A 61,600-nucleotide genomic window follows, 5' to 3' on the forward strand; every position below is an offset into this window, starting at 1 on the left:
TATTTCCTTGACACCTGATGGGAGGGCATTCCACAGGCCACTACTGAGAAGGCCCTCTGCCTGGTTCCCTGTAACTTCGCTTCTCGCAGTGAGGGAACTGCCAGAAGGCCCTCGGAGCTGGACCTCAGTGTCTGGGCTTAACGATGAGAGTGGAGACGCTCCTTCAGGTATACTGGGCCAAGGTTGGACTAGTTGGATGCAAACGAATGGTAGGAGGAACCAGCTGGGGAACCCCCAAGGGAAGAAGGCTCAGAGCCTAGGGAGTGGTGGTGGGACAACAGAGAGTGGCCACAGGAAGAAGACTGGGAAGAGGTGTCAGAAGCCAAGCAGGTAACAGGCCTTAGTGAGCTGGGAGAGTTTGTGGCAGAGAGGAGTCCAGAATCAGAGGCAGAAGATGAAGCAGCCGAGGAGGAGGATGGAGGCCAAGAGGCAGAGACGAGTCAGGTGAAGAGTCACAGGTGTCTCCTCCTGCTGTGATAAGCTCCCTCCCTCCTTGTCTCCGAGAGCCAGAAGAGGCATGAAAAAGGGCAGAGGAGAGAATGGCAATACACAGACATAGTCTTTGATTGCTTGGAAGAAAACAAGGAGAGGACTTAGACAGCCGTGGGAAAGGAGGGACCTTCAGTCTCAGCAACTGCTTAATGGGGGTGAGAATTTTCATGTGGGATAACAGCAGCAGCAGCAGCAGCAATAGCAATAGCAAACTGATGTCAAAATGTGGAGAACTGAAGACTGGAAAAGTGTGAAATGGAGAGAAACAAAAACTGACCAATCTGTCCATCCACAGGTGGTTAATGTGCATATTACTTCACTTTGAAACATGATAAGCCCACCTTGCTGCATGTGTGGACCTCCATGTTCATTCTGCTGAGGGGCTCCCTAGATATCTGCCCTGCCGTGCACACTGCATATTTCTTTCTCTTCTTTCTCTCTTTGCCTCCCAGGTGTTCCAAAGTTTCTCCGTAATCAGAAACTTCAGAAGCTGTGTTTTTTTCTTCTTTAAAGCAGGTTGATTAGCCTTGATTGTGTGAATAACTTTCTGCTGCTATCAGTCCCTCGCTTGGATCCTTCCACTCCTGCATTTTTCCAGCAGAACAGATCGTTCAGTCTGTCAGTGCCTTTTTCTCTTGCTCAGGATTGCCAAATGGAGCCGATTTTATTACTCTCTTAAAAAGTAGGTGGAAAATCACATGACTCTTTACTGCACCAGTAAAAGGATTTTTATGATAAGCGGCCACTCACTTTTCATTTGTCTTTCTTCAGTGCATCCATTGGCAATGCCACCTGACATATTACCGATTCAGCAATAATTCATTCATTTCAGCACCTCTCATTTTATGGATTTGACACATTTCCAAAAATAGGGTCATAGAGGATTTAGGTGTGTGTGTGAGAGAGAGAGAGAGAGAGAGAGAGACAAGAGAGTGGGAAGGGATAGATACAAAGGCTTCTTCTCAAGACTGGATTTTCATTGGCATTAGTTTCTGTAAAAATTTAACAGGTTAGAGGCAGAAAAATGCACCAGGCAAACAGAAGTTATTATTTCCTTAGGAGTGTGAATAGAAGGCTGAAGATAGGAACTTTTAAACTCACAACACAGTCATTATACACTTACAAAATACGGCTCTGTCTGAGCATCCTTTGAAAAACTGGGGCAATCCCATTTAATGCACATTTAAAGCACGATACTCTCCCAAAAGTATCCCGGGAACTCTAGTTTGTCAAGGATGCTGAAAATTGTAGGGAATACACCTCAGCTCCCAGGATTCTTTGGGACAATCCATGTACTTTTAAATGTGCTTCAAAGAGATGGTGTGGATGTTATCTGTTGTTACATTTTGAAATGATAAGTTCCTCGGTTGCCATTTGTCCGTGTTTATTTACTAACATGGTGCCATCATTGTGCATGTCATTATATAAAGTTCAGGGGAGAGGTCCCTGCCCCAAGTAGTTTACAATCTATAAGTCAACACAGGAAAAGAAGCAGAGGAAGAGGAAAGAAGTATTGCCAAGGTTAAATGGGGAGGCAACATGTGGTTGTTTCAGTTGCATGTTCTCATCATGCCTATCCAACCACATTGGCAGGGAGTAAATAATAAAATCACCAACATTATCATCATTAGCATATGTAAGGGATGTGAAATATCTGGTGCTACTTATGCAACAGGGCACAGATCTACATTTCTGGGCAAAGAAGATGAACAGAAGGAACCCATGCAACGAGATATAGGAATTTATTTCTATATTCTTCCAAAGTGATGCCATTTTGTTGTTGTTGTTTAGTCGTGTCCGACTCTTTGTGACCCCATGGACCAGAGCACGCCAGGCACTCCTGTCTTCCACTGCCTCCTGCAGTTTGGTCAAACTCATGCTGGTAGCTTCGAGAACACTATCCAACCATCTCGTCCTACATTTCAGTAAAAAACATGAAGGGGGAAAAATAGGTTCAAAGGGACTCTTAAATTTAAGATTGGGCTTGGAAAGCAAAGCAATACCTTTTCTTTTTCTTTTTTGGAAAAGACCATGTATTCTAGCTATGTTTAACTCTAGCAATCCTACACATAATTACTTGAAACTAAGCCTCATTGCACTCAATGGGACTCAAAGATCTGTGCCATTGGTGCGCGTACCCAATACACAAGCCAATTTCATTGTTTACATCCATGGTCACTCATGTCTGGTTCACAAATGCATATACATCACTTGTGCAGTATTATTTATTTATTTATTTAAGACTTTTATATACCACTTAATTATTCACATTTCTAAGCAGGGTACATAAAAAATAACCCACAGAAAATGGGACAATAAAACAATGAACAGTTATTGTAACATTTTGCATGCACACATACTCAAGATTAATGGGTCTTACTCCAGGAAATTGCATGATGATGATGATGATGATAAAACTCTTTCAAGTGTGTGAAGTGTTTCAAATTCATTATTTACCTGTAATCCTTACAGCAACCCTGTAAGTTAGTATTAAGAAAGCAGCTTTGATTTCTCTGCAGTTGATAACTGGTAGCTAAATATGTGAACAGACATAACATCCAATCTGATGAGATAGGAATATTCTCAGTGTTGACCCACTTACAAATGCAAGTCACGTGAAACTGACTTGTAGGACGATACATGGCATAGTGGGTAGAATTTCAAAACAGATCTGGGGAGAGATCAGTCTCCCCGCTCAGCCATAGAATTGAGTGGGTGACCTCTGGCCACTTGCCTGCCCTACCTTACAGGGCTCTTATGAAGATCAAAAGACAGGGGAGAGCCTTTACAACAGACGCTACTGAAGGGAGGGATAAAGACATGCCGAAACTTGTACATTGGCTCAAGAGTCTTGGGGCAGCAAGTACAGTTTAAACATTATTTTTATTTATGTTTTCTTTATAGCTGCACTGATATTCCCCCAAGGAGCCTGTGAACTTCACCCCTCTCCTTTTTCTTCTCACAGTGATGCTGCAAGGTAGGCCGAGGGACAGTGACTAGCCCAAGGTCACCCTCTGGAGATTTCAACCTTGGTCTTGGAGGTCCTAATCTGACACTCTAACCACTACACCACCCCACCCAGGCTCATTAATTTGTTGTGAATGCATGTGGTCTAGAACTGGACCTGGGACAGGGTTGAAACCACCCACATTCCTAAATAGCACCCATGCCTCAATAGTATCTATTGTTCCTCTCTTATCCCGTTGTCTCTTTCAACCATTAGGGATGGCATGTGATGCCAGCAGAGTTCACAGCAGTCTCTGCCCATCATGCTTTTGAAAGGATTCCTTGCTCTGCTACAAATATGGTGCCGTCATTTTCTTTCTGGCTGCTCCAACTCATTTCCTCCCGCCCACCTCCTTTTCCTTACTTCAGTAGAATTTTGTTGCTAATATTAGCAGCCCTGAGCTACTGTATAACCAACCCCCCCACAAAAAACCCACTTTTTTAAAAAAATAGCTGAACATGCAATTGTTTGAATGCTCCTGACAGATTTCTTTTACTCTATCTCTAGCCTTTTATGTTGTTTCGCTCTGCTCTAGAAGTGTGTTAAGATCTATGCACTATTCTTTCTTTGCTGTTGCTGTTACACTTCAGAAATCTGTTTAAGGGAGGCTTGTTAATATTAATTAAAACCAAATGAAAGTCTGTGCCCCCCAAAAAAGTAGGGTATAAATGGGAGAAATTTAGTAATTCAGCAAAGGGGCTTTACAGCAGCTCGTTTTTATTTCAGTTTAAAATAAGTGCAATTTTATATACTCCTTCCACAATCCTGCAAACCCTCCTGTTTGAGAGTGGAGCCTGTATCCTGATGGGCTTCTTGTGCTGCGAAAGAGCTCTGTACACAGACTCAGAGGCAACATTCATAATGTTTCACAGATCCCTGCTGTTGCTATGGAAATCAGTCCTTTTTAAATCTATGTGCAAATGCAAGCCTCTCTCTCGGAGCAAAAGGTGTGCATGAGTCAAATTATTTGTTGTGCATTATTCCCTCATGACCTTAGTGCCATCAGGGGAAGAAAAGGATTATTATTAACATCTCTGAAGGGATTGCCTGTCATCAGGAGGAGATTTGCAAGTCAAAGCGACTCGAGGCGAGATCGTCTGCCAAGCACATTTTCTGTGTCATGTGCAGTTGATTGGTTATTAGAAATAGTTAAGAGGCATCTACTCGGAGTAAGCAAATTGAGAATGGAAGCCTTTGTGCAAGAGGGAGGGAGGGAGGGAGAAGAGCCAGGAGTGAAGCAACAAATAGATATCGGAACCAAGGCTGGCCCTACCATTAGGCAGATGGAGGTGGCTGCCTCAGGTGGCAGATGCTGAGGGACATGGAGCAGACAGATCCTATTATGTGTGCCACTCACCTTGCCCTACACCCCTTAAGCTAGCCTGCCGCTCTCAGGTGCAGTGGAGGATGAGATCCCATTACTACTATTTGAAATGAAATTCACCTGCCAATCTGATGGACAGAATGAGACGTCTTTTGGTCCTTTGCCTCTGGCAGCAAAATATATTGAGTCAGCTTTGGTTAGTGTACCGCTGTGGGGACTTCATTGCAGTTCCTCCACTATTTTTACTGGACTGAATTTTTGCTATTTTCTGCATTCCTTGTGCTACTCGGGCGATCTTAGGGTTGTTTCACACATTATGATAGAAAGAGCATTGCTTGCCTCTCCCTATCAGTCATCCATGTCTCTCTATTTTTTGTAATATTTGAAGAGGGAGACATGCATACAAGTGTAAGAAGCCCATGCCCTGGACGATAGAGTTGGAGACAGATGATAAGAGATGAAAGTGCTGTGATAGAGGCACTGTTGCCATTGCTGTGTACACACACACACACACACACACACACACACACACACACACCTTCTCCCCAGCTGTCATCATTAGTCAAACATGATATGCAGACTTTAGAAACAATAATCACCCACCCACCTACACCGCTAAACTTGTTCACCAGAGGTGACAGAGTCAAGAAAGTCACACAGACAAAGTCCAGAGAGAAAAGAAATCCTGATAACACTTTATTGATGAAATGGAAGAAAAATAGTGTTTAATTTGTGGAGAAAGAAAAAGAGATGTTTTGTGTTTCTTACCTCAGGCCTTTTACATAGCAAGGAGACATTCAACCAAACATACAAAGGAGAAACTCCCTTGAAACTACACAACCAACCAGGACATGTGCCATCTCAATGAAAATCATGCCGCTGTTACTGGTTGCTAAGCAATACCTCCTCCACCACAACCCTCTGGGTCAACTTGGTAGTAACAGAATTAGCCCTTAGTTTATAAACTGAATGATCCCTGCTAATGCACTTCTAACTGCACACATGTGAGACAGTGATGCCCCTCCTATATTTCTGTCCACCTGCAAGAAAGGCAAGCATTCATGTTGCAACTTATTTCATGCGCATGAAGGGAGGTTTTGATAAGAAGGACCATTCACACATGCTATCCCTCACCGACTGTCGGGTACTTTATGTGGAGAATGGCACCCATGTGGTTTTTCAGCCGGGATTTCTGCACATCCGCATTCTTTTGACAGGATACTCTGAGGAAAAATTAACTTCATTGTTCCCATTCTGGGATGTGGGATTTTGTTGCTGTTGAAGTAAGAGCTCTGTCTGTGCAGAACAATAATTCAGCTGATTTTGCATTCCATGTGTGTGTGGGGAAAGTAAGTTGGAATTAATCAGCAGAGATTTTTTTTTACAGTTCAGTATTTAAATTCCTATTCATGTTTCTCTTCATATATCACACATTTTGATGGTTTCCTACACTTAGCAATGATACTGATAAAGTAACTAGGTCACACATTGAATATGCTATTTATTTGCAAATGTGTCTCACACTAACAGAGCAGTAGCATTTTTTTCTTCTTCCAAATTTGAAATGTTGAGTTTTGTGAAAACTGAAAGCAGATGAAAAAGGCTGCATGCACACCATACATTTAAAACCAATGGCTTCCTCCAAAGAAATCTAGGAGCTTCAATTTTCTGTATTGCAAAATTTGGATAAGTGTGAATTTCTAGGGTGAGCTGTGCTTTAGTTCATGTATTGTTTTGTGCTGTCCATAACCCACTCATAACTCTGCCCTGCTCCACTGTTCCATTGGTGTATTTTTACCAGAGGAATGGTTCTGCTGCCAGTATGTTCTACTGGCATATAAGAATTATGCTACCAGCATATTGGGGGTTGGACTAAATGACCCTTGTGGCTCTCTTCCAGTTCTATGACTCCATATCTGCCATGGCAGACACGTGACTGGCATCCTGCCAGTGTAGCAGAGTTTCCATTTAGCTCTTTGGATTCCTGGGAATATTTTTAACAATATTATAAAGCAAATTATGTGCTATGCACATAAAGAAATATTGTGCCCATGGCTCCATTTGATAGCTGATATGCAATGGTACTTAGTATTCAAGTATATTTGACAGCTGGCACACAATGGGACACCATTTAGCATATGGCAGTAATTGATAGATGGCAAGCAATGGCATTTAGTACTTAAAAGCTGGCAGCTTGTGAGATTTTCTATTTGATGCCTGCCATAACCAAAACAAAATCAAGAAGTCTAAAGCACTCAAATGTGGATGGGGAAATAAAATTCTCTGCTCACAATCCAAATTTGTACTTCAGATATGAAATGTCACATTAAACCTTTGAAGAATTGGCATGCACCCATACCAGCATTCCTCAAATACCTTTAATGACAACCTTAAGAGACTTCAGTCCGAACAGCTCAGAATAAGGAAGCTAGCATCCCATACTGTGGCACGGACAGTTCAGAGCACCGCAGCCAATCTGAAGAATGCGCCATCGTCCCCATGTGACATGAAAACCGACCCTGTAAACAGCGCACCATTTTTAGCAATTAGATATCTATTATGAATACCCAGCAGCTGCAGCTGGGAATAGTTTCAGGCATGAAGTGTTTGCATTCTCTATGTATAGGCAGGTTTTGTGTGTATGTGTGTGTGAGAGAGAGACAGAAAGAGAAAGAGGGAGAGAGACAGCTGCTGCAATTTGGTTTATTATTTGTTTGTTCAGCCAAGCCCCTTCTGTTTTTGTGACATCACATAACTGGCCTTGACTTTGTGGTGTTTATGAATGTACACATACAAAAAGTGCACCCCCAGTTTGGATGTGTACATGTGGTTTTTTCAGTAAATGGAGCCAAGTGAGGATTCCCAGGTAAGATCCTCCCTCTATTGTGTGGGCAGGTAATTCCTCCCCTACCTGGCCTGGTCTCCTTGGCAACGCTTCCCCCAGGTGGGATTGGACAACTGACTGAGGTAGGCGGAGACCTCCAGGTATCCCACCTGAGGGAAGGCAAAGCCAAGCCTATGCTGTTGGAGCCGCTCCAGATCTAGGGGCTGCGCGCGTCCACGCAAAGGGCAGTCATTATGTAGACTGAATGAACATGCCTATCTAAACACACCTATGAGTGCAATGGGAAACCTTTCCCTTTCCTTTCCAATAGAAATCTTGTGACTTAGAAATTTCTCCTGCTATAGCCATCTGAGTTCAGATCTTCCTTTGCTGACTAACTTGCTGAATTGTATCTGCACTGCGGTCCCAGAGACGGACCCTCTACTAATACAGCTACTGAAGAGCTGAACTACACATCATTCAGGCATTTCACAAGGCACAACTGTTCCTGGACTATGCCAATTCAGACTACAGAGGTGGTGACTCCATAACTGAATGATCACCTTTATAATATCCCATGGAACTTGGCATGCCACAGAGAAAGATTGTAGCTTAGCCTCCTCTGACATACAAGCTCCCCATGGGCAGTAGGGCTCTCCACCTCCTCCTTCTGGCAAACCAGAGATGCAGTCCTGTGAAACCTCAGCTCCAAATAGTCCTAAGCACAATGATTGGCTTTAAGAATCTCTGGTGACAAATCACCATCAGATTTAAAATATGTGAGAATTCTTAGTATGAGATAGTAGATGAATTACATCTACGGCTTCTGGTGTTGGTCTGCCGTAATGGAGGCAGCTCCCATGACAGTGGAAGATTGTTGGCGAAGGAAAAACAAGGATGATTGAGGATAATTCTCCTTGCAAGTTCCCCCCAGGTACAGTGGGGAATGGGCTTCACTTGCAGTTTGTCTCGGTACCTGGTTCTCTCTCCAGCATGGAATGCGGGGGGCAGGGAGGCGCTGAGTTCAAAAGCACTTCGCCTGCCGATAACCCTCCTATGCCGCCATTAAGAAGCAGAGGTTCTCCTGTTAATTAGAGTTTAATTTTGACTAATATACAGGCACATGCTAGAAGAGATGAGATCATAGACTGCGGAATTGAACCAGCTGCAAGGTCGTTAAGGTTTGAACTTGAAAGAAGACTTTATTCAGTGCAAAAAATGGTGTGGGGGAGAGGAGCCTGTGGCTTCTTGATATAATCCCACCCCCACAGTTATGATTTGGCAACCTTCCCTGAAATGCTAGTTTAAATTATGTCTGGAGATATGGATTTCAGCTATGGAATATAACACCAAATGGAACTGTGTGTGTAAAAAAGAAGGGGGGGAGGGGAAAGGGAGGAAAGCTCTATTTTGCAAAATGGAAACTTAGAGCTGACTTTTCTTTATTCTCTATTGTTTGTGGATTGAACTGAATGGTGCTGGAAGGACTTGGAATTTGGTTTGATGCGTGGGAAGTATATCTGCTTAATTTCGGGTGAACAGGGGGGTGAATGGAAACTGCGAGCTTGCCAAGGAAGGCTCATTACTGAGTTATCTGAAGTGTGTTTAGATCACTCTCCTTCCCAGGCTGAGGGGAGAAAATGTTGAAAACAGGACTTATATCGGAACAGTGTGATTTTTCCAGCTGCTGTCGAAGTTGTAAAACAATGTGAACACAGATCTTCGGGAGCTTTTTGGTAAAAGTTGTAAAACAATGAACCATACCATGGAGCAATGGAGAAGTTTTGAAACAACAATAAGATATTAGCTCCGCCCAAGGCATGATGGAATCATCGGCCGGGAAAAGATAGACATAATATTTTACAAGGACAGGAAGGAACACCATGGAGAGAATAATTGTCACACACAGAAGGAATAAGGATATAGGTTCAGCTATAAGTTTATAAATGATTTAATGTGTCAAGAAGAATGGATGTAGTTAATATTGCAGTTGTTAAATAAAGGATGGTAATTTTGAATGGAATGTAATTGAGAGGAATAAGATCTTGGAACACAGAAACAAACTAAATTATCAAACCATCAATTCTAGCACGTGGGAGACCACCTAAATTATATAACCTGGCATCTGAATGATTCGGATTAGCAATTGCATTGTAATTTGGCATTGTTATAATGAGGCTACCATTGGATTATTGTAATTGAAAATCAATAAAAAATATTGTTCAGAAAAAGAAAAAGAAAGAATTACATCAGTTGCACACCATGCTCTCATTTATACCACATTTATAGGCCCCTTTCAGAACTGCCCCTCTCAAGGCAGCTGCTAGCTATGCCATGTCCACGTTACTATATCTCCTCTGAAAACACACATAAAGCCTCCATTAACATGCACAAAGTCTCTGCTTTTGTGTTTGTTTCTGAATACGCTTGTTAAAATAAAAAGGGAAGCTAAAACTAAAGTGCCCTCTACTTGGTGTGAACTGAATAGAAAACTTTATAAGTATCAGTCGTTGCATTGGTTTGGTTTTGTTCTTGCTTATTTATAAAGAAACAAAGGAATCTGACCAGGGGTGGAGAACCTACAGCCCTTCAAATATCACTGGACTACAGCTCCCATCATCCCTGATCGTTGACCATGCTGGCTGGGGCTGATGGGAGTGGAGTTCAACAGCAAGAACGTCTGGAGCATAACGATATCTGGTCCCTTACTTCTGAATTAAGACAAAAATCATGATGGATAGGCATAGGAGCAACTCCTAAGGGCTGTGGGGGCTTTGGCTGCCATAATAAAATATTTGAAGGGGCTGGGTCTCCACAAAGTTTATGGGCATTCCCATTCAAATGGTGTGAGTGCACAGGATCCTGTGATAAGTTATGTGGGGTGGGGCATACCTGGGCCGCCACAATATTTTATCCAAGTTGGCACCCCTGTGGATAGGTCTGTTAATAGATAGCTAAACAAAACCTCCATGCTCAGAAGCAGTGACTGAATACCAAATACTGTGGGGCAGGAGGGAGAGGGAAGGACATTCCTGTTCTCCTTGTGGATTTCTCAGAAGTATCTGGTTGGCTACTGGTGAGACCAGAAAAGTGGACCTGGCAGATTTGAGGCCTGCTACTGCAGAGATACCATATTCAATTCATTTCAGTACTGATGGGAGACACAAACCTATTTCAAGAGAGTAGAGAGGAAATTCTACAGAAGGGATTTCTCTGTGCACAGAACCACTTCTGTAAAATGCGTCTGCAATTTTAACAGAAGGGATGAAAGATATTTGTAGCAACTGCTCTCTCCATAAACCTCAAACAGAAATCTGGTGAATTACCCTGCCCATTGCTACAATTATAGAAAAATGTGCACCACTTAAGCCATTCATATTTGGAACTTTAAATACTGTTTTTGGTTGACAGGTGGTTGATCTGTAAATGTCAACTAGCACAAGGGAGATATAGAGGATTGCTAAGGTATTGACTTGGATGCAGCCAGCAAGTAAACCTACCAATATTTTCTTAAAAGGCCAAGTCAAAATTACCCACCCTTTCATCAACATGTTTGGCGTCAACTAAAACGGATGCTGAAGCTATTTTTCAGTGACAGCACTGAAAGCATGCATCTATTCAGGAAAGATTACCCTCATTCCAAATTGACTTTGCCCTCAGCAATTTATTTACAAAACCAAATATTTGTGGCTGTTTATGGCGTGAAAGCTGCGATAAACAGATTCGCCTGGCACACTTCTGGCCAGGCGTTTAGCAGAGCTGAAATACAGTCCGCAGCGAAGTGTGAGGAAATCGGTCCTGAGTCTTGATTGATAAGCAACACACAATTGTTCTAGGCAGATTACTTTATTGCCTGTCATTAAGCTTAACGGTTACTATTTACAGAGACTGCTGTGGATCCCCACAGTGGCAGATCCGCTTGCATCCTCTCAGCACAGTCCAAAACCAAAACTCTCTTTTAGTTACTCTCACAATAATGCACTGTACATGTCCATGACTTCACTGTCTTATCTTTGCACCTGTGTAAACAATCCAGCTTCATAGACAGAGTTTAATCTTACATGCAGAAATTCATGAAGACAGTTTCTGAAAACGAATGACCAACACTCCCTCTCAGTCTTTTCAGAACAACTATTTACAGAGCATAAACAGAGTGCTTACTTAGTATGGTTATCCAAACCCAAACGTTCAGCCATCATTTAACGTTCCAGGAATGTCAGAGGTTTTGTCATTGCATCAGCAATATTCTGGTTACTTTCACAGTACACCGGCATAATTACATTCTGTGCCTCATTACATTTTATATTCTGGTACAGTGGAACCTTGGTTCTCGAATGGCTTAGTTGACGAACAAATCAGCTTCTGCACGCCGAAAACCCAGAAGGAAGTGTTCTGGTTTCCGAACGTTTTTTGGAAGCCAAACGTCCGATGCAGCTGTCAGCTATTGTTTCTGGGACGCCTGCAGCAATCGGAAGCCATGCCTTGGTTTTCGGACATTTCGGGAGTCGGACGGACTTCCAGAATGGATTACGTTCGAGAACCAGGGTACCACTGTATTTAATTTCAATATGTTTTGATCGTCCTTTAAAATGATCAGATTTAGCAAGAGATATACATGCCTGATTATCTATAGAGAATCTCTTTTGGAGATTCACATTTCACTCCCATGTCAATCAATAACTGTTTAAAATAGACCAGTTCACAGCACAATTGAGTACTCAGCTTCAGTGAAGGATACACTTGCAAGACCCTGTTTTTGAGATTTCCATTCTATCAGGGAACCTCCAAACTGTATTACTAGTCCATTTATTGACTTTCTATCAGGCAAATTAGCCCAGTCACTGTCTGCAAAACATTCCAGCATTTCCTCACCTGAAGAAGATCATTTCAAGCGTGTGTTTAAGATACCTAAGAACACCCCAGAATTAGACACTGTTTGCATTTCCAAGCACTTATTGGAAATGATCCAATATGTCCACCCCAAAATTTTTACAGGCACAAACAGTCCTGAAAGCAGGATTATGTATCACTGCCCCATCATGAGTCCAAATCACCAGGAATGCACAGGTAAAAGGACACCCTAGAGCAGGAGTAGCCAACCTGGTGATGTCCAGTTGGTGTTGGACAGGTAAAGCCCCGGCCAGAGAGTAACCCTTGGGAACATTAGAATGAGCTCCCAGGGGAGATAACAGAAATCACTGGGTTAAAGCTGACCGAAAGTCCGGAGGTAGCATTATTAATCAATTTACGATGGGGTGGAAGGTTCGCAGGCTATGAAGGACTTGCTCACAAATTTATTGACAGCTGCACGAATTGCTATTATAGCTAGGAAGTGGAAAGGGAAAGCAGAATATAAAATGAAAGAATGGTATAAAGAGGTGTGGGATATAGCTATTAATGATAAAATATGTGCCTTTAAGGTAAGACGGGGAATATGTAGGATAAATGATTTTGAGGAGATATGGAGCGTGTTTGTAGAATTTGTACTGTTAAAACGGAAAGGGGTCAAACCATCGCAACGGTGTTGACATTTGGGGAGGTTGGATAGTTACAATGGAATGGTCTCGGTGGCGGCGTGCACATTTTTATTCTTATTTATTTGTAGTTATTACTTTGTCAAAAGAAAATTATAAAAAATAAAATTTAAAAAAAGGTTTAAAAAGTAATGTGTACAAAAATGCAAATAAAGTGTGAACGTGAATGCAAAAAAAAAAAAAAAAAGGGAAAAAAAGAGCTCCCAGGAGTGGTAGACTTGGGGCTTTAAAATTTCAGTGCAGTGCCAAAATTCAGCACCTCACCGCCTCTTACCTTCCGTTGTTCTTCATTGTTGCAGCATCCCCTGCAGCCTCCTCTAGGCCTAGTGCAGGCAAGCTGGTTGTGCTCCCTTACATCTACCTCAGTGGTTCACCTACTTGCAGTGCTTGCCTTGGGCACCTTTTAAATTTGGAGCCAAATCCTAATGGCATCCAATCCCTGCACTCGACACTGACATGAAATCAAGTGGGGCCATGATGGAAAAGGCCCTGCCACGTGCTCAAGCCTGTGGAGGTAGTTATTCTGCCGTGGCTGAGGCTGTGAGCTATGAGCTATGAGCTAGGACATCAGTAGCATCATTAGATTGTACCTCAGCTGCAACTGAAATATTTGTGTTTGGAAAGATTCTCTCAATCTCAAGCATCCATCTGCAAGATGGTGGTGCTGACACGGTTCTACCTTGCTGGACTCTTGACAAAGATTACCGAGGGAATGGATATAGAAGAACTTTGAGCACTTCAAAGCCTTTGTTGGAAATCTGAGCTCTGGCGTGAAGGGCAAACTAGAGTGGGGAGTGTGGAAAAACAGGTGGTGGCTCTTGGTGAGGATTAGTGGGGTGTGGAGGTATTTTAAGTGTTTGAGATTGATGGAATATGGCAAGTGGTGGCTGCTGCTGGGTTAACCATCGTGAGAGTCTTTCATGGGGTACTGCTTTATAAATTAGTCACATTTTAGTATTGCTAAGAAGATTTATTCTCAGGGATGAAAATTCCAAATGGCAAACCATTCTTGATAAAACAGCAAATACTTTAAAAATACGCTTTTTCATCTTTTTTCATTGGAGCAAAGCCTGCTTTGGATCCCTGTGACAATTGTTCTCTCTACTAAACCATAGCAAATGTTTTTGTGGGGCCCGTGGGACTGATACTAATGGGCCTCTCCTTAGAGATGGGCAAAACTGTCAATTCCAGTTGCTCTCAGCTTTTTCCAGGTTTAAAGTTCAGTTCTCTACATTACCATATCAGTCTGTGATTTTTTTTTTAAGTCCTCATGAAAATCCATCAACATTTAAGTGTGAATTTCTCCAAACAAACATATTTTTGTATGCACATTTTTTGCAAACCAATTTTCCCTGACACAATTTCCCACAACTTTTACATTGCTTATATTTGAACAAGAAAACAGTAAAATCCAAGGATCTCGTAACATTTTTCCTGGTTGCTGCGAGGCAGACTATTGCACAAAGATGAAAAACACTCCATAGTTTGAACATTTTAGGGATAAAAAAAATTGCTCATAATTGGTATTTTGCACATGACATGGAAGAACTTTTATTATATATGCTACCTGTTTGAACATTCTTGAACAGCTGCACACAGTATCCTTGGAAATTTGGAATAAAATATAAAATATTCCTGATTGTGTACCTATAATTGTACACACTCTGTACATGTGTATACATGTGAGACACATACTGTACATATCTTTGGTTGATTTCTTCTCTTGTTCTTTTTTGTTTCTCTCTCCTTTGGATTTCTTGAATTTGTTTTCCTGGTTTATGCATTCATTTAAAAAATGCTGCGGGTTTTTAGTGTGCCACTTAAGAAGACTTGTTTGGGACAAATGAAAAGCAACAGCACAATCCTGTCTTCTTCCAGGGAATAACCAGGCACAAGCATTGCTTCCAAACTTGCCTCAAATTGTTATTGCAACCTTTGTATTCCTTTCATGTCTGCAACACAACTCAAATACATGAAGTGATTTGCTGCAAGCAACATTCAATAAGGCTTAATCTGAAAATTAAATATCAAGTGATAATCATAAACATTTTTATTTTTACTCATCCAGGCTACTTGGCTGGAGCCTGGAGATCAGTTACCTAAGTATATGTGTTCCCAAGTGAGCAATACTTTAATTCTCCGAGAGTTGCGATTACATTAGCAAGCATTCCTCTCGCATGAGAATATATTTGTTCTCTTCTAGTTGTAAACAATTTATAGCTGATAGAGAATAGCCTGCCCTTCCTTCTGAAAGTCAGCCACCAACAACTCTTTAGTGAAACCTGAACTTTAAAGGGAAAATGAGTGTGGAACAATACCAGGGGCGATGCAGATAGCATCAGAGAAGACCCAGATGCCTCTGCAGAGAACCATTCATGTTGTTGATCCAAATCCCTCACATCAGTAGCTTGTGAGACCAGAATATCCACATTTCCCTCACTCTCGTGCCAAGGGTGATGGTTTCTGTCCCAACCATCTGGGAATCTCTGACACCCTTTCTTACTCAGTATGGGCGCTCTTGCTGCCATTTCCTCTGCTTGCTACTGTTAAAGGCCAGTGACACTGGATGAAGATGATGTCGTAGAGATCAAGGAAAAGGAGCAGAAGTTCCTGGAAAGCAGCAAGAAAAACAGTTGACCATGGATTTGCGGGCTACAGAGGGATCTGTCAATGTCAGCTTCTCTCACTTTCTAATTTTCCCAGTCTTAAATTGAGCGCCTCACATTGAGCGCCTCACTGATTTCCATATCAGTTTTTTCTAATAGTCATCATGAAAATTCACGAGCATTTTAGTACAAATCTCTCCTAATTTACACATTTTAGCAAGACAATTTTCCTTAACATACACATTTTGACAAAGCGATTTCCCCTAACAAAATGCATTTTTTGAGCCGTACTCTCACCCATATGTGTATTTTTATGTACACTTTACCTTAGCATATGCATTTTTGTACTTGGCTGGAGAACTGCATTGAAAAATTCAGAGAAATGCAAATTTCAAAGGATGGTTGTGTTCCAGTTTGCTTATTGTTTCTGAAAGCTCGAATCACATAGGTTTGCCTTTAAATGCAAATGGCATCAAATCTCTCCCCCGTCCTTGCATATTCCACCTAACTCCCATAACCTTTGTGCTGCAGATCATGCACCTTAACTATAACACTTTTCTGCCATGCTGAAAATAAGGGAGGTTTAAAATACAGAACGCTTGAATCTTTTAACACATAATCTTGTATTGTACATATGGAATTGGCTACAGGAAGATGGCAGGTATTCTGCATTGTTTCTTCATACCTATATCACTTACATCGACACAGACAGTCTTTCCAGTGTGCTGGCGCAAAAATAAATAAATAAAAACGGTAAGGAGATTCTTCACATTTCCCCAGTGCAATTCTTCCGTATGTGAACATTTTGAGCAGGTCACATGCTGTGGGAGATTAACAGTCTTTGAAAAGAACTGACAATTCTAGCATAATTTGAACAGCAGGATTCTTTTAGAAACTATTATTTTAACAGTATTGCTGGAGGCAAGTGGAAAGGAAAACCCAGTACGGAAGCTGCAAGCCACAGGTTTTATTGTTGTCTAGTGACAGCTCTGATCCAGCATGAAAAGCTCAGAGTTCAACCAATTATTGGTGTAGTCTTCGCAGTGAGAAGCTTCCTCTGCACATAGTGTGAAAGTCAATATTCTACAGTGAGGGTGGCGAATGTGGACCCCTCCAAATACTGCAAAGAGTTATTGGAAACAGCCAGCATGGGAATTACATCACATGACTTTTGGAGGGTACCACACTGGCTATCCCTGATCTACAGCTAAAACTAAAAGAGCCATTCTTACTTTAAAGCAGGGTTTCCCATACTTGGGTCTCCAAAACAGACCCACCCAAAAGTCCTTTTGATCCTGCAGAACAGCTGTTGCAACTCTCCGTCTTTTCATTACTCAGATCATGCAACATGCCCTTGGAGGTGTGTTCAATGTAATTTCCGAGTTGCCACTGGTTGTTTTTTTTTATTCTTAAAGTTTTATCCTACTCCTTCCTCCAGTGTGCTCAGGGTTCCCCTCCCTGCCTCCACATCTTGCTGCAACAACCCTACAAGGTAGATCAGGATGAGCAGGGGTGGTGTCTCCCGTTTCACCGCTTCAGACAAGAAATGCCACCTTACACCTGCTGCCACTGTTTCTGCTTCTCTGCTTGCCCTGCCACCTGCGCCACTGGCAGTGAAGCAGCACCAGCATCAGTGCCAATTTGGGGCAAGATCTCACACGTTTCAGCCAATATTGGCACTGCCTCTGCAACACCACTGGGGCAGCCAGGAGGCTTCTGCCTTGGGGACTTCTGCCACCTTCAGATTGTCTAATGACTGAGCTGGCTCTGAGGGTGAGGAATAGTGATTGGCAGAAGAACATAAGAGGAGCTGTGCTGGATTGGGCCAAAGACCCATCGCAGTCTAGCATCCTGTCCTCACGGTGTGCACCAGATACCTATCAGAAGCCCACAAATAAACTCTGAGGTCAGCCAATTAGTGGAGATTTGAAATGGGTCCCTCAGTTCTAGTTGAGCTCTGAAATCAGTACATTACACCAGTTCAATACACACTGGAAGTCGCCCAGAATGGCTGGGGCAACCCATTCAGATGGGTGGGGTATAAACAGTAAAATTATTATTATAGTACAGTAGTAGTAGTATGGAATAGGACTATTTTCATTGGAGAAATGTTGGAGGGCATGGGTTGGCCAGGGTGGATTCCCACCATTTTCTTTCTTTCCACCCCTCTAATGACACCGCTTCCTGTACTTTTAACAGTGCTGAAGACATGTGGGGATTTAATAAGCAAAGCCCTTCCTGGCATGAAGGTAACAGACCAGGGAAGCTTCATCTCCTTGAATTTCTGTGTGAGGCAGCTGCTTCTGCTGCTTCCGTTAAAGGCGAGTGCCACAATAACATTCACACACCCCAACAGCACCCAAACATTCGTCACTGCGACATTCAGAGATAAAATTGAATGCTCCTCGCAGTTATGGTAAAAAGGATGCCGTCATCACTGAAGACCTGTTTTTAAAAGCCCTGTAGTAAATGATGCAACCAGCATGATTCACTTCTATTTTAAGGACCTGACACAAGAAGGCTCTGCTGTTCTGAGCAGGCATGTGCCAGATTCTGAGATTTTTCACTCTTTCTTTTATTATCAGCTCTTTTGTCTCAACAGCCTGGCTGTGCATCATCCCCGCTAATTTGCTGAGCCATGCTGGTAGATTTAAAAGAAATTTATTCGTTTAGACAGGGATTGGTTTTTTTGTTTCACACTCAGACGGGAGCCGTGCACAAACAATAGGCAGAATTAGCAGTGGGTGGACCACCCATGTCTCACACCAAATTGACTTGGAAATAAGCGCCGCCGTTTCCCACAAAATCTAGAAATAGCTCAACAGATAGTTAAACTGGTCCAAGTTCAGCCTAGCTGAATTTGAAGCCCCCACCCTCAAGTCCTCCTTTCCTTCTTACTATTCCTTCACTCCTGGTAGCCCCAAGGAAATGACCTTGTGGTGACTCTTGAGAAAACCACATTTTCCAAGGGGCACTGGGGTCTTGGATTTGGAAACCTCTTCCTTCTCCTCACCCCGTGGCTTCTTGCCATCCATAACCGTGTAGGGAAGGGATGGCGGGGGTTGATGCATTGTGGCATAATGGTTAGAGTGTTGGACTAGGACCTGGGAGATCAGGGTTTGAATCCCTGCTCAGCCACTCACTGGGTGACCTTGGGCCTGTCACCATCTTGTAGCCTAACCTACCTCACAGGGTTGTTGTGAGGATGAAATGGGGAGGATGCAAACCATGTGCCCCTCCTTGAGATTCTTGGCAGATAAAAGTTTGGATTTGATATCCCGCTTTATCACTACCCGAAGGAATCTCAAAGCGGCTAACATTCTCCTTTCCCTTCCTCCCCCACAACAAACACTCTGTGAGGTGAGTGGGGCTGAGAGACTTCAGAGAAGTGTGACTGGCCCAAGGTCACCCAGCAGCTGCATGTGGAGGAGCGGGGACGCGAACCCGGTTCCCCAGATTACAAGTCTACCGCTCTTAACCACTACACCACACTGGCATGTAAATGTAATAAATAAATGAAAGTACACAAATATAATTTCATTCGTCATATATGGAAATTCAGACACACGAGATGTATTTTTTATTTGTATCTCCGAACTTGTGACCCAACACTAACCAGCTCTAGCAACACTAAAAAATTAAATAAAAATGGAAAGGCATCTTAATGTTCCAAGAGCAAGACCAGTGAATGTGATAGGCATCAGGGAAGTGATCCTCCTGCCTCTAAATCAAGGGAAATTATTCACTCAGTAACATGAAACAAAATACTTACAGTAAAGGGAAAGTGCCTCTGTGCCCCCATCTGCCCTGTCCTTTTGGACCTTGTCATGCTTGTGATGTTTGTGGGCACGACTACAGATCCAAGATTGGAAGGTGGTTTAATACACCAATAGCACTGAGTTGAATCATCGTTTTCAAGACTCCGCCGTCTACATCTTTGAGGTTCCTTACTGTGCTGATGGAATGACTATCAATGTCTAGCTAGGAGGCTTCCAAGAAGCGGAATAGTAGATCATATCAGGCAGAGCTACACCTATTTGCAGCAGCTGGAAATCTAGGCCCTGTCCCACCAAGAGGCAAGTCCGCAAGTGTTCCTGCCATTATATACTCACACAATGGTGGTGGTTTTTTTAATCAAAAGTGAAAAGTCAAATTGATGGCCTTTTGGCTCTGGGCTAGAAAGAGCTCGCGTTTTAAGAGAAAAAGGTAGAAATAAGAAATGGGAGGCAGCAAGACAATAGCTCTTTCTGCAGTGAACCAAACAATCAATCCAGTTCAATGTTATTTGATTAAATGCAATTTATTACTGAGATCATGCCAGCGTTGGGGCTGTGCATCTGTCGATGGAGGTGAAATTTGATGTAGTTTGTAGTTAAAGGAAAACTTAGCAAATTCACACTTTCCCAGAAGCATCAAGCAACATTATTCTTAGAAATTTGCATTTTTGTGAATTCTGCAGTGCAGTTCTCCAGCCAGCTGCAAAAATGCATATATTAAGGGAACGTTAGCGAAAATAACATGCATGTATGAGTGAAAACGGCTTGCAAAAATGTGTATATTTGTTAAAACATGCATACGGAAATGTGTTGATTAGGAAAAGTTTGCCACAGAACACTGATTAATTTCAAATAAATAAATGGCAAACTGCTGCAGCAACGTGGCAAACTGAATTTTAGACTGGGGGAAAAAGAGAAATTGGGAGAACGAAAATTGACAGCTCGGTCCATCCCTATTGGCTGGGAATTCCCCACATTTTGTTTTTCAGACATGCAGGATGTTCTTGCCTCACCACTGTGGGAACAGCTGCCTTTGCGGGAGCTAAACTAAAACTTTACAGCCAGGCTTTGAAATCTCTTTGTTAACAAACAGGAGAACATGGGTTGGAAGCAGCTTGACTTAACTGATTAAGCAATTAAACACAAATGCTATGCAATGGGTAGCATTGAAACTGCCTAGGGATTTCTATCACTCTGTATAGCTTTCATTTCTGAGGCTTACCTGCCACTGCCACTCCAATAGAATCAGGAATATATATATATATATATATATATATAATTTATATATATATATATATATAATATATATATATATATATATATATATATATATATATATATATATATAAAATCGAAAATTGACAGAAATTTATATATATATAAAATTGGGCTTTGTTTGGGTTGCATAGGTTGAGCGAGGAAGGGGAAGCATGCCTGGGAAGTGTCACGTTACAACCAGTGAGTTCAATGAAGGGCAAAGGCCTTGGGAAGCTACTGCTATACGCAGAGGGAGTGCCAAAGTTCTATAACTTGTTTTGACTTGACTACTCAAGACCATTCCATTCCATTCCATTCCATTCCAATCAGGCATTCTGAGTGTCAGTTTGTTTCCTGGAAGTCACACCATATTCAACAAGGTGACCCAACAGGCTGAAACAGAGATCACTGTTCCCCCCCCCCCTTTCCCTTTTGCCCTTCATCTAAAGAGTCCAAGGTGCCATGGTTTCATTCACCCATTTTAGTCTTACAACAACTTTGTGAGGTAGGAGGGGTAGAGAGAGAGAGAGGGAGGGAGGGGAAGATCGGCATACTGTCCAAAACTGCGGCACGAGTCTTCCAAGATGCACTCCTGGGTGAATCACAGGACCTGTGCATGCGGCACCAAAAGAGAGTGTTGTTTTTTTCAGGGCCAGAGCACACAAGAACATGACACTGAAAATGGCTGCCATGATCTCGTGCGAAAAAACAGGGCGTCTCATTTTTTCCAGGGCACTTGGGAGGTCTGCAAGTAGAGAACTGATGCTAGGTGAACACTCTAACCTAACCTTGCCCAACCTGGTGGCCTTCCTGATATTCTGGATTATAACTCCCATCATCCACGACTATTGATCATGCTGGCAGGCACTGTAGTCCCAAACATCTGGAGTGCCCCAGTTGCTGTAGTGATTACATCACACTGGCTTTGTCACGTTGATTAGAAAGTTTCGCTATTAAGGCTCGCTTTATTTTGAACCACAAAAATAGATGGGGCGGCGAGACCCTCATCCCCAAAGATACAACAATACTACATTGGCTCCCAATACTTTTCTGAGCACAGTTCAAAGTGTTGGTCCTGACCTTTAAAGCCCTAAACGGCCTTGGCCCAGTATACCTGAAGGAGCGTCTCTACCCCCATCGTTCAGCCCAGACACTGAGGTCCAGCTCTGGGAGTTCCTTCACTGCAAGAAGTGAGGTTACAGGGAACCAAGCAGAGGGCCTTCTCGATAGTGGCACCCACCCTGTGGAACGGCCTCCCATCAGATGTCAAGGAAATAAACAACTATCTGACTTTCAGAAGACACCTGAAGGCAGCCCTGCTTAGGGAAGTTTGTAATGTTTGATGTTTTATCTTTTTCTTTCTTTCTTTCTTTCTTTGTATACCAATACAGTATTTATTTACTTGCCCCCTCTGAGCTGGACAGATTTGGTTAACAGACGGGCTTCCCCTATCTGCCACAGAACAATCAGGCTGTCGTACACACTGGACTAAACACAGGGGGGAAAAAGAGGAGAGCATATGACAGGCAGCACATCCGGCTCCTTCACATTGCAAAGAGAATGAGGAATGCCACCATCAAGCAGAACAGCCCCATAGCCTCAGAGAGTGCAAAACCCAGGATGGCATAGGAGAAGAGCTGCTGCTTCAAGGAAGGGTTTCTAGCATAGCCAATGATAAGACTGCCAAATATGGTCCTGATGCTAGCACCAGAGCCAGCTACACCTACGGTGGCAGCACCAGCACCAATAAACTTGGTGGCAGTATCAATGTCCCTGGAAACAGTGCTGGTTTGGAACTCCCGGTGTAACACTGGCAAGAGCTCATTGTGAGCACCTGAGAGATAACAAGGCTCCTTCGTCCTGACCTCAGGCCTGTTCAGCACAGAGGCAGAGATGGGCCTACAGAGCAGCCAGGAACTGTTCTTTATAAGGGCGGGAGCAGAGACAAACTTTGCACAGGTATACATATTCAAGAACGTTGGGGGTGGCCACACTCAACATCTGCTGCTCAGGGGAGGATCAAGAAAGAAGGGCCCCCTTTCACGCATGACATTTTATCGTGTTTTTAATATTCTGTTGGGAACCGCCCAGAGCGGCTGGGGAAACCCAGCCAGATGGGCGTGGTATAATTATTATTATTATTATTATTATTATTATTATTATTATTATTATCTGCACCGATCAACCTGAATTTACTTTCCATCAGCAAGGGAAAACCTATTTATTTGCAAAAGCTTTTGCCATTGGGTAAGGGGAAATCCTGTTAGAACCGAAGCACACATCACAAAGCAACCTGGTGTATTATTAAGCACGTAGTATTTTGTTGTTTAGGTTTGTACATTGTCTCAAGTACTTTGGGGCAGATTGTGATGTATAAAAGCAATAAATGAATGAATATACCTGAAGGGGTACGGACTAACTTCAAAGTTCATATATTCATATATTCCTCAGGGCTCACGGGACAGTTAGCTATTGCTGATTTTCACCAGGTGGTACATCTTGTACAATTTCCTTATAGTTAAAAGCCAACAACTGTACCTCCCCGAAACACCACCTTGGGGCAACTTTGTGAGGATGTTGTGGTCCTCCTCTCTTTCCAGTTTCCAATGGACGTCATCACCACTCAAGGTTTAATTTTATTTCCCCCGTCTCCTTTTCGAACCACAGATTGTCACTCATTATTCTGTTTATAAGGAGTGACAGATTTCAGGGGGAGAAAAAATGCAAAGCTGGCGGGTTCTGAGCTCCTGCGCCGATGGCAACTTATCGTGTCATTGAGCCTTTTTAGCACCAGAGACATCATTCTGGCTTCATAATCCCTTCGGAGAATTCCTTCTTCCAACAAATATAGACAAGTGCTGTCATGGTGAGCGGAGGGAGAGGAAAAGAAAAGCCCTTTTCCTCCGAAACTATTTGCCATCCAGGAACAGAAAATGATGAAAAGAATGGCTTCCCATAACCGAAAGGATCACATGTTTGTTTATCAGAAAGTGATGCTGCAAACTCAGTGTCTGGGTCAATCGTCCCGTCCCCCCAGTGTCTCTTGCTCATGTGAAAGTCACTTGCGAGATACAGTGTGGTATCTGCAGACAGCTGTCCTACTGGGCGCTGGACAGACAGAATGGCTAGCATTGCTGAGCTATGTAGTCATTTGCGAATGGAATGAAGCTCTTGCGTTTCACAGTGATTCACATATGCAGCACGGTTACACTGCAAGACTCATCCCCTTTCCCCCTCCCTCCCACCCCTTGACACTAGATCTGGCTAGTTAACATGCCTGGAATGAGAAAGCACCTATCTCGGAGCTGGCGGGGCTGAGGGCGTACTTGGATTCCCAGGTTGGAAGATTATCTCACTCCAAAGAAGTTCTTCCAGCAATATATAAGCTAAATTAGATTGGCGTTATCTCAGTAAAGCTGCCTTGGGTGGAGGAGGCATCCATCCTTAAAGGAGTACCACACACACACAAAGAGAGCACTATCTTTCTTCGATAAGCAGCAGCAGCAACTATGATGATGCTGAGAGTGGAAGAGCTGGTAGGTACAAAACTCACCTTTCATAGTAACTGCTGTGTTAAAGTTTCAACTGCGTCCAGTTTAATTGTGCGCTGGGTATTACATTCTTCTGCAAATTGTCTCTTATTAATGCGGTGATTTATACCACTGAGAGAAGCTTGGCTGTTCTTTTGGTGGTAGTTTTAACCTGTGCCATGCATGATGACTTGAGCAGATTGTGCTGGGATGTAATTTGTCCAGGTGAGTTTGTGTGGTGGTGAAGAGCATGAGCTAAGAGCTGAAAATCCACCCAATTCAAATCTCAGCACAGCTGGTGGCTTCAAGAAGGCTGGTATCTCATAGTCTCAAGCCTTTATTGCATTATATCAAAAGGTAAATATTGTTGGCCAACATTACAAAGTTGTAACAATGACTGAAATGACGTGCGAGATGCCTTAACAACACAGGGGAAGCATTAATGAAATACTAAGCATTTTTGCTGAAGAAAATGGTCTAACTTTAGGGTAGTCCCAGAGTGTATAAATCGGATTATGTGCTGTAAATCATTATGCATGTAAGAAAAACGGAGATGGTTCTACCTTAGGAGATACAATGGACTCTTAAAGAAAAAAACAAAATAAAGGAAGGAAGGAATATCTGCTTATTTTTTTGCCATATTTTGATCCAATGGGACCTTCAAGGTGGTTCAAAACAAACTATAACTATTATCTGTGCTGGGAACAGGGATGGATTGCAGCTCCTAATCTCATAAATTACATGCGATTCAACTCTTGCCAGCTGCATCCAAATTAACATCTAGGCAAAGAAACTCGTGAGCATGTTTCCAGCTATGTTTGAGCTGTGCCAAGCACGCAAGCTGGATTCAGAAGTAATTGGGAACAATTCTGGGCAGGATAATAAAGAGCCAAAAGGAGTTGAGTGGCTTAATAGGCCTCTTTTCACCTCTGATGTTCATAACTGCTATTGATGACAGGAATTAGTAATGAAAGAAGCAAGCACAAGGCAGGATTCTTTTGGACTCGCGGCATTCTTGAAAAGGTCCAATGAGTGCATTTCCTATCATTATAGTATCCGCTTCACCCAGGATTGCCCAGTCTGTCAAGTAAGAGAGACATTTACTGAGTTCACTACTTTGCTAGAGGGGATGTCAAGCTGTTCTTGAGGACGCGATAATTCTTGCTGAACTCTCTAGTGACTTAAGTCAATGAAAATTGATCAAGGCTGCTATCCCAGACACAAATATCTCACAGCAAGTCAGATGAGTGGCTTACTTCTGAGTAGACATGCCTAGGATTGAACTGTTAAGACTTTGATCCCTGGAAGGGCTGGATCAGATTCTCAAATAAAAGCGGATTCGTAACAAATAAATACATCTAAGCAAGAAGTTTGGAAATGCTACATGAGGAATTTCAGAATCAGATGACATAGAGGTCTGCCAATTAATTGGGGTGGGGGAAAAATGATTTTAAAAAGGGTTTCAGTAAGCTCTTGGGCTCTCAGAATCCCAGTTACCATCCCCAATCCAGCTAAAGTTAGTCAGGAATAACATACATTAGTCATATGCATCTAACTTGCTTCCTTGATTTCACTGAGATGTAGTCGCAACTATCTTTAGCTTGCTCCAATGCATGCATCGTACTGCCTGATTACTGTACACACAGCACACTTCCAACAGGGAAAGAAAGAGACTTGATTTTAAATGTGATGTACAGAATGCCTGAGGCCACAGATTTACTTAGTTGTTTCTAACAAGACAGGAGAAATTTTGTACCTGGATCCATATGCATACTGCTGCATCCATGTATGTCGTTTGTATAGCGTTTGTCCACCATGGAGAACTCCATTTTAAACTTACTCACTTCTCAGCCTATTTGTTTCCAAGGGCCCAGTTACCAGATGGTTACAAGATGCCTGCAGCCCAATAAGCGTCTGGTTAGTTCCGATCAATATGTGAAATTCAGCCTGCCATCGTTCACTGCTTCTGGGCCTTCGGCGTCCTTTTAGAGTTGCCGGGTCAACAGTGCTTCAGTGACAGGAGATGGCACAGCTAAGACAATTGTCCTGACTGGGCTTAAGCCTTAGGATCAAGGAAAGCCCTCCAGAGGTTGTGTATGGCAATTTCCATCAGCCCCAACCAGTACAACAAGGGATAACTGTACAATGATAATTCTCTATGAGGTGACTGCATAGTGGGTGATAATGTTTAGGTCCAGAACATCGGAAGGGTACCAGGTTGGCTAGCCCTACTTTAGACTTAGCAACCCAATGCACCCCTGGCCCACAGCACCCAAATCTCCTTTTGCCTGCCCATTTCCTTCATCTGTGGAGTTCACAGACCCTCCTACCCCTAAGCCCAAATATGTGGCTTTACCCCAGTTTTACTTTCCCCTGGATTTCTCCATTCTCCCGCCTGCAAGCCTGCAATGCCCATCCCATCCTCAAGTCTTTATTTTTCAGACCACTGTCTTGTTGGGCCACTTGCTTCAGTAACCTTGATGTCCTCAGTAACTCTTGATGTCCTCCCTCTCATTCCTGTATTCCTGTCCCAAATGGCAGAGAGCTCACTGTAAGTGCTATAAGCTAAAGATAACCCAAGCTGCCTGCTTCAGCTCCCTTATTTCATTCTTCTCTAGCCTGGTTGCTGGACTCCAGCTGTCACCATCCTTGACCTTTGGCCATGCTGGCTGAGGATGATTAGAGTTGGAGTCCAGCAAGGTCTGGAGGGCACCAGGTTGGGGGTGGCTGACTCATTTCTCAGGCCCTTTCTCCAAGCCTCACCTTTTTCCCCCTTTCTGGTCCACTTCCTACTTTGCAGCCTTTCTTCAACCTCCTCCTTGCCTCTGACCTTCATGTTTCTTATCTCCCCTGAATACATCTTCCCTCCATCAACAAACCTTACAAAGCCGTCTCTGGGTCATGTGAAGGGTGTTAAATTGACAGCTTTCCTTTCCAGATGCTGGGCTATGCACATTTCTACCTGTTCCCTGAGCATTTGGAATCAGATGAACAATGTTCAGTGCCATGATTTCAACTTGCCCATTGCTTTCCGAAAAGGCACCCTGTCTTTGAGCCATCATTTTCACCTCCGTTTCCTCAGTATTTCTCGAGGGCTGCCTGCCCTGTCCTCACGTGTTAGCTCTGCTTCTCAATATGTCAGAAAGCAAGGCATTGACACTCTTGAACCATTGTTCCTTTGACAGGTGACAGGCAAAAAGGCAGACGGTAGAGAGACAGGAGATTTCCTCCCAGAGGACTTCAAAAATGGAGAGTATGAAGCTGCTGTAAGGTTAGAGAAACAAGAGGACCTGAAGACCCTCACGGACCACTCAGTTGCACGACACAATCTGACCTACAAAGAAGAGAAAGCGCTAGAAGCTGAGGTAAAATTGTGTTTCTTGTATATCTTTTTGCACCTCTGGAGCTCTGAAGTTTCAAATTCCTGTGGTCTGCCTTCTAACTAAGAAGGGAGTTTAGTAAAATAGAAAGGTCCTGATAGATGTACACTGGAAACCAGTAGAAAGATTCCCACCCCCAACCCCCAGGGTCTTGTTACATTGCCAATATGTTGTTAACTGGGACTCAACATATCCTAATTATAACTAGAAAACCAGGAATGAGAGGAAATTAGAAGGGATAGGCCACAACTCCCTAGGGAATACACCTGTTTTACATTAAAAAACCCACGCTCTACATATTCAGTGTATTCAGCTAAGAGTGTCACAAACTACAGGATTGGGGAAAAGGTTTCTCTGAAAATCTGGAAAATGGCTACCAGTTATGGCTGAAAGCCATGGATTAGAGACAAACCAAGACATTTCGGTATTTGAAGCAAAAAGTAAACCCAAGTCTCCAGGCAGATATCTCTCCTCTTCACTGGAGATGCTGGGGATTAGGGATGGACAAATCTGTTAATTTCATTTTCTCATTTCCCCACCTGCATCAATTTGTGATTTATATATATATTTAAAAATGTTCTCATGAAAATTTATCACTTTAATGTAACTGTCTGCTATACATATACTTCCATGCAGTTTTGCCTGCTATACATATCCTCCCCCCAACAGAATGCATTTTATATGTTATTTTCAGGAAAATATGCAAACTTTGTCTTAATGTATGAATTACAAAAGAACTGCTGTGAAAATTCAGAGAAGTACAATTTTGTAAAGATAGCTTGTGTTTTGGTTTGCACATAGGCCAGTTTGCATTAAAATGTGAATCAAATTTCTCACCCATCTCTGCTGAGACAATTCACACTGAGACTTTCTGCATGCAAATAATGTGTTATCCCACCCCTCACATGCCAAGGACATATTGGGACATCTGGGTGTTCCTCCTTAAAAACAGTTTTGCCTTCCGTTTATAAGATAAGGTCATCTGCAATTGTTTGGTTCAGTGCCAACAGAATTATGCCCATCATTTCAAGAATGGCAACATTATTAAAAATCTTCCTCAATGAGAACAAAATTTTAAGGTGGGCAATAAAAATAAGATTCCACCAACCCTTTCTCAAAGATATATGAAAATAGGAAAGACATTACTGGAATTTAAATCCACAGACTTTTCCTTTGAAGTAACAGATTATTGTGAGCTGGTGATTTAGCATTTTACAGCTTCCCTGGCGATGGATTATTCAAATGAAGAATTACAGAACAGGGTTAAGTTTAAGGGGATCCAAATTCTACATGGGTTTTAAAGGGTTTTGAATCAACTGCCCCTTCCCCAGCCCAACACACTTTTTGCAATGAAGGTTCAACTTGAGACTTGATCAAGAATCACTCCAAAAAGGAGAAACAGTGAATCTGTCAGAGCAACAATCATTCTACATTTGGGGGGGGGGGGTAAATTATGTCACTCTTTATCACCTTGTTCTGTGAAAAGCAAGTTGGGTTGTTACTCTACATTAAAGATGTAGCCTGTGCTTTAAATATAGGCTGACACGTATTTATAACTAGAATAAATTCTAAGGAACATGTGACCCTGTGTTATGTCTGGATGGTTCCTTAATCACTTATCTGTCTTACATTTAAATAACTAGTAGCATTTTTTCAGCAGAATTTCAAGTGGTATCTTTAAATTTGAATTGGTGTATTGAGATTAGTGTAGTATTAGTAGCTGAAGTAACGCCTTTTCTGATTATTTTAAATGTTGAAGGGGATTCCAAGGGACCCTGGAGATTGTATGTTGAAGCTAATGTTATTGTTCCTCATATTGCTCTAATTTCATGGCAGTCACTCACAGTGGCTACTTCCAGTGCCTTTTTTCCTAGAGACGTGCCAGAACTCACCATGAACAGTTCCCTTGTTCTCTTAGAATGGCAATAGCACCCACCTGAGAGGTGCCTGAACTGAGTTCCATTGAGTTCTGGCAGGGAAAAAAAGCCCTGTCTATTTCCACCATTGGAAGTTGTATGACTCTGAATACCAGTTGCAGAGATTCACAAATGGGAGCAGGACATTTACACTCAGTTCCTGCTTGCAGGCTTTCCATAGGCATCTGGTTGGCCACTGTGAGAACAGGATGCTGGAGTAGATAAAACAGTGGTCTGATCCAGGAGGTATTTTCTTATGTTTTTATTTGCTTTTGTTGTTGTTGTTGTTGTTCAGATCAAGAAAAAGAAATTAGAGGCGAGACCAAAACTTGAGAGCTTGGAAGATCTTGAAAAAATCATTCAGCTGAAGAAGAGAAAAAAATTCAAGAAGGTTAAAGTGCCCGTTGTAAAGGAGCCTGAGCAAGAAGTTATAGTAAGTTCAGGGGCAAAATAGTCTTCTCTGCTGCCTTTATGGGGTTCCCCCACATGGAACTGAACTAACTCTTATTTCTGCTGTCCATCAGACTGAACCCGTGGATGTTCCAACATTTTTAAAGGCTGCCTTGGAGAACAAGATGCCAATAATTGAAAAATACCTGGCAGACAAAGGAGATCCAAACGTTTGTGATGAGGTATGATTTGTTCATCAATTTCTGTCCCAGATCTACTATAAGGCGCACATCTTTGATCTTAGCTTTAACAGTCATGGCTTTCCCAAAGGATCCTGGGAGTTGTAGTTTGATGAGGGTAAAGAAGGTTCTCTCTTTAAAGAGCCTGATCTCTCCCCAACCACTGCTGTTTCCAGACCACCATAGGGAGAATGAATGCCTCTCAAACCAGTTTTTAAGAGGTTTTTATGTCCTCCTTAAAAATTATATCTTAAGGTTACATTTAAAATCCACCACCACTCTGTCAGTGTTACCTTTTGAAGCAGATACACTTTTCACGGTTAAAGTATTCTGAACTCCCAAGACAGGAGAGCATTGTTTCTTTAAATGGGCATTCAAGCAATATCAAAAATCTATTTCCTTGTGCTTGTCGTGTTTTGTCTTCATGAATTTATGCTGTTTAAATTGTACAGCTAAGAGAGCCTACTGTTACTGAAGGGTGGCTTATAAACTGACAAAACTAAACAAGTTAAGTACATAAATGCCGTACGGGGCTGTTGTTAACAAAAGACTGAAATTATGATTTATCTGGCATTGTATACATATCTGTACATGACACCATACATGGTAATGAAAGAGAAGGCCTTGCCTTCAGGAGCTTAATTTAAACGAGGGGGAGGGAAGTTTAGCAAGGCACGAGAAGGAAATGTAAAACCTTACATGTGCATGTCTTGTTTTGGTAAGGGTGAGACGGGCGGGGTTAATTTATGTGTAAAGTGTTTTGAATATTCAACATGCTAAGGGTTGTATGATTTATTTCAAAGCCTTGCAGGTTAAAATTGACCACACTATGACTATTCCATTTGACAGTACAAGCGCACAGCCTTGCACAGAGCATGCTCAGAAGGGCACCTGGCAGTTGTGGAGAAGTTAGTAGAAGCAGGAGCCCACCTTGAATTCCAGGATATGGTAAGTGCTCATTGGACACATGCAGAGTTCCTTGGGGTGGTTCACACAGACACACGTTCGCTACTCATTCACTGTAACCATCAATAAGCCATGCCTAGCCTGTTGCAGATGGAACCACTACAGTGGTACCTCGGGTTACAGACGCTTCAGGTTACAGACGCTTCAGGTTACAGACTCCACTAACCCAGAAATAGTACCTCGGGTTAAGAACTTTGCTTCAGGATGAGAACACAAATCACACAGCGGCAGCACAGCGGGAGGCCCCATTAGCTAAAGTGGTACCTCAGGTTAAAAACAGTTTCAGATTAAGAACGGACCTCCAGAATGAATTAAGTTCTTAACCCAAGGTACCACTGTATTACCTCCTGCTATCTCAAACACAAGGATTTTCTTTTCAATAAAGTTTTTTATTTTCCAAAGCAATAAAACTTTTATCAACAATATCCGGGCACAAGTCTAGTGGCCAAGACTCATCAGGACATGAGTAATTAGGTGCTGAAAACTCACATCATATGTGAACCAGTTGACAAATATTTATCATTATTTTCCTCTGGCGTAGCTTGAATCCACTGCTATTCATTGGACCTGCCGTGGGGGCAATGTGGAAATCCTGAAGTACTTGCTGAACAAAGGAATAAACAGGAATGCTAGAGATAAGGTAAGCTATTATTATTTCCGTTTGAAAAACTGAGGTGGGAAAAGTTAAAAGTGGATTTGCGAGCTGTTTGTACAAGAGGCCCTTTTAGATCCGAGCTTGTTGTTTCTCACTTTAGAATGCCTTGCCCTGCTTCTGTTGATTATGCCTCTCCCTGCCCTTCCTTTTCTACCAGTTGCTCAGCAGTCCTCTACATGTGGCCGTAAGGACAGGTCAGTACGAATGTGGGGAGCACCTCATCGCCTGTGAAGCAGATCTCAATGCCAAAGACAGGGTAAGTCAGGGTCAGCAAACGTTTTCAGCAGGGGGCCGGTGCACTGTCCCTCAGACCTTGTGTGGGGCCGACTATATATATTTTTTTTTGGGGGGGGATGAATGAATTCCTATGCCCCACAAATAACCCAGAGATGCATTTTAAATAAAAGCACACATTCTACTCATGTAAAAACACACTGATTTATGGAACGTCCGCGGGCCAGATTCAGAAGGCGATTGGGCCGGATCCGGCCCCCGGGCCTTAGTTTGCCTACCCATGAGGTAAGTGCATTCCAAATGTGTGAGCCAGGCTGTAAATTCCACCATCCCTGACTATTAAGTTATGCAAGATGGGGCTAAAGGGATCTGGCAGCCCCGGCAACACCTGGGTGGTGGTGTTCCAAGGTTATCCTTTCAGCTGAAGGTCCATTTCCATGGGGCTTGCTTTTTCCGTATGACATTTTTATTAGGGCAAGCCTTATCAAACAATATTCCCATGCAGTGGAAGGGAAAGTGGATGTACAAGCCTTTCCCCCCACAAGGCTACATGCACAGGATATATAAGCAGCAAGAGTCACAATGCTGCTCAGAGGGATGTCAATGAGTATGACGTGTCCACCTCTGAGGCCCTTCTGGCAGTTCCCTCACTGTGAGAAGTGAACTTACAGGGAACCAGGCAGAGGGCCTTCTCGGTAGTGGCGCCCGCTCTGTGGAACGCCCTCCAATCAATCAGATGCCAAACAGATAAACAACTGCCTGACCTTTAGAAGACATCTGAAGGCAGCCCTATTTAGGGAAGTTTTCGACGCTTAATGTTATTTTATGTTTCTAGATATGTTGGAAGCTACCCAGAGTGGCTGGGGCAACACAATCAGATGGGTGGGGTACAAATAATACAATTATTATAGGTAAAGGGACCCCTGACCATTAGGTCCAGTCGTGACCAACTCTGTGGTTGCGGTGCTCATCTCGATTTATTGGCCGAGGGAGCTGGCGTAAAGCTTCCGGGTCATGTGGCCAGCATGACTAAGCCACTTCTGGCGAACCAGAGCAGTGCATGGAAACGCCGTTTACCTTCCTGCCAGAGCGGTACCTATTTATCTACTTGCACTTTGACGTGCTTTCAAACTGCTAGGTTGGCAGGAGCAGGGACCAAGCAACGGGAGATCACCCTGTTGCAGGGATTCGAACCGCCGACCTTCTGATCAGCAAGTCCTAGGCTCTGTGGTTTAACCCACAGCGCCACCCGCGTCCCATACAATTATTATAATACAGCACAAATCACTTCTATAGCATGCTGGTCTGTTTTCAAGGAACGTGCATTGCAGGAATTTGGTGCCTGTAGCCCTATAGTCTCCCAAATCCACCAACCCCAGCGAGCATAAGCAAGAGCGAGGGATGATGGAGCTGCAATGACACCTGCAGTTTACAGGCTCCCCATTGCTGTTAGTGTCTTTAGTGTGGTAAAATAGCAGGTGATTGTGATCTCTTGGAGGAAACTTCAGGGAGAGAATAGCAATAGTACTTAACATTCCTTTGAACCACCCATTTCAACTCAGCTTCACAACAGCACACTTAAATAATAATCATTATCACTATTGGGTGCAAGATGATGGTGTAATTTATTGAGTACTTTCACTATTACGCCAGTAGAGCCCCAAAGCTCATTATATTCATTTTTGTCTCCTCTGTTCTAGGAAGGAGATAGTCCTATGCACGATGCAGTGAGACTGAATCGTTATAAAATGATTCGACTCCTGATCATGTATGGTGCCAACCTAAACATGAAGAATGCGGTAAGCATTCCCTAACTCTTTGCTGTTTTCCTAAGTAAGCCTTGTTGAGTTTATAAAGAAAATCAGGACACTAGCTACTAAAATAAAAACACCAAGACGACCGCAGTAGGATTGGATTGCATCTAACTTTTGCTGGTTTCCACATTCATAGATTTTGCTGTCCACATTCACTTTCTAGTCTTGAACATTTGTGCTAGCAAATTGACTGGTTGTGAGGAATAGGTGCTATTGGGCAAGAAAGATGCACTTGTTGAATGGAATTAGTGTCTGTGGGGGATGCACATTCATTGCCCATGCAACACCCTCAAAGTTGACATGCACCCAGAAAGACATTTTTGATGCATTTGTCACTTCAAAGAGGCATAAGCAGTCATTATTAAGAGAGCTTCCCACTACCAAATCTGCAGAAAGTTAAGTCACAGAAACAGAGGAGAGCAATGATGACATTTCAAGGGGGTAAAAATTAATGCCGTTTCCCTTACTTTCCTCCATAGGAGGGGAAAACTCCAATGGATCTTGTTCTGCAGTGGCAAAATGGCACCAAAGAAATATTCAACAGCCTGAAGGAGAACTCTTACAAGAGCTCCCCTATAGACACATTCTGAAGACTCAAAGCGTCAATGGAGTGGACAGTTTCCTTGCAAAAAGCAAGATATCACCAATGTGAAGAGCAGAAGCATTATAAATGCCGCCACCTTCACAGAATACAAGCATTTTGTCCTGCTGCCTTTGCTAAAGCCACACGGAACCAAAAGAGGGTCCTGAAATACTTCAAAGGCAGTTTTGAGTGTTGAGATGCCACTGATTTCAAGCTGGTTTATTTATTTCTATTCCATCATTTCTCCCATAGTGTTTCTTTTCCGATATTTTCAATAAGTCATGTTGGTACTGCTGTTCTATAGAAAAAGACCATCTTACTAATGTGGTAATCCGAACCAGTCAGGAGCATTAAGCCCCTCTAAAAACCACACACAAGCCAACAGGCTTTCAGAGCCTATTAGCAGTGTTTCCCATTAAACCCTCTTTCGATAGGCAGTATTTGTTATTGTCACCCGGTTTCTGCTGAATTGCTATTGTCAGAGCAAGCTGTTAAAAAAGCAAAGATCAGAGGGTTGGAGAATAGTAGTGAGAAAGGGGAAAGCAAAGTGGAATAAAAAAAAAAAAGGAAGGGCTCTGCTCTTCTGCGGAAGTTTTTAATTCAGGCTATCTGAACTACACAAGAGGCAGCCAACATGGCACTGTCCTGGTGTTGTGGGATTAAACCTCCCTACCAACCCCATCGACTGGCCATGCTGACTGGGGCTGGTGGGAATCAGGAGTCTAGGAACCCCTAGAGGCCGCCATATTGGCTACCTCTAAACTGCAGTGTTCAAGACAGGAAGTTGGGCAGATGAAGAGGAGGAATCCAAAGATGAAGAGGAAAAGTTGCCGTTACTGTCGAAGCTCAATATTGTAACAAATGGTAGTGTATATTTGTATGGCTCTTTATGTACATTTTGTATTAAACCCTATTTAAATGTTTTAAGAGAAGCAACAGAACCGCTCACTTTAATCTACCGGAATGTATTATTTCTTTATCTGAAAATGTTATGAGGGATAGAAGATGCTGGAGGTAAGAGTCATGGGGGAAAGGAAGTACACCTTCTTTGAATTCTTTGGTTTTACATATCAGGGCATAACAACAACAATCTGTTCCTTAGCAGCTCTTAAAATTAGGTAAATACAACCTCAGATGAACAACAACACATGACATATTACACCATGATTTATTCAACAAAAATAAAGCCAGAATGTCCTCATGTAAAACTATAGAATTCAAAGAGGGTGTACTTTCCTTCTCCCATGTGTTTGTGTGTACACTCAACACACATTTCAACCAAGATGAAAAATTGGATGCCATCTTCTTTGTAAGCAGGAGCCCTGAAAGTCATTAACTCTGAGGCCGGGGAAGAATTTTCAAATGTCACATTTCTCAATGACTTGAAGGGAACTAAGACAGCCCTATCCCAAACCATTCCCACTGTCTAGCTCAGGTCCGGATTCTATAGAAACTTACCACCAGACCATTTTATAACCCATAAAGCTCAAGTAGCATCTTAGTTGAATTAAAGGGGGAAAAGTCAGTGGCAAGAGGACACACACACACTTTGCAACGTAAACATTTCTGAATGATTTTTAGTTTACTCAGAGATCAAAGCCAAGCCCAATCGGTTCTGCCAAGGCAAGAGTTTCAGGCGGCGATGCACGTCAGTTGCAAAATAAATATGAAATACTTTTGAAGCTGTAACAGCAACACCTGAAGCTACTTGGTAATAAGCAATCCTGACGGTATTTGCTGGCATTCCTGTTGAGAGTTTCAGGGCCACAGCCCACAAACAGCCATTCCTTTATCTTGTGAATCGCTCTGAGATCTTCCAATGAAGGGCAGTATATAATAAATGAAATTAAATCAAATAATAATAATAATATCATTAGTGGCACTAGCGAGCAGGCCTTTGGGACACAATGTAGTTGCAATGCAAACCCTTTCAAACTCTTTGCTATTGGGGATCTAATTAGATGCAAGGGAAGCCCAACCCATGTGCTAGAATATACAAATTTCGGAGAGAGCATACATTGGTGCTGAGAGGAGAATTAGGGGCAATTTAAAGTGGAGAAGCAGAAGGAACAGGGCTGAGCACTCGCTTCCAAAACCACCTATCCCAGGCTTCCTCAACCTCGGCCCTCCAGATGTTTTTGGCCTACAACTCCCATGATCCCTAGCTAGCAGGACCAGTGGTCAGGGATGATGGAAATTGTAGTCTCAAAACATCTGGAGGACCAAGGCTGAGGAAGCCTGACCTACCCTCACTTGATTTCCTCCTGGGAAGGCTTGCTTCTGGCCTTGGATCCTAGTCGGAAGAAAAGCGGAACTTTTCTGCTAACCATCCCTTCTCTGGATGAAATCGCCTCTGCCCACCCTCCCCCACTCTGTCTCCTTTGGACGGCAACCTGTGTTCCAGAGCACAGTTCTGCTAGTGTCATAATGGGCAGATCCTTTTAATTCAAACCCTTAATTTAACGCAATAAAAAGAAAAGCTCTTAGAACTTCTCTCCCCCCTCACACACCTTTGGGGGGAAAGCCAATTACAGACTTGCCTTAGGAAACTGAAGATAAAAGGGCATGACGTGGAAGAATAGACATTCCAAGATAATGAGACAGAAAGCACCAGCCTAGTCTTAATTCTCTTGTTCCCGTCAAGGTGAAGATGGCTGTTGCAGTTTCAGCTGGGCAGAAAGTAAGCTGTGTCTTATATGCGTAGGCAACAATCTTGTTAGTCAATGGCAGACGGCCTTCTCAGTGGTGGCGGCCACCCTGTGGAACGCCCTCCAATCAGATGTTAAGGAAATAAGCAACTATCTGACTTTCAGAAGACACCTGAAATCAGCCCTGTTTAGGGTAGTTTTTAATGTTTGATCTTTTACAGTGTTTTTAATATTCTGTTGGGAGCCGCTTAGAGTGGCTGGGGTATAAATAAATCATCATCATCATCATCATTATTATGCCCTTGCTCAGGATGTGAAACAACCATTGTGCATGTTCAAATAGTTCTGAGGGCGGGGGGACAAATACATCAGGCAATGGATAGCACACTCATCCACAGGTGCAGATAGGAAAATGGCAGACCACGCTAAAGAAAAACATTGAAATTTACCAGTGGTGCAGCAGGTTTGTTGCTGTTCCGTAAACAGCTAAAAACGTAGAAGCAACAGCAGTGGAAACCACTCTAGTTGCACAGCACCTAATGCAAATTGCCCAAAATGTTCCAGATGGTCAGGTCTCCCTACTATAGACACACATAAGGAACAGTTAGCAAACGTATAACCTCAGCTCCCACTGCAGAGTATGCAACTTCTTTCCCTGGGCACAAACAATAGAATATGCTCACAGCTCCACTGTTTGGAATTCACAGTTGCAACCTGTGACTTTAATTTGGTGGTCAGGTGCCAGGAAAACTCTGCAATCATTTGTGTGTGCGTGCATGAACTGATTTGATAGCGATCAGGGTGATTACGCATCTGGGGAGATTCGAGTCCTAGAAACTTACCAAACAAAGGGTTGGTAAAAAATAAAGCAAGTCTTCAGTACAAAAGCCTTCATCATAAAAGAGAGTGTCCGCAATCTCCCATTCCTATTCCAGTGGGAAGCCATGGAACATTATCTTCTGCCCTGGTGTCCACAGTCAAGTCGCTCCACTGAGGCTTCCCCACAATGAATTGTCAATTCATAAAGCACCCTATTATCATCAAGCCACGCAACTGGGGTATTTGAGAGGTTTGGGGGTTGATGGCTCCCCTGAAAAGAGCCTTCTTCTCACAAAGCTGTCTTGGCTTTTTTACTGACTGGAGTAGTCTCATCTTCCTCTGCGGCTCGGGTTTTTTTCTTGGTGTACACTACGCCAGAGGCAGTCTTCCGGGCTTCTGAAATCAAAACGGAGGGAGACATTTAGAAAGGATCCCCGAATCACAAGCTGCTGGCTTGCAGAACGGCACCCGGAACGAGGCACGGCTAAGTGCACAAGGCAAGGGCTGCACACCACTGTGCTATAGAGACTTCAACCAAGGAGGCCACACCTGTACAACTAAGGGAGCTGATCCATTGCAGTGGCAACTGCCACCATCACCATCATGGCAGCGTTTTGCTATCAAAAAAGGGCCAGATGGATGCTGAGCAGATGAAATGCGGCACATGAACAGACCCATACAGGTATGTCAGCTATAACCAGGCAAGATAGGCAGCCTTTGCATCATTAATTGGGCAGGTGAACAGGGCAACTCAACTGGCTCTTGCAAGATGCCCTAGAAACTAGGTCAGCACAAAACATTCTGCACACTCCCAAGCTCCGCAGACCTATAAAGTCAAAGCACTTATTTGGAATCATTTAAATGAAGGCAGTGCTGACACATCCCCTGCTCATCCAGAACAGTAGTCTAGGCCAGGAACCTGTGGCCCTCCAGCTGTCATTGGGACTCTAAAACTTCCCAAACGTCACAGATGAGGGGAGCCGTGCTCCAACAACTTCTGAGTGCATTGTGCCAAGCAATCCTAGTCTAGGGAACACGGCGTTTTAAATGCCGAACTGCAACAAAACCAGAAAAGGTGCTCTGTCACCATTTATACCACTCAGGGTGAGGGCCTGGATGGGTGGAGGGTGTGGGGAAAAGATGTTAAGCTACTCAAAAGCCACAGAGTGAGAATCTGTTGGCACAGAGTGTGGCCCACTTTGTGTGATGGACAGAGAAGGAACGGTTGGGCTGCATTAAGTGGGAAAATCGGGTGGAAACTGCTTCTCAAACCACCGGTTGTTTATTCTGTTTCAATCTGCTTGAATGTTTTATTTACTTTTACCTAGGTGTTTGGTTAAATTGGAAATAATTTTGATGCTGTAGTTTTGCTTGTTTACCTTATGGTAGATGGTTAAATTGTTTCTTGGACCTGTTTATACGATTTTGTAATTTATGTATTTTGCCCCCCCATGACTTTTCCTATGACTTCTGTTCCCTGCTTTGGGACTGAACACATTCATTGACGAGCGGGTAGAAATACTATAAATAAATAAAGCTAGAGTTTTACATTAGCGCAGGTATACTATTTCCCCCCTGTGATTTTAATATGTTACAATAAGCCCACATTGCACTTTTTAAATAGACGTTATGAAAACATTGCTTAGATTTAGGTAGGTAGCCGTGTTGGTGTGACGCAGTAGAAATACATATACATACATTGTCCAGTAGCACCTTAGAGACCAACTAAGTTTGTTCTTGGTATGAGCTTCGGTGTGCATGCACACTTCTTCAGATTTGTTAACTGTGGACATTCTTGCAAATACGTTCGTTATCCCAGTTACTGTTCCAGCTTACCTCCATGAAGCAGGACTGCTCGGCCATTCGTAGAAACTGCTGCCTTGGCATTGCTTTCAGACAGGCCAAACAGCCACCCTCTTTCCACTTTCGTTAAGGATATTCAAGCACAAAGAGGGCAAAACATGCTTGAGGCATAGCTAAGCACAGCTTCTCTACCACCCTACAAAAGCTACTGTGGCACACAGGACAGAGTATTGAAGTTGTCAAAGTTCAGCATGATCAAATCATTCTCAGCTCCCCAGCTATTGAGAGGACAGAAATCAGAATAACCTGTCTGACAAAACTACTTGTCAAATTAAAGGGGTGGGGAATCTGCAACCCTCCTGATGTTGTCAAAACCACAACTTCCACCACCGGTTGCTATTTGTCTCCAGCTCCCAGCCAGCACAGACAGCATCATCATTCTAGAGGGCCACAGGTCGGCCACACCAATATTTTAACTTGGGGTGGTTGTGGCACTATATTCCAAACAATGATCTGAACCACTTAGCTGCTTCTCTGGTCACAGGTGTTTAAATACAGATTCATTTTCAAGGTTAGCTAGGCAAGTTGGGATCTTTCTGTTCATTTAGTATTTTTGATGCAACAACCAAATATAAGAACACCGTATGACTACAGTAAGCTAGTATACGACCACCGAGCATCAGAAGAATATATATTTGCAGCATTTACAGGATATTGCACACAGTGGGGATGTTCTAAACTTTCTTAGAATGCCTTATCTTATCTGGCAACCCTTGCCCATTATTCTAGTAATATTATGGGTTGGGTATTCTGTTTTCCACTTTGTTATATCTGTGTGTGGATTGTACAGTAGTACCTCGGTTTACATATGCTTCAGGTTACAGACGCTTCAGGTTACGGACTACGCTAAGCTAGAAATAGTACCTCGGGTTAAGAACTTTGCTTCAGGATGAGAACAGAAATCGTGCTCCGGCGGCGTGGCAGCAGCAGGAGGCCCCATTAGCTAAAGTGGTGCTTCAGGTTAAGAACAGTTTCAGGTTAAGAACAGACCTCTGGAACGAATTAAGTACTTAACCTGAGGTACCACTGTATTGTTTTTAAAAAGGGCTTTTAAAAGAGAAAATGTTGAATGTCACTCCCAACCCCAAACTATCAATCTGTCCTTGCTGAATCCTGAAGGTACACTGTCAGCCAGGACCCATTTGGCTCACTGTGCAAAAAAAACCTAAGGAGATTATTTCCGCCCTTCCCTCTCTAGTCCTTCTCTTTTTCAGCTCCGTGCTCCCTCTACACCACCCTTCGCAGACACCCTCCTTTTCAAATCACTGCTTTGTCTTCCTCCTCCATTTCCTTCAGCTACTTTCTCACCCTCCTAGCACTGCTTCAGCCTCACAACTTGTCTTCTGCCATCGCTACACAGCCCTTCCTTGTCTCTGGGCTCTCTTGCGTTATTTCCTCTCCAAACAAACTGACCTTTCACTCCTCTCACAAAAAGCAGGATCATTTATGAGCATTCTGCTGCTGACAGTTTTATCCTTTCAAGGAGAGACTAACGGCTGTATCTCAGGCAGCGAAGTTCTGAAGGTCCTAACAAACACACTTGAAAAGGATACAGGTTCGCCACATCGTACGGACCTCGTAGTTGTAGAGGCTGCAACGGAAGAGAAAGCCATTACGGATGCTAGGTGACAAATACACAATTGTATACGCTAGGGCAGTGTTCTTCACCCTTGGGCCCCCAAATAACGCTGGACTCCCAGCCCCATTGGTCTGAGTCTGCCTGGTCAATGACCAGGGATTAGCCGTGCCTAGGAGTTGCTAGAAAAAACCCCAAAGAAATACCGAATTTTAGGTAAAGGCTATGTGAGTTTCCCCAAACGAAATGGAGTGTGTGGGAAGACATGTGTGTGCAAATGCTGCTTGGTTAGCAAAAGATAAATACAAAGGGATGATCATTCAAAAGGAACCCAGGAAGCTACCAGAGTCAGATCCTTGGCGCATTTAGCTCAGTATTGTTTTCAATGACTTGGAAGCAGCTCTCCAGGATTTTAGAAAGGAAGCAACCCCAGTTCTAATGGAAGATGCCATGGATCAAACTCGGGATTTTCTGTAGGCAACCCAAGTCCTCCAATGAAGCACGAATGTGAAGCACCCATTAGGCATTGCAGGATTACACACACACACACACTCACTCACTTACCTTTTCTGCTGCACTGGATAAAATTATATTCTAGGGAATAAGGCGACACAAAAAACTAATTAGTGGAAGTTTCTGAACGCATTCTCTTTCTTCTTCGAAAGGCTTCCCCCAATGCAGAACCACCATGTGGACACAAAATGGCACATTATATATACACACACCCTCTGAGTGCTGCAGAGATTTGAGAGGTGAAGTAGGAGCTAATAGGCCACGGTTCAAAGCCCTCCTTAGTCATGAAGTTCACTGGGTGACTTTGGGGCTGTGACTTTTGCTTAGCCTAACCTACCTCGCAGGGTTGTCGTAAGGATAAAATAGTGCGTGTATGTACATGCCTATGTGTTGGGGTGGGTGGGGCAGAACCCATATACAGCCGTACCTGTTCCGGAAGTTGAACAGAATCTGTTCCGGAAGTCCATTCGACTTCAGAAACCAAATCGCGGCTTCTGATTGGTTCCAGGAAGCTCCTGCAGCCAATCGGAAGCCCCATCGGACGTTCAGCTTCCAAAAGAATGTTTGAAAACCGGAACACTAACTTCTGGTTTTCAATCATTGGGGAGCTGGAACGCTCAACTCCCAAGGCGTTTGGGAGCCGAGGTATCACTTTATGCTGCTTCAGCTCTGGAAGGGAACAGTGGGCTATAAATAATACAAAACATGGCATGGACTTTGGAGAATATATTCTCAGAAAAAACTGGAATGGGTTACATTATTTAATGCAAACCTGACTCATCCTAATTCAAAACCACAACATCCACAACCGGCAAGAACAAAATGATGAACAAAACAAGCACCCATTCTGCTTTTGCTTGTCATGGGCAGGGGGGTGGTAGTCTGGGGCCCATCAGCTGGGGATGAAATGGGCCCCCACCCACACAAGACAGAACTTTGCTTGACCCCACAGGCATGCAGACAAATATTGGTCTGCCAATTAAAAGTAAGAAGCACAGGACCCATTCTCTGTGGCTTTCAGGACCTATGCAATATTTAGCATCTTAGCTGAAGCAGAAGAAAGGGGGAGGGGTTGGTCTACTTGAGAAGGGGTGGGGAACACCGTGTCCCCCAGATATTGCTGAACTACCATCCCCATCATCCTTGGTTACCGGCCATGTTTGCAGGGGCTGATGGGAGTTGTAGTTCAGCAGCATCTGAAGGGCCTAAGGTCCCCTACTCAAATCTTATAATCTCCCGAAGTTGTGGATTACTCTTAGGATGGCAGCAGGCTATGTATGCACCATGCGGTTAAAACAACAACAACCACCCCAAACACTTTCCTGTATTAAATAGGTAGGAAAGAAAGCGATGGAGGACCTCTTTTCTTTCTCTTACTCTCCACAACCTCCCCCACGCCAAAAAATAGCCATGAAGTGCTGAGGTTCTGTTCTGACAGAGATGGAAGGTTTCACAGAGGCTAATAAAAAGCACCCTCTTCCTGAAACCTTCCCCACCGGAGCCCCAAACATATTTCAAGGCTCCTGTTTTAGGATGGCCCAAATTCTGCTGAGAAGACACTCTTGTTAAGGGGCAGTGACCCAGACATTTCCCCTCTCCCCTTCCTTCAACAGGCAATCTGATGTTAATAGTCTGCCCTCCTTCAGGAGTTCCACAGCTTTCCCGAGAAAGTTTGCAAAGTCAGAAACGTATCAGTCACACCGAGCTCTCAAACAAGGATCATTTGCTGCGGTGATCGAAGACCAACAGAAGGAAAAGGGGAACAGTTCAAGCTGCCTATTCTTAATTCAAAACAACATGGGGGAAAAAAGTTCTGACAAAAAAGAAGTGGGGCAAACCTGCTCCTTTTGAGCCTCACCTTCCCTCGGCAGATCTGCATCAGGCTGAGCGCATTTGAAACCGTGTATCTCCTCATTGTGGAGTCTTTGATGGCAGGCACATAAATAAGTTCAAAGTAGATGCCTCGATCTATTGCCTTCACATGAAAGAAAAGGAAACAGAAGCTGAAGGGAGTTTGACACTGTCAACGTCTCACAGCTATTGTATATTAGTGATGTGTTTTCCCTGCTGTCTCATCTCCTCCAAAAAGCAGAGGCACCCAGTGGGACAAAGTTAATGGCTCTCTAGAAAAGCAAAAGTCCCTCCTCCTCCTCTGATACACATAACATAAAAAGGACACAGTATTCCATGCTCACGTACTTGGGATTTCCAAACTGTAAAGTGTTTGGCAATTCCACACCTCTGCAAATCTGGTATTGCTTCTTCTGTTTTTTTTTTTCCAACAGGAGAATTTGGATTTTAGCAGGGTGTATAAAAGTCCAAGCAGTGACACAAAACCTCATGCCCACCTTGTTAATTAATTAATGCTATTTATATACTGCTTAATTACTGCAGAATTCTATCCATTATATTTTACCTGCCCAATCAGAATGAATTTCAGGAACCAAAAAAGTCTTATTGAAAAATACAAACTTTGAGCTGCTTGGCCCCCAAATGTGCAACCAGGCATTCGGTTTTGGCAGCTGTAACCCTGATTTAAGAATCCATTGGGTGCCTGGGCTTATATATCTGTGTTTCTAACAGGACACCTGACCTGCTTCTGCACAGAGGACAAAACTGCTAATGGACAAGCAGAAAAACACAAGGAGAAAGAAGAGGAATGTCAGGACTGCGCACAACATTTGCTGGCCACCTTACCACATTCACAGAGGGTCTCTTGATGTAGAACGGCAGCTTTTCTGTTACGTTGATGCACACAATATCTACGTCTAAGGTTGTGCAGGCCACCTGTATTGCAAATTTGAAAGCAGAGGGTTACTTTTTTTAAAAAAAGGCAGACACTGACATACATGCATAGTTTCCCTACAAGTTCTAGTATTGTGCCCTGCAGAAGTACAGCTGACAGGAAAGCAATTGTTGCCCAAGTGTCAAGGAAAGAGCTAGCACTCAAGGACTCCACTCCAGACCAGGGATGGGGAAAGCCGTGGCCTTCTAGGCATGGTTGAATGGTAGCTCCCATCAGTCCTACCCAACATTGTCAGCTCCCATCTTCACATGATGGAAATAAGTGTTTTTACTGGATTGCTTTTATTCCGTATGTTGATTATTCTTAGTTGAAAATTTAAGGGTTTCGTTGAAGCGAGAACTGAGTAGATTGGGTGGGCGTACGGAGAGCCCGATGGTTGAATCAAGTGTATGTGGGGGTTGTTGTGTTTATGTTAATAGTTTTGTGTACTGTGATTTTGGAGACGGTATGATTATGTGTTTCTTTTTATAAGACGTACGAGATTTCCAAGATATTATACTATAATTATGCTGCATTTTGATGTTTTCCACAGGATCTGCTTTTGTGGCTCTTAAGTTGTCTTTTCAAATGTACATTGTCTAAAAACATTTATTACTGTTTAATTATGTAATTTATAATACGGAACTGCTGTGAGGTACAGAATGCAGAATCCGAACTGCATTTCTTATATCGGCACCATTTTCTTGAGATATACAAGCTGTTTAGAGATTTCTGTTGACATGCGAAGCGGTATACAGTGGTACCTCGGGTTACATATGCTTCAGGTTACATACGCTTCAGGTTACGGACTCTGCTAACCCAGAAATAGTGCTTCAGGTTAAGAACTTTGCTTCAGGTTGAGAACAGAAATCGTGCTCCGGTGCCGCAGCGGCAGCAGGAGGCCCCATTAGCTAAAGTGGTGCTTCAGGTTAAGAACAGTTTCAGGTTAAGAACGGACCTCCGGAACGAATTAAGTACTTAACCCGAGGTACCACTGTATAAACTAAACGAAGCCCAACAGCACCTGGGAGACCACAGGTTCTTCATCCCTTGCAATGGACCTAGTGTATTCTTCGAACATTGCATGTTGAGGTCAGGGCGGAAAGGGGTTAATCAGAGCAGCATTGAAAGAGCAGAGATCTCATATGCTTAATGATGGTATGTAAAACCCTGGAGCAAACTTTCAGAATGCAAAGGAGGAATCCAACTAAAAAAGGTTATATTCCAGAGAATTTGGAGAGCACATACACTCCCTTCGTATAATATCAAAACATAGTATATCTATGGGTTTTCCCCTCTTGAGCGTCACATACCGTGATCCTTACAATAACCCTGCATTGCAGAAGAGAGGTTAGGACAGAGGATGTAGTTTGTCCAAGGACCCTCAGGGAGTGTCTAGGGCAGTGTTAAAGCTTGACAGCTAGCAATTTCCTTGCCACCAGAAAGAAAACTCAGCTGATTCCATTCTTGAAACCGTGGCAACATAATTATTCACACCATCAAAAGGAATCTTAAACAGAATCTGCATCAGCCAGGGACACAAAACCCACAAGAAAGGGAGTTCTTCAAACTGCAGCGGCAGCAACAACAAAGCTGACCAACATTCGTCCAGAACGATGATGTTAGAAAAGAAAACTTAACCACTGGCTTTTGTACAAACTCTCAATTTTTCCATGACTTGTAGGGATTTAAAATACTAAGTATGCAGAGAAAAGAAAACCTTGGGGTAGGGGTGAGGGCAAGGGGGGAAGAATGCCTATTATTCTGGAAAAAAATATTTCCTTCCCTTAACAAGAGACAACACCGCCATCTGCTGGATACAGGACTGCTCTCCATACCAAATACATCACTTGAAAATCCAACTAGTTCCTGTCCCAGTGTGCAACTGTTGTACGTTTACAGTTTTAAAACCCCATATTGTTGCTAGATAAAGAATAGCAGTATTTTTTCTCTTGCCTTGGCATTCACCCAAGAAGCAGCGTTCAGTGAAATCTCTCCTCACATCAGAAAGAACAGAAATCTCCATTAGATCCCTGCTTGTCCATCGCTACAAGAAGCAGTAGTAGCATGCATGTAACCCTGCGGGATGCATTCCCTTTGTGGGTATAAACTTTCTTGCAGTGGGAAAGACAAAAGGTTGGGACAATGGACGTGACTCCAACCTCTGTACAACAGGCTACATCAGAGATTCTCATGCAGGAGAGCAAACAAGAGTCACTCTCACAGTTCAAGGCCCTTGAGGAGGCAGAGAAGTGAAGGGGGTAGCCTAGAGAGAAGGCCAGTGGATACGAGGTCTGAAGGGCCAAATGTGGCCTGTAGGCCCAAAACATCTCAGCCCGATATAGCACTTTGAACACTTCAAACCCCTCACAAATGTGTTTGGACAACAGTATCTTGGCTTACTAAGCCAATATGAAGGAAGCACATGTCCGGCTACAGTTTTTTGTTATGTCCAGTCCAGGAAGTCTTCCTCATCAGATGCAGCTTGAGCTGTGGCCACCAAGGAAAAATGTCCCTTTGGGTCATCTGACATCACTGTGATGTCAGATGACTGACAGGCGAGCAGCTTTTGGAAGGCCCGTCTTAGCGAAAACACAGAGCGAGTCAATAATCTGCAAGTGCCTTGGGGAGAGTCACTCTTGGGCATGGGTAGGCAAACTAAGGCCTGGGGGCCGGATCCGACCCAATCGCCTTCTAAATCTGGCCCGTGGATGGTCCGGGAATCAGTGTGTTTTTACATGAGTAGAATGTGTGCTTTTATTTAAAATGCACCTCTGGGTTATTTGTGGGGCATAAAAATTCGTTCATTCCCCCCCCCAAAAAATATAGTCTGGCCCTCCCGGCAAGGTCTGAGGGACAGTGGACTGACCCCCTGCTGGAAAAGTTTGCTGACCCCTGCTCTTGGGCATCAATCACTGAGCTGCCCATTGGCAGACCTGTGATCCACAGCAGCAACTACACCACATGAAGAAATAAAGAGTAGGATCAGGCATTAGCAGTGCCATTAGCAGCTTCTGAGTTTTGCAACTTCTTCACAATTCAAATGCTCGGGGTGGGGGTGGGGGGAAGGAATTTTCAAAACTTACATGAAAGAGTTTTCCACTCTTAGGAAACACAGCAAAGATGTCATAAAATTTTATGTTGGTAGATGTCGATCTCTAGGGCAGAAAAAAGAAAAAGTGTAACATTAAAAAAGAACGTTTTTCAGACTAGCCATTTAAGCTGGTGCTTTAAGCCTGGCCATAGCCCATCTCAGCCAATGCCTCAACAAAAAGCAGGAAGAAGCCGCTGGTAGCCAACGTGTCTCCTCCAGCACTTTAAATCCAAGGCACTTTCTAAAGGGGGGGGGGGGGAGAAATGCCCTGTTGACAAATGGAGCGAAGAGTTTAGAATACAAACTGCTTTCTCTCTATAGGGGAAAATGCTGTTTTCAAGCATGTTGGCTCACTGCTAAGACTACAAACCTTGGCTATAGATCTTGGTTGAGGAAGAAACACTTTAACCACGATACCTGGTTCAGATGATACACTAAGCCAAACCTTGACTTGCGCTGTACTAACAGAACTGGAGGCAAGCAAAGCAGGATGAATGCCTCTGTGAGTGGGCACATTTGCACAGTCCTGGTAAATTGGTTTACCAAGTAAACCATGGAAAATTTGGTTTACCATGGTGTGCAAGTGAGGCCAGTTTTTCCACTGCTCATGAAGGAAGCCAGATTGTTGGTTGATCCATCCAACACTGGCTAGATGCAGGCCTTTTTTCATCTGGCCTGGGAGGGAGATGCCATGACCAGCTCCAGTTACAAAAAGCTGAAGCTCCTTCTTCAGCACGTTGACTTGTAGACAACCATTTTCCTGAGAGACGTTAGTGTCTTCAAATGGGCAAACAAAGAAGTTTTTATTGCTGTTTCCCCCCCAGATTGCCAGTGTGACATTTCTTCCATAAATAACTAAAAGATGTGCTGGCAGGCAAATTATATAAAATTATATTGTGAACTAGTAACTTTGGTTGACATTTATGAAGGTGGTGGTGATGTTCCATGCCTTGCCAACCATTCTTAAGTTTCTGACAATTCTGGAGCATTTATTACTCAAGAACTATGGATTTCTTCACTGTCTGCAAATTAGACTAGACTTTAAAAAAACTACATATTTAGACATTGGGAGCCATTCAAATTTCTCGTGGAAGAGAGTTCCAGAGGTCAGCAAAGTTGTAAGGTAAAGGGACCCCTGACCATTAGGTCCAGTCATGGCTGACTCTGGGGTTGCGGCGCTCATCTTGCTTTATTGGCCGAGGGAGCCGGCGTACAGCTTCCGGGTCATGTGGCCAGTATGACTAAACCGCTTCTGGCGAACCAGAGCAGCACATGGAAACGCCGTTTACCTTCCCGCCGGACCAGTACCTGTTTATCTACTTGCACTTTGATGTGCTTTTGAACTGCTAGGTTGGCAGGAGCAGGGACCGAGCAACGGGAGCTCACCCCGTTGTGGGGATTTGAACTGCCGACTTTCTGATTGGCAAGTCCTAGGCTCTGTGGTTTAACCCACAGTGCCACCCACGTCCCCTACAGCAAAGTTGTAGTCTATCACTATAAAGCACAACAGATTCTAAGCCACTCTTCTTCTTCTTCTTTCTGTGAAATAGAAAAGGTTGTGAACTGCATCATAAGCTTACTAGAATATTGCAGTGCGATGGATCAGAAACAACAAGTGTTAGCCTCGATAAAATCTTAATTGGCTTGGATTTCCCCTGCAAAGAAGAAGAGAAGCAGCCGTGAGGAAAAGGAGTGAAACAGAAACCTTGGCAACATGCCTCCTACTCATCATTAATACAAAAATGAAGAATGATGCTGTGTTCAGAATTGGTGCCCACACAAATCTTGTATCCTTGCCCTTTCTTTAATTCGTCAGGAGTGTTGGCAACCAAGGTCTATTTTTAGTCAGACAAAAGGGCTATAACTGTGCTGCTCATAGTCAAGTAATAAGACCTTACACAGAGGACTCAAGGACTCTGCTCCTGGTGGAGAAGACTCAGTTAGTTTTCACTAAAGACGCTTATAACTGCTGCAGTTAAGCAGCTCCTTGCTTACAAGCCCACTTCTAACAACTTCACTCAGAATTACCCTTAAATTGCAATCCATCAATGGAAAGTGAGACAGTCGACCATTTCTGCTAATTACCCCCCTGCTTCCTTGTTGCAATGTACTCTACGTGGGGCTACCTTTGAAGGTGACCCAGAAACCACAACTAATCCAGAATGCGGCAGCTAGACTGGTGACTGGGAGCGGCCGCAGAGTCCACGTAACACTGGTCTTGACACTGAGGTCCAGCGCCGAGGGCCTTCTGGCGGTTCCCTCACTGCGAGAAGTCAATTACAGGGAACCAGGCAGAGGGCCTTTTCGGTAGTGGCACCCACCCTGTGGAACGCCCTCCCATCAGATGTAGCTCTGTCTCCCAACACCTCTCAGCACCCTAAAGAAACTACAGTTCCCAGGATTGTTTGCATAGTCAGTACTAAAATGTACAGCTGCTACTATTACTATTTCCACGTTTTAAGTAATAGCAACAATAAACCTCAAAGGAAGTACGTAAGTCAAATAAGGAACATAGGAAATGTTTTGATGCAAATGACTCTCCTTTTCCAGAAAAATTCCCCACAGAAAAAAGTTATCCAGAAATTATCCAGAAAACCCACATCACTGCCTTCATTAGATACTCTAAACATGTCCTTGAGAACAAATTATAGCTAGTAAAACACATCTAGACATACCTGTACGAGAGGCAGGGCTGTAAACAATTCTTTGGGAGACAATGGCTTGACAATTTCCTAGAAACAAACAACACACAAACATGCTTAGTTGTTTTAAATAAAGCATGTAAGCAAAAGCTAGGAAGCTATTTTTTTAAAAAACACAATGATGTAAAGTAGCAACCAAACTAAGATGAATGGGATCTTTTATACACTGTGCTTGCTGGACTGGAGAAGTATCGGGAGGGCCAAATTCCAGAGCTCCTGACAAACATATGTTGCAAAAGGCTTTGTTGTGAAGACTTACATTTAAAGTGCATTCCTATACATTGTCTATTCACTTCTGAGTCCAAATGGGTTTAATAGCATTTGATCCCAGTAAGAGCATATAGGATTGCAGCTTCAAGTCAGCTTTTTTGCTTCTAACTAGGAAACTCTAACTGCATGTATTAGAACAGCAGATTTTCAACATGTAAGAAAACCAGGGCTTATACAGACACATTTATGATCAGACCCACTGAAGCACTCAGACTGGCTGGGGTAGCTCAGTCAGTTGAGCCCTATGTTGGGCAAAAAAGAAATCCGGCACTAAATGACCTCGTGGTCCCTTCCAGCTCTACGATTCCTTTTTTTTAACTATACACATCCCACTGGTTGGGCATAATCCTCCCCAAGTTAATGAGTGTGAAATCCATGCTCATGTGAAAGATGACGAGAGTGAAATGCACTAATGGCTCAAATGCGCTGATCATGCTCATTTATGTTTTCTGGTGCACGTTCAACTTCAGCCAAGATGGAATTTCAGAGTTTTCTTAAAGACTTAGCACCAGCCTCCTCATATGCGAAGCACACTTTTATCTCCCGCCCAATCTGAAGCACAGCTAGGAATCGGGAGTGTTTATGTTTGACTGTCACTGCCATGGACACTTAATGACCAGTGGCTTAGAGCAGCCTTTTTTTGTGTGGCAGCCCCAAGCGAGTTCAGTGGGGCTTACCTCCAAGTAAGCATGCCCATCAACCAGAAAAAACGATTCCATGAACCAAAGTGGGAGGGTGGAGAATTTATTGAAACTCTTCACACTGCTGAGCCTATTTCCCGATGTGTCAGTTGAATTACCATTAATCTGGGTGTCCTACTACAATCACAATACCTTTTTTACACGGGGGGTGGTAAGACTTCCTCCATTTGGGTAGAGGTAAAAGGGTAAAGGTAAAGGACCCCTGAATGGTTAAGTCCAGTCAAAGGAGACTATGGGGTTGCAGCACTCATCTCGCTTTCAGGCCGAGGGAGCTGGTGTTTGTCCACAGACAGCTTTCCGGGTTATGCGGCCAGCATGACTAAACCGCTTCTGGTGCACGGAGGACCGTGACAAGTGCCAGAGCACACGGAAACGCCGTTTACCTTCCCGCTGCAGTGATACCTATTTATCTACTTGCACTGGCATGCTTTTGAACTGCTAGGTTGGCAGGAGCTGGGACAGAGCAACGGGAGCTCACTCTGTCACGGGGATTTGAACTGCCAACCTTCCGATCAGCAAGCCCAAGAGGCTCAGTGGTTTAGACCACAGCGCCACCCGTGTCCTGCATTTGGGTAGAGCTGCAAAATGAGCATGTGAAAAAGACTCCTAACACACATGGGCCTCTGGAGTGAATTCAGTGCCCTTGTTCCTCTTCTGCATGTTCAGTATATATACAAGAGGGAAGAAAGGACACCTGTATAGTATGTAATTAGCAGCATGATCGCTGCTAGCATAAACCCTCCCACTACTTCTTTTGCAGTCATCTCTCAGTTCAGCAAAGTTTCTATAACGGTCTGCTTTGCCGCACCTGCACAAGCCCCTATAGTGTTTTAAAATAAAAAGTCCTACCTTCTTCTTTTCATCATAGTCAACGACGTAATTGATTGCAACAGTTGCATAGCCAACTAAAAAGCAAAGCACAGGCAATTTTTAATAACAATAATAATAATTAAAACAACAGCAACAATGGATAGAATTTAGTCGTCATGTTCAGAGATGAACAACTCAGAGGAACAATAGCAATTGCTATTCAGGATTGTATGAGTTTGTTTGCTTGCTTTCCTCTCACCTCTCCATCCTTTCCTTTTTGTGTCATGTCCTTTTCAGAGTCTAAATCCAAGACCAGGGAATATGTTACGCAGTTAGTTTTATTTGTTTACAAGAAAGTCTGATACTTTTTTTGGCTGGAAACCAGGGTATAAATACTTCTAATGAATAAACAGAATTCCTCACGTTTGATACAACGAAAACAAGCGTAGCTTTGTTGCACGTCAGGATCTGCCAGTAACTCAGTAAAAGAAGCCCAAAAAACATTATCTCCTCTAACTACCAGCTCCATATTTCAGCTTAGGTCTGGGAGGGAGAAGGGAGCAGTTTCTTAAAACACATCCTGCAGACAAAAAGCTCCCCGGCTGTAGTGGTTTTATTTCTACCCTTCTATCCTTGTCTAGGAAACCTTCCTACCAAAAAAACCCACACACATTCTTGCACTGATTTTGAGGAGCTAACACCAGGTCTATTCCAGTTCTCAGGTACCATCAAAGTAAGCCTTCCTTCGGCTTCTTAAAAAGAAAATCGGCGTTAGGGACTGTGCTCCTCCTCCTCTGAGCGCATGTGCGGAGCCTTCCCCAATCCGACCATTTAGGGACGACCCTGAAATCCTGGGCAAACCGAGGCAAGTCCTGCCCAACAACGTGTCGCCAGAGATCCTTACGAACCATCTCGTCTCGAGGAACAAAATGATCATCCCCGCGCACCCGGGGATCGGAGCCTGTGCGCGCGGGCTGAGAGGGAGCAGAGGCGCGCCTAAGTCCTTGCTCATGGGGAGGACGGAATGAAGATTTCAACTCCAATTAAAAACTCTGTACGTAGCTTTAAAAAAAATAATTATAGTCCCAATTTAAGAGTGGAGCAAAGGCGCGCGCGCACACAACCCCAAGCGTTATCCTTTCCAAAAGCGCAGATGGAGCATCGACACAAGGGGCAAGGCAGGCGTCCCGAACCCGCGAGGGGGGCATGCAGAGCCAAGCTGGGGGTGCAGAGCCAGCCATTTCCTCCCCGCCCGCCCGCCCGCCGCCCCTGCTCGCTCTTTGCCCGCTGCCCACTCACGGTGCGCTGCCGCCTCCACCAGCTTCTGCAGCGACGCCTTCTCCGCCAAGTGGGGAATATTCAGGTCCACAAACTCAGCCATGTTGAAGCCACGTGGTGGGGAAGCGCCGCTTCTAATGCCCTGGCGCCCCGCTGCATGCTGGGAGTTGTAGTCTTTCCGCCCCCTTTCTTTCTCCTCCGCCCTCGTCTCACAGCTGGCGGGGTTGTGGGACGACCCAAGCTTAAAATCATAGCAGAGTTGGAAGGGGTGAATACCCGCCAACATTTCTCTGATGAAAATAGGGACGCCCCATTACTATTTATACCCCACACATTTTACTGGGTTGCTCCAGCTTCTCTGGACAGCTTCCAACATACGTAAAAGCATCATAAAATATTAAACATTAAAAAAAACCCACACCATTACCTATACAGTACAGGATTGCCTTCAGACGGCTTGGGGGTCGGGTAATTCCATACCCTCCAACATTTCTCCAATGAAAATAGGGACATCCTAAGGAAAAGTGGGACATTCCAGGATCAAATCAGAAACCAGGATGGCTTCTCTAAATCAAAGACATCTCTGGAAACTAGGGAAACTAGGAGGGTCTGGGGGTTGCAAGGGTTGCCCATTCCAACCCCCTACAATGCAGGAATCTTTTGCCCAACGTGGGGCTTGAACCCACGACTCTGAGAGGCTCTACAACCCAAAGCTGTAGGATATAAGCTGTTGCCTATAAAGACAGGCCGCTGCTGGAAGCCTGAAGAGCTGGTCAAACTGGGAGACGATGCTAAGCTAGATGGACAAATAGCCTGACCTGGAGGGGGGCAGCTTTCTGGGTTCTTACCTAGCCCTGGAGTCAGTGCTTGAATTATAGAGGGAAAGGGCAGCCTTTAATGACATTCACAGACTCCATCCTTTCCTGTTAAAGCCATATCATACCGCCCCCCCACCCCTAGCACTTCTAAAAGTTAAGGCAGCAGTGCAACTGGTACAGTATCCAGGGTCCCTCTGGCTCTCCTGTAATTCAAGCACACCCCTGGAATTCATTGAAGGTTTCATAATCTATATTCCTACATTTATGTTATATCCCACCTTTCCTTCAAGGAGCTCTCCCCATTTTATCCCCACAACAACTATTTAGTTGGGTTAGGCTAAGAGACAGTGGGCACCCAGTGAGCTTCATTGGCTGCAGTGCCAGATTTATGTATAGGCTAAGTAGGCTGAAGCCTAGGGCCTCTAAATCTAGGGGGCCTTGCCACCCCTCCCGCTCCCCAGCAGGCAGTCTCCCCTCTCCCAAAATTGCAAACCCAAGACTTCATGCGAGGGCAGGGCAACTCAGACCTCTAAGTCTAGGGGGCCTCACCAGCCTGCCCTCTCCCCAGTGCCGCAGTCTCCCCTCTCCCAAAATTGCAAGCCCAAGACTTCATGCAAAGGCAGGGCAACTCAGGCCCAGCAACTATGAGACTCAGGTGCCCAATTTGAAGCAGTGGGGCGCAACTTGACCCCCCCCCCAGTTCACAGCCAAAGTCTGCAAAATCTTATGGATATAAATAAAATCCATCTAGATTGCCCTGGTGCGGGAGGCCCCTTAGGAACGGCACACGGGACCCAATTTGGCTCAATTGCTTCAGTTGCCTTAAGGTCAGCCCTGATGAGACTGTGCAGGGGTTGGACTGACAAGCCCTGCACCTTCTAGGTCCCTGGTGTCACTATTCAGAGTACAGAGTCAAGGACTTGTTTTGGAAATAAAGGGGGGCACTTATTGGAAATCAGTTTTGTCACCTCCCTGCCCCCCCAAAAAAACCCGGGATGATGAGCCCAGCCACCTTTTATTCACAGTCGCATAAGCACTACACTACAGCATGTCCATAAACCTGTACGTTCAGCTGCTGAAGCATACACCCAATATGTACCAATGGAAATTTATGTTACTGGTTTATGACTGAACACTGTGTTTTATGAATTGACTCTTTTTTTGTGAATTACCTAAGAGCCACCAATAGGGAGCTCTAGAAACTGACAGCTTGGGTACTATCAAACGGCGACCCCTATTGCTGAAAGCAGGTAACCAGCAGGGAATGCTTCAGCTCAGCCTTTGCACTGTTGACTTAACACCCCCTGCTGTGCAGATAATGGAGAAAGCTTGTAAATTGTATCCCTTCTGGCATCCTGGCCAACTCTATTACACTGGTGTAAACCCTGGTGCACCAGAAGCACAGAATAGCAGCAAATAAAATCCGCTCATACGTCAGTGACTGATAAGACTCGTCAACCAGTACTTCCAAAGTCTTCCTAAATTATAAAGCTCCAAAATACAGGCCAAAAGAGAGCAGGTCTGGGAAGAGCAAGGCATACAATGGGCACCACCAGTGAAAAGGCCCTGCTCTGTGTAACTCTTGTCCTGTCATTTGATAGAGTGCCCACTTGCCCTCCTTCTTGACATGGAATACTCTCTATTGGAGTCTCCAGGTCCAGTACAAAGACCATAAGAAGGGAGAGCAGGGACCTTGAAGTTCCCAACAGCTGTTAATCAAGCAAGCAAGCACACAGGTCACCTTTGTCACAGTCAGGACACCTATGTCCTGGCCAGGCCTGCACCCAATCTTGTTTTTGTATAATCTTGTTTGTCCTCAGTAACCAAAATTATATTATCAACATATACAAGCAGAAAAGTTGTTTTCCTTCATTTTCAAGGAATCAAACAAAACAAAGTGGCACTAATAAAGAAAAGTTCCAGGATGGCAACAGAAAGCAAACTAAAAATGCTTTTGCAGTTCATCAAAACTATCCAGCAATATCAAGTTATAGGAAAACTGGTGCTATTAACAGTAATCCTTGTAGTTGGTTAATTGGTTCAGCAACTTCCATGCACATGAGGTGTGATGCTAATTATTTCCCCCAAGAGATTCAGGTGAGGGTCAGATGCCTTGTCAATCCCAGCAGGTATATAAGAGGACGACCTGGCCTGCCCAGGCCTACGGCCTGCCCAGCACAGAAGAATTGTGTATAGTACACAGTTCTGAAAGGGCCACAAAGGGTAAACCACCCAAAAGGTATGCTGAAGAGTTTGCTAAAACAGTCATAGCAGATACAGAGGAACCGCCATAGGCGGAAGGGGCAGAGTGAGAACCGGAAAAGATGCCAAAAAGCAGACTAAGATTGTAAAGGAAGAGAGGCATCGAGGAGAGAAAGAACCAAGAAGCAACACAGTGATCCCGCGTGGCCAGTACTGGAATAGACATTGACAGGAAAATATTCTTCCCAGACCTGCTGAAAGAGGCAGTCATTAAACCGCTTCTTAAAAAAAACAATTCTAGACCCGGCCAATATGGCCAACTATCGCCCAGTCTCAGATCTTCCATTCTTGGGCAAGGTGATTGAGCGAGTGGTTGCTGAACAACTCCAGGCACGCCTGGAAGAAGCGGACCATTTGGATCCCTTCCAGTTGGGATTCAGGCCTCATCATGTTGAATGTAGACTATAAAATATTTACTGGGGTCTTAGGAAATAGGATGAAAATCATTTTTAAAAGAATTATAAGGAAAGACCAGGCCGGTTTCCTAGCAGAAAGACAAATAAAAGATAACACTAGGATAATTATTGACTTATTGGAATATGCTGAAATGAACCCGAGTAAAAAAATAGTAATGTTATTGGTAGATGCCAAAAAGGTGTTTGATTGTATCTTGTGGAGTTTCCTGATGGAGACATTTGAAAGTTTGAGAATAGGAAATAGAATAATGAATGGAATTAAAGCTATCTATAAAAAGCAAAAAATGAAGTTAATGCAATTACAGAGGGATTTGATATCAAGAGAGGGGTTAGACAGGGATGCCCCCTGTTGCCGCTGTTATTCATTACAGCGCTGGAAATCCTTCTAGGAGCATCAAGAAAAGACAAGGAAATTAGAGGGATAATTCTGAAACCACCTTCACCGGGATTCTTCTTGCCAGTTTTGCTTCCCCCCCCACCTCCTCACCCGTTAGCTGCATGTGTTTCATGGCTGTGCACAACGCCCCCAGCACCAAGGAATCCAGAGAGCTGATCTAGTATAGTTATGAAGTCAGAAATAACATATGTGTTATACGTGAGTTGATGTACAAACACTGGCGGAGGAAGAGGCATGCGGGGGGAGCCTACCGCTCCCGGCAGCGTGATCCCAGTGGGGTGCCATCGCAGCTGTTGCTCCTCCCGCGCTGGGCACCATGCGCATATGGACAGTGCACAATGCTCCCGGGACGCATGCCAGCCCCGCCCCCGCCTGCTCTCCTCCCCCCAGTACCGGAGCATGAAGCTCCGCCACTATGTACAAAACAGTGAAATCATATCTACGCTAAGTCTTCCTGAGATAACATTTGAAAATCATCTTTCCACTGCACAGCGGAATCCACAGGGATAATGTCTATACCTTGCAGACACATGGAACAATTTTATGGCAACAAACACACAAATCTGCTGGTTTTACCGATGACAGTTTAATGCAAGTGTCTCAGGTATCAGTTGATCAACATATGGCACAAGAATTAACATCGTTCTTCAGTCTCTAGTCTCTTGGTGCAGGCCAGATGCCAGATGCCTTGGTTTTTTCAAAATTGGTATTGTCTTGCTGCACCCTCTTTACTGTTGCCTTACGTGAGATGTCCTTTTTCGGTTCCAGTCCAGTTCAGTGGCATCTTGTTAATCCTTCCTTGCGACCTGGCCGTGTTCTCTATCTATATAGCTCAAGGGGAAAGAAGAGACAGCAACAGGTTTCCATGTCGCTGTGTTGTTTCAGCAAAAAACCCAACAACACACAAACAAACCAGATGGTATCTTTGCCTTTGGGAAGAGCAGACAACTTGTTTCCGTGGAACACATGCTTGATTGTGATTGAGAGTGATTTTCAGGGCAGAAAACTGCCTCCCTCCAGAAGCACAGCATGCTTCATACTCTATGCGCAAGCGATTATTTCTTCTCCAGCACGGCATCCTCATAGCTGGCTCACAGGATACCTTTCCATCAATGATGTCGTCTCAAGAAAGTGTTTGTGTTGTATGTCAGAGCCAGGCTGGTCCACTGTTGGCTGGGGATATCCTGGTTCAAATCCTGCTTCAGCCATGTAATGAATCACTTACTTGAATAACCATGGGGACATGGCCATTTCTTTCCCCACTCTCTGCTCTCCATCTCTGCTAGCCATAATGACTATGCTCTACCTCCATAGCTGGAAGCAGCACTGCTTCTGAAAGCCAGTCGCTGGAAACCACAGGAGGGGAGAGGGACCCTGTGCTTAAATCTTGCTTGCTGGTTCCCCACAGGCATCTGTGAGAACAGCATGCTGGACAAGATGGGCCAATGGCTTCAACCAGCAGGCTATTATTGTGTTTTTAGTTTCTAATATCAAAGCACTTACGGTTGTTTCCAATCTAGCACTAAATTAAAGCCACCTAGTGGTAATCTGTAGGGACACGGGTGGCGCTGTGGGTTAAACCACAGAGCCTAGGACTTGCCGATCAGAAGGTCGGCAGTTCATATCCCTGCGACGGGGTGAGCTCCCGTTGCTGAGTCCCTGCTCCTGCCAACCTAGCAGTTCGAAAGCACATCAAAGTGCAAGTAGATAAATAGGTACCGCTCCGGCGGGAAGGTAAACGACATTTCCATGCACTGCTCTGGTTCGCCAGAAGCAGCTTAGTCATGCTGGCCACATGACCCAGAAGCTGTCTGCGGACAAACGCTGGCTCCCTCGGCCAATGAAGCGAGATGAGCGCCGCAACCCCAGAGTTGTCTGCGACTGGACCTAATTGCCAGGGGTCCCTTTACCTTTAGTGGTAATCTGTAGTGCAAAAGAATGCATACAGACCCCACTTACCTGGGAATAAGCCTGAGTTTTATTGGACTTACTTCTTGTTATGTACTGAGTTGAATAGGATCCAAACTGCAGCAGTCTGATTGGTCCTAGAACAATAGGCTCCAAAATGCAGCAGTCTGATTGGTCCTAGAACAATAGGATTCAGAATGCAGCAGTCTGATTGGTCCTAGAACAATGCAGCAGTATGATTGGTTGGCAGGAACCACCCAATCATGCTCCAGATAGAAGTGAATCCCCAACCTGATTGGCTTACAGTAGAATTCCGGAATTAGCCAATCATGTGCAGCCCATTGTGTAAATAATGTATATAAAGCAGATACTTTGAGCGAACTTTCATTCATTCATTCCTCCTCACCACTATGAGCTGAATAAAGAGCATGAAATCACTTTGCGACTCTGAGTATATTTCACTTCTGACAAGAGATTCTGACATCAGTAAAGAAAAAGGGGGGGGGACACCCCCAGTGAATACTTAAGATGGACAGTGCTTGTTCCTTGTTCGTGTCAATTCATAGCTTAATTTCATTTACCTTTCGAGGAGGAGTAATTTTGTAGCTTGGGAAGCTAGGCAATCTAGAAAAGACCTTTATGAGTCCTATTTGGAGCCATATGGGAAGGCAAGGTTGGCTATGTTATTGTTCGGTTCCTCATCCTTCACTGTGACACTGCAGCAGCAAGAAACGGCAGTCTCTGAGGACCGTACTCGGGAATGTGGAAAAAGTTTCCAGGTTTCTGCTAGAATCAATGTTTTGCAGTCAGGAGGTAGATGGATGTTTTTCAGAGCCTTTGCTGTTGATAAAGGGCAGCAAACAGCATGCCATCTACTTTCTCCCACGCTGAGGATTACTAATTTACATAACTCCAAAATTTACCTTGATTCCCTCCTACCTAACACTTGAGGTCCATACTTTTTAAGAAAAAAAGAAGAAAAAAAAGATGGTGAATCATCTGAGGAAAGATCATGCATGTCATACAAATAGCAGCGCCGATGAAATAGTCTTGCAAATATATTTATCCTGCAGAACTTGTCCTTTCTTCTGTCAGAGCCAGAGCTGTGGGCAGTTGCACTGAAATCCAAATAGTCTCATACATCATTTTATTTGTATGCTTTCCATAGTTCAAACCAAGCTCAAGGCAGCTTACAACATCGGAGGGGTGGGGGGCGGATCACAAAACTGCAAACATAACCCAAAGTAGTAACAAACAATAAACAAAACATCAAAAAGTACACAACCAAATTTGAACAATTTCCACATAAATAATAATAAGATCTAAAATAAAGATTAATAATAATAATAATAATAATAGCAGTAACCGCAACAGCTCCCCTCCGTTAATTTAGTGAAATTTTGTTTTTACACATACATTTTTACTCTTATATCTTACATTCTACCCCCATTGGAATGTCTAGGAAAATCAAGACATCTTCTCATACAGTGATAGGGGGCAAAGTAACCACACAAAATGGTTGTTTGATACAGGTGTTGTGCCCAGAACCTGTTCTATCCATTTCATGTGAGAAAGGAGAGTAGAGGATGGGAAAAGCAATATTTTGTGTAGTTTCATAATAGACAAATCACCTACTTCTCTTAATATTACCACAAACGATATCTGGAGTCAATAGTATGTCTAGGTTTACAAAACTCCTTCACACATCTAAACGCTTCTTCCACAGTTAGAAGCTTCCCTGCGATCCAGCAAAACTGGGTTGTTTTTGTCTGATTTTGCATTTTAGCTATAATTTCGTTACTCCAGGTTTTGGAGTCACTGAGACCTCAGTTGCATCTGCAAATGTCTGTAAGCTAGCAAACAGCACCCTCACTTCAGCAGGTGGCGAGGCTTAATGCCAATTCTCTTTCAAGGATGCTTGGGTGACTTTTTTTTTCAGTTCATGGAAAGATTTTTTGCAAAATGTGCTGTGGATGGTTGCCCTCAATGCTTATGAGGCACAATGTCACTGATCCTCACAAGAATCAATAAAGCCCTCAAATTTGATTATTGGCTAGTGGCTTCAGTGCCAAAACAACAAAGTGAAAGACACGCTTGCCTCTGTGTGGGATCGCCAATAGTGTACTCTTCCAAAACACTTTGTACCACGTATGATCGACACATATACTTCCAAGTGGGACACAGGTGGCGCTGTGGTCTAAATCACTGAGCCT

General features: G+C 43.7%; 2 protein-coding genes across 2 annotated transcripts; one reads left to right on the forward strand and one right to left on the reverse strand.

The window, feature by feature from the left end:
- The first annotated feature begins 24,116 nt into the window (after positions 1–24,116).
- ANKRD1 (ankyrin repeat domain 1) lies at positions 24,117–35,459 on the forward strand. Its single transcript, XM_083615131.1, has 9 exons — positions 24,117–24,356; positions 27,536–27,715; positions 29,942–30,079; positions 30,171–30,278; positions 31,125–31,223; positions 31,783–31,881; positions 32,054–32,152; positions 33,831–33,929; positions 34,424–35,459. Exons 1-9 carry the CDS (start codon positions 24,330–24,332, stop codon positions 34,532–34,534), a joined length of 960 nt encoding a protein of 319 aa, XP_083471257.1. The 5' UTR covers positions 24,117–24,329; the 3' UTR covers positions 34,535–35,459.
- A 2,142-nt stretch (positions 35,460–37,601) lies between these two features.
- Positions 37,602–53,733, reverse strand: RPP30 (ribonuclease P/MRP subunit p30). The gene is made up of 11 exons (XM_083615132.1): positions 53,608–53,733; positions 52,348–52,403; positions 50,501–50,557; positions 49,406–49,480; positions 47,818–47,889; positions 44,644–44,733; positions 43,805–43,921; positions 41,998–42,027; positions 41,411–41,448; positions 39,831–39,910; positions 37,602–38,390 (listed from the first exon to the last, which is right to left on the reverse strand). The coding sequence occupies exons 1-11, from the start codon at positions 53,687–53,689 to the stop codon at positions 38,284–38,286; spliced, it is 804 nt and encodes a 267-aa protein (XP_083471258.1). The 5' UTR covers positions 53,690–53,733; the 3' UTR covers positions 37,602–38,283.
- Between the last annotated feature and the right edge of the window lie 7,867 nt (positions 53,734–61,600).

The sequence above is a fragment of the Podarcis filfolensis genome (assembly GCF_964270895.1).
Source record: "Podarcis filfolensis genome assembly, chromosome: 5".
In the NCBI taxonomy this organism is placed as follows: domain Eukaryota; kingdom Metazoa; phylum Chordata; class Lepidosauria; order Squamata; family Lacertidae; genus Podarcis; species Podarcis filfolensis.

What these genes read in the sequence shown, in the direction of transcription:
- ANKRD1 (XM_083615131.1), top strand. Translation starts at nt 24,330, where the DNA reads ATGATGATGCTGAGAGTGGAAGAGCTG. An exon ending in TGCTGAGAGTGGAAGAGCTG is followed by an intron (nt 24,357 to 27,535) that starts GTAGGTACAAAA and finishes TTCCTTTGACAG; the next exon opens with GTGACAGGCAAAAAGGCAGA. An exon ending in AGAAAGCGCTAGAAGCTGAG is followed by an intron (nt 27,716 to 29,941) that starts GTAAAATTGTGT and finishes GTTGTTGTTCAG; the next exon opens with ATCAAGAAAAAGAAATTAGA.
- RPP30 (XM_083615132.1), bottom strand. Translation starts at nt 53,689, where the DNA reads ATGGCTGAGTTTGTGGACCTGAATATTCCCCACTTGGCGGAGAAGGCG. An exon ending in AGAGACCCTCTGTGAATGTG is followed by an intron (nt 43,922 to 44,643) that starts GTAAGGTGGCCA and finishes TTTCATGTGAAG; the next exon opens with GCAATAGATCGAGGCATCTA. An exon ending in AGCAGTCCTGCTTCATGGAG is followed by an intron (nt 38,391 to 39,830) that starts GTAAGCTGGAAC and finishes TTTTGATTTCAG; the next exon opens with AAGCCCGGAAGACTGCCTCT.